Genomic DNA, 72,089 nt, shown 5'->3' with positions numbered 1-72,089 from the left:
GGCTGCCAGGTCAGAGCAGTCCAGCAGCTCTGTGCCTATTGTGTACTCACACCAACCACAAACACAGAAACGACACAGCATCTCTGATGGGCCTTCATCGCCCCACAGACCTGTTACCTATCTCCTGCTGATGCACAGTGGGCTGCATTATGAAGCAGCACCTAGAGAAATCAGAGCTGCTCTCCCATGACAACAGGATAACCTGCTGTCAAGAGCAACACAGCCACTTCTGCATCAGCAAATAAATAAACCAGAGGGATGGCGTGCAGCAAAGTCAGCAGCACACACAACTACACCTTCCAACACCCCGTGGCCTGACAGCTGCTCACCTCCACGCGCCCTCCATCGCCGGACGCTTCTTTCATTTTCTTCTTCCCGCAGTCCGCCTTTTTGTCTCCCACAGCGTTTACCTACACCGGGGAACACACACAACTCCTCACCGTCCAACAGATGCTTGCACTCTATCCCCAACCCCACAAGTCGGAGCACGGCCCTGCCAAGCCCGCCCAGTTCTCTTAGTACGGAGCCAATCCCACCAGGCTCATAGGGAAAGAACTGCCTGCCCTCCCCGGCCCTGCTGCCCCTACACACAACCCCCAGGCTCCATGAGCGAGAGCAGAGCCCCTCGCCACCCGCCCCATCGCGGCTTAAGGCCCACCTGCCCGTCAGCGCTCGCCATGGCTGCAATGTGGAAGGGGCGGCTGCGAAAGGCTGAGAACGAAGCGGCGCAGGCGCGTCCCGGACAACGAAGCTGATGCAACCGGGGGCGGATTCACCGAGCCGAGCCAATGGGGCCGAGCCGAGTCGAGCCGGGAACGGAGCTGAGGCGGGACCGAGTGGTCACGATGGCTCCGGGCGGCGGAAGGGGGAGGCGGTCCTGGCAGTGGCCATGAGGGCAGGGAGCGGGGCGGGCTCTCATCGCCAGTGTCTGAGCGGCCTTGCTGTGTTGACTAGTCGGGGCCTGCACGGTTCGGCTGCTTTGGAGTCACATTCTGTCTCTAATCCCCTTATCTCAGCCACAGAGTCCGCTAAGGATGAATTAACCAATTAATAGTGTTGTTTTCTGTATAAAAATAAACAGTACTTTCATTTAGAAAAAAATGTCGAAAGACTCAACATGAGCCAGCAGTGCGCTCTGGCAGCAAATGGGATCCTGGGCTCCATCAGGAGAGGGGTGGTCAGCAGGGATAGGGAGGTGATTGTCCCTCTCTACTCGGCTCTTGTGAGGCCCCATCTGTTGTACTGTGTCCAGGTGTGGAGCCCTCAGTACAAGAAAGACATAGAGATTTTGGAAAGGGTCCAGAGGAGGCACAGGAAGATGATCAGGGGGCTGGAGCACCTCCCCTATGAGGACAGGCTGAGGGAGTTGGGTTTGTTCAGCCTGGAGAAGAGAAGGTTGTGGGGTGACCTCATTGCAGCCTTTCAGTACCTGAAGGGAACTTACTCCCAGGAGGGGAGTAAACTCTTGGAAAGGGCTGACAATAGCAGGACGAGGGAAATGGTTTTAAGTTAAAAGAGGGAAGATTTAGGTTGGATGTTAGGGGGAAGTTCTTCACTAGGAGAGTGGTTAGGCCCTGGAACGGGCTGCCCAGGGAGGTTGTGGATGCCCCGTCCTTGGGGGTGTTCAGGGCCAGGTTGGACAGGGCCCTGGGCAACCTGATCTAGTAAAGGTGTATGTTTGGTGGCCCTGCTAGGCAGGGGGCTTGGAACTACATGATCCTTGAGGTCCCTTCCAACCCGGGTCATTCTGTGATTCTCTGATTCTGTGGGTGCTTGGTGCGTTCTCATGGCCGTGGGCTCCTGGAGTTCCTCCTGTTGAAGGCCCTTAGGTTTGTCTGGTAAACTCAGCCAGCAGTCAAGTGACCTGGTATAAGGAAGAGATTTGTTACAAAATTCTGCACTTCAAGGAAATTCTTGTGCAGTTCTTATTGGAAGAGATCTCGGAAGAGTCAACATCAGAGGTCAGGAATACAGCCCCATCCACTGGGTGCCTGACATCCCTTCTGCCTCCTGGTGTACACAGGCATGCATAGGGTGGTTCCCCTTAATCTGCAACAGTGCTTTGGGATTTGGGAGTGTTTAATTCAGCCAAAATATTCCTAAATGAATGTCAGAGCACCTCGGAGTCTTCAGCCTCTGGTGCTCTGAGGTGCTTTGAGGAAAAGGGTGAGAATAGTTAGGTAGTTTTGTATGGTTTTCTGTTGATATATGTGAGAGGCAGTTTAGAGAACATCACCGCGTTGTTTGACCACAAATATTTTAAAAGGTAAAAAAGGAGAGTGTATTAAATATGTGATAAAAAGACAAAAACAAGTCTATTAAATACACCTGAATAATTTATTTGCCGTCTAAAAGTAAAATATCAACAGAATAAAGATTGGAAAAAACTTCCTTTCACACCTTCAACTAATGATAAAGGTGTCTTGCAGCAACACAGTATAATAATACAAATATATATATATTTTTTTAAATACTAATTTTTAGATTTGCTGTGTCTTCTAAAATACTTTTTGTGTTTTGAATTCCAGATGGCTAAGGGAGAACACACTGTAAAGCTTACGAGTGAATTATCTTACAGAAACCTGCGCTGATACTGCTAAAGAAATGACAAAGAATAATTAAAACATTTGGAAAGTGGTTGGAAGAGCCGCAGGAAAACTGTGTCTTTTGCCAGAAGATGGCAGCAGTGAAACACGCCGAGTTGACTGGAAAAAGGAATTGCAGAGTATATCGTGTTCTTAACTTTTGATATCAGATGATGAGATTTAGGGCATAAGACAAACAAACAAAAAACTTACTGGTGAGTGTTTTCCTGGCTCTACTCTTAAGCAGCATAATTAAATATATGTTTTTGAACTCACCTAGGTTCAAAGCCAGTGAAATTATTTAAATGTGCTTTAATGATTATCACCAAGTGAATGTTTGGATGTATTTGCTTATTTTGAAATCTGTTGGAAGACAGCATTGGAGAGTTAGATTGGAATTAGAATTTGGTTTCTTTTTTGTTTAGGAGAACTAAAAATAGGTATAGAAGTGCTGAAATATAGAAATGGCCACCTGTTTACATCAAGGATTTAAAATATGTTATTAGAATCAAGGTCTAGTGAACTGCCAGAAGCCCACATCAAGGGAAGAGACATCAGCTCCTATTAAAAAATAATGCAGACAGCCTTTGCCCTTTGGTATTTGTTCAACATTAATGGCTTTATTCTCAAAATAAAATTGTTATATTTTTAGGAGGATAAGATAAATGACTTGTCTCATGCAATGAAATGACCCAGTTTCATTCTGACTCTATCTGGGACAGCTTCACTTACAAGTCATAGCAGTATGTATTCCGTAGGGTACCAGAGGATTTGCCTAAGCCTTCTAACCATCATATTTCTCCCAGAAGAGACGCTACTTCACTCTTGCTATGGAGCAGATCAGTTCTAATAGCAGCAGTCCCCATGCTGTCTGTAGAATGGGAGCATACTCTGTGCAGTGGCAGCTTATACTATCACTGTCTGAGTGCAGGTCTTCAGTTTTCCTGCTTGCCTCGTTCATACCTGCTGCTATGAGGATAATGCATTCAAATTGCTCAGTGCTGAGGGAATATTCAGGTTCAGTTTGTTATCTACCACCAATAGCTTTTCTTGTTTTTGTTTTTTTAAATTAAAGTAACAGCATAGGTTGTGTTTGATCAAATGTGGGAGATATCCAGTTTCTTTGTTCATGGTTACATATGCTAAGATCATAGGTTAAAAATTTTTGGTGAAACTAAAAACCAAGGTTCATTCCTTGATGCTGCATCAAAAGACTCCTACTAGGATTAGTTAGGCTTCTTAAAAATGTGGGACAGTGGGTGATATTTTTTTTTTTCTTGAATAAAATCTATAGCCTCCTGCCTCTTAGTAACAAACATGCCAGTGGTAATTCATGTATCAAGTTTCCTTTATACTTTAGAATTAACCCTGCTTCACTTGGCTGAAAAGTTCTAGCTTACTTACAGTTAAGTCAACAATATGTTGTTATCTCACAGCATGAAAAGTCATCAGTCTTCGCTCAAAGCCAGATCTTTCCTATGTAATTTCCATAGAAATTATGCATGTCACTTTGAGGGGGGCATATTATTAACCCAAGTGGCATAGTCAGGATTAAGACACTTTTCCAAGCTTCTGCATTTACAATAAAAAGTCCTCTTTACATTATCACTAAAAAGATTTGCACTTTAAAGTGTTAAAAAAAAAGCAAACACCACAGATGTTATGAGTTGTGAGATGAAGATTCAGAGCTCCTACCTTCCATTCCTTGTTTAGTTAAGATAAGATTTTGAGGCAATATTTAAAAAGGGAAATAACATGTTAGTATTGTTGCATACTTGGGAGAAGAAATGACAAACTGCAGAGATTAAAATCACATTTTTAACTGTCCTTAATTGCACCTTAGGCTATTGCAATGAATGATGTTAAAAATCCAACTGGTAACTTTTTTCCCATACTCCCGACTCTTGGATGTGTTCTTGTTTTTTGCTGCTAATTTAAAGTAGCTTTTACAGTTAATGAGTATCATCAAGCAATTCTACTAGAATAGCATCCTTTTGACTATATATGGAATTTTCCAGAATTGAAAATCTTATATGATGATATATTTTATTTCTAACAGAAGATTTCTTACCATCATCATTCATTTTATTGTGTATTTCAGAATTAAAAGTCTGAAAGTGTGCTTTATTTCATATACATATATGCATATTTTATTAATATTTTTTATAATAAAGGAATTCCAATTTCTGAGGAGCTTCTTTTCCCCATAGATTTTAATGACATCTTTTTTTCCTAAGAATAATATTTTGTGATCCCATAACAGCAGACCATACTTACACGATATCTGTGCAATGAAAAGTTAAATGTCATAATATATATAATAAAAAATAATAGACATAATCAGTCACCCTGTTGTAATTTGCATGTTGTGAAGACCATTCTGTTTCTTTGCCTCCTGTATGAGCAGAGCCTTCCACACCATGGCACAGGTGACATGACACACAAAGGCATTTCCTTTGTAACATGATAAGAAGGAAGAAATGCATTTTCAGAGCCATTCACACAGTACAATCCATAAACATCCATTTTCCATGTACAATTTCTAAATCAGGCAATCTCTTCATAGCACTGGAAGTGATTTGCAAATACCAAAGAAAAGGGAATACTTGCTTTAACTTCTCTGGCACGTTCTCTCAGATAGTTCTGGGGAGAAATGGCAGGTAATGTAGGGAAATAAGTTGTTGCATTTTAGGTTGTTTGGTTTTTTTTCCCTTTGATCATATTTTCCATTGCAGTTAGGATACATCTTCACACATTTTCAGTATCGTTTATTTTATTGGCCAAGTATGTTCCTAGTTTTGCTTTTTAGGCATGACCCAAATGTTCTGGTGATTTTCTCATGAACATCCTTTTTTAATGATGGATGGACACATCCATCATTTTTTCATGGACACATCCCAATAATATTGTTTCAATTCAAAACGCTGAAGATGATCCAAATGAGGCCATCTTCTACTGTGAATGAAACCTCTCTTGATGAGTCATGTAAAGGCATTTTTCTTTGTATCCTTACTATTCATCATCTTAGTAAAATAATCTAAACTGGTAAATGATTTCAAGATTTTATAACTACCGAGATGGAGAATATTTTCCTTATTTTATGGGAACTACCAGAAGTTGGATATTTGAGGTATTCACTGTTAGATAAGGGGAAGAAGATACTCTGAGAGGAGTTTAAAATTTGATTTATTCACAATCCACCTGGAAAAATGAAAAGAGGTGTCTTGGCAATAGTATTCAACAGAAGAAGCAGCTGATCACTATCTATAAATCATCAGTTCCATTTGGAAGGAGCGTAACATCTTTTTACAGTCTTTTCTTTTCTAGACTAAGCAAACTTAACTTTTGACCCTGTCTCACAAGACATGGTTCCTGACTCTTGTTCTTCCCTTCTGAACTCTCGTGTTTATCTGTGTTTCTCTCATATCAGTGCTCCAAGAGAGCAGAGAGGACTATTGCTCATACCTGTCATGAAGCACTTCTGATAATTTAACAGCATCATATCCTTCACTAACTTTCAGTTAATTGTCAGCCCAGTATTCATCTGGGTATGTTCACAAACTCCTAACATGTACCCCTTCCTTATACAACCTCATGACTTTTTGGACTAGAACCAGGAGAGAATGTACATGAAATTTGGGCAGCCTGATCTCATGGGTGGCAACCAGCCCACAACAGGGATTGAAGCTGGATAGGCTTTAAGGTCTCTTCCAATTCAAGTCATTCTATGGTCCTATTATTCTTTGATTGTCAAGGCTATCTGCACTTCTCATTTCTCTCATGTCTCTCTGATCTTTCCCCATTTGTCATGATTGTGGCCCTGTCTTCAAGTGAATCTACCATATCCAAAGCTGCACAAGGAAAGCACTACATTGTTTGCTGTATATGGTACATACTTGGGTAGCCTGTGCTGGTAGGCCCTATACTTAAAGTTTTTCTTTCATAAAAATAGTATTGTCCATTACCTCTTTAGACAATGGTACTGTTTAATGTTGACTTCGAGGGTAAACCACAGGAGAAAGACAGTAAAAAGAGTTATTGTCTGTGTAAATGTTTATATTCTCTTCTAGATCACCATCGTCAGAGCACCATATGCCATCTTGGGTGCAGCTGCCTTGGGGTAAGAAATTTGTTTTTACTCAACTGGAACTGATCACTTCACTAGAAATTATCATCCTATCCACAACCCTTGGCCTTTCTTCATATGAAGCTGCTCCCTAGCCTGGTTCTGTCAAATGGCCTAGAAGCATATTTTAAACTCAAATCAAACTGACACAGGGGGGTAGGTAGCAATTATTATACCTGCCATTGTCCTGGCATGTCTAGTAGGGCAGTAAACTCTGGCAGAACTAGTTAGCCAATTAAGGGCTGGATAACAGTACTCAAAGAGCTGTATTTCATTCAGACCATCTGGTTCCAGTATAGATATAACATTAAGTCTTTTTTCTTGTTATTGCTATGGCATACAAACCCTAGAACAGTCACACTTCAGCTGCAAATTACATTATGCTTTTTTTCTGTGCTGTTTGTAGAGGCTATCTATAGTATGCTGATACAAATGTGAAACTTGTGTTATAGAGCTGGCCTTTATGTAAGTTGTTCCTTCTTTATCATCTGCTTACACTATTCCAGCTTCTGTGACCTGCCATCTGTTCCTGACAGTGTTGGGCGTTGCATAGCACTCCTTGCTATGAAGGACCAACAGAAGCTTCTGACTGTTCTTTGAGACAACACCAAAGAGACTTCACTTTTGGTCCTATATATAGAATAATCCTTCTATTCAGCGTAGTTCCCTAATGAAAATAACATACCTATTTTACTGATTCAGCTTTAGCAGCTGACCATAGCTGGCCTATGCTAAGACTACGCAGCCTAATTTTTGAAAATCCAGAGATTATTTGGGTGTCTGTCTGTGCTTATTCCTTACATAGATACTTTTTCTGTAATCATGAGATATTCAGTATCTTTGAGGGATATCAAGAGCTGAAATCGTTGTTCTCAGTCTTCAGACACACAAGATGAATTTTGTCCTATGCAGGGTCTTAAAATTTTCAGTCTTTGGATACACTGTTTGCTGGTTGTTTAGTATAGGATTCACATCTGTGGAGTATCTTGCAAATATTAGCAGGTGTACTGGACCACATACCAATTTTCTCTCCAAATACAACTAAAAGGAGAATGAAAAAAAGCATTATATCCTTAATTAATTACCAAGTAAATTTTAAATCACTAGAAGTTGTTTTAGAAGAAAGCATTTGCCTATATATTTTTTCAATTCACACATAGGTTTTAATGCTATCTAAATCTGAGGCAGATTTCTCAATTAGGATTTGAAAGCTTTTGTGGAGATTATTATCTTCCTCATCGATCAGACTGGGTTTTGACCTTACAGTGCACAGCTGCATGACCCTCTATTGGTCCCAAATCTTGGTACTTTGTAAATCAACCCTTATCCTGAATCTCACATCAGGGCTGAAAGACAAGAATCTTCTCTGCAAAGCTTCAGCTATGGTCTAGAATCCAAATATTCCACTAAATTGTGCCACTTGTAACAGCAGCAGACATTATTTTCACACAATAATCTCTGGCAGAAGAAATGTGTGGGATGACATCACTTCTTACTACATCTAGAATTACCCCTGATTAAATGCTGTATAGCACGTTTAGCCATCAGTTCAGTAAGCATTTATTTTCAGCTGAAGGCAGAGAAATAACCTAATTCCTTTTTCACTTTCATTTAAACTAATCTATGGATAGTCTCTAATAGTCAGAGCACTGTACTACAGAAAGCTCTTCCATAAAAGGGAATTTTACTTGTTAAAATTGTGATTAGTATTAAAATAGAGTTGGATCCACCTGTAAGCCATTCATTGCATCCACTGGCTTATGTATTCGTTTATTTGTTTTGTATGGAGGAATGTATGACTGCTGTTGATAGCAGAGAAAAAGATGTGATAAGCCTGAGGAGTTTTTTGGCTTCATGTTGCCTAAAACAGCAGCGTTTCTCTTATTCTCTCACAAGCCAGCAATACTTGAAGAACTCTGTGTGATATCCCGAAATCAAGATAATAAAGTAATTACATCATGATCAGTCAATACTATTAAAAGTGGTGGGGTTTTTATTTGTGCTTTTTTTTTTTTTTTTCTGTTTTCACAATAATTTACTCATGAATTAACACGAGGGGAAAACACATATGGAGACTTCAGCGCTAATGCCAGCTTCAAGGAGTTCCTGCCTTCCCCCTTTGGTAGCTTGCTGCTGTCTTTTAGATCTTCTGCTCCACCATGCCAGGACAACTGCAAACCACATCAGTGAACTGACCTGGCTTAAGAAATAAACCACATTTTTCTTTCAGAATATTGTTGAAGATGAATGTGATCCGGTGTTGGTGGTACTGTGTAAACCAGTCCAACCTGTAGTGCTGAATATCTTGCCAAAATATGGAAGACTTGTTTCTTTATATTGTGAAACTTCTGCTGCTTTAATTAGGAATAGGTGTGAAAATAGCACAACAGAATAGCTCCTAATTTGAGATAACACATAACAGCAATTGGTTGATAGCAGATCTGGGATGTCTAGTTTTGAGGAGGACCATGACAGGATTTGTAACATTTCTTTTACAAACAATATTTGTACCTATCGTAGAGTTATTAAAACTAGATCAGAAAATATCTTTGCTCTCCAAAGCTTTTTCAAGTGCCCATGGTGGAATTCTTGCTAAGGTTCAGCACCTGCTACTTATCTCTAACTGTGACTTGATTCTTTGATAGAGATAAATGCATACAAAAAACAAAGTGGCCATTGTCCCATGCCTGTCACAGGTGACCAACCAAGGCTGAACTGAGTCCAGGAAAGTGTTCATTGTATTATTTATCAGTAAAGACATTAATTATCGTAATTATTCAGAATCATAATAATTGGTCATAATTAATCAGTAAAATCACAGGAGCAAATTCTGTAGGTGATGTTCTAACACACAGATGTGAAAAGGACAGCAAAAATCTCCACAAGTTTAAGTAGTTATCATAACATCACCTTGATCTGAATCAACATGATTCTCCTTGTAACTCAGTTCTGTTTGCATAAATGGTCTGTTTTGAACCCAGATGTGATCTATAAATACAGAAATAATTTCTCCAAAGTGAATTGGCATTGGCAGAAGGTAGGTGAGAAGTATGATTCCTTCTTGAGCAGCCAATGCAACAAGTTTAATACTTCTAATTTATGAAAGAGAAAGACAGCTTCCACTCTGTGACAACCCAGTACTTTCAAGGGTTGAGGTTGTAGAGCTCAAATCTAATCAGTGATATCAAGCTGTCTGAATTAATTACATGTGATTCTAATGAAGATGCCATTAGCCACTTATTCAGGATAGCAGTCCCTTTTTTACAGAATGATAATACATACAGTTATGCAGTGTATAATTTTGCTGTTGTTCAGGAATTCTTAGAGCAAAAGATAAAATGGACTTTTTTGTTTACTTTTATTTTTAAGCTATCAAAATGAACTGAGCAAGATTTCATCAGAAGTATGTGATAAGTCCTATTAATTCTTCATTGCTCGTGAAATTTCAGGCACATGTTTAGTGTGTGGATCCATACAGAAGATGCTTCTTTTGCAAAGGCTACTGATGGAAAAATCCACATTTTCCTATATATATATATATATATAAAATATTTTTAATATATACATATTATATATATATATTAAAATATATATAATACATATATACATATAATAATACACACACATATATATAATATTATATATATATATGTATTATTTTAATCTCATCGTTAAAATGCAGAATTCCACTGTTTTATCCCTTTTAGGAGTTCTGCTATTTTTTCTCATTGTTCGGTTGATGAGAAATTAGTTGAAAAGCCTTCACACTAGCAGAACCACATTAGATATTTTCAAGAGATAAAATATGTCAAAGTTTTGAACTTTTATGGTGATTGAATTTATACTTGAATTATACTTTGAGTTTTACAGAGAATTCCTGTATAACAATAAAGAAAAAGCTTTAACTTAAATGTCCAGCATTTGAGACTGGCTCAAAAGTAAGATTGCTATTTTCATAACCCCTGTTAACTGATTTCAGCACCATCACTAAACAATTTCAAGCGGAGCATTATTCACAGAATTTCTATCAACCCAAAAGAGCCCTGGGTTTTGTTTGCCTGTGGTACAGAAATGACATCTGTGCCACATCAGTAATGATGCTGCACAATCACTTCACTTTTTCATCTGTGGATTTATGAGTAATGCCATGCTCTAGTAGCTCTTGAGACCTAACCTTATTTCCACTTGTGAACTGGGTTACAATCAGCCAATCAGTTATTTCATATTTCATTTTACTTTTCAGTAGAGCTTACAAGTATTCCATTGCTTCTGAGCCTTTGTCCACATTTGTAGCTGTATGCTTGGCACTGTTTCAACACTGTGCGATCTCTCCTCTAGTGCAACTCACAGACAAGCCACGTGCCAAATGTTGTAGTGAGAATTCAGTGAGTCACATCTGAATGGGTGTTCTTGGCTTTTATCGGCAACTAATTACCTTCAAAGTCAATGCTGACAATTCAAACTCAGCTGGTTCTTTTTAATAAGGCTGTGTTAACAAATAAGCCTATGTGTTTTCTGGTTGGCCTTTGAACTCTCACACCTTTACTTGCTCTGCTGCTTGCTGTCAGTGTAATATAGAGGCTACAGCTTGCAGATGCTGGACTGAGACAGAATTATATATGTACATCTGCACACAATAAGACTAAATTCTCTTTAGTCCAGTTTTATAATTAAAACGTCATGCAAATACAGCACACTTTCTTATTACTAATCAGAACTGCCTAAAATTACTCCAAACTAAATGTTGGCCATATTGAGTAAAAATGATAAAAAAGGAAGGACTGATTCCTGTTATCCAGGGTATGTTTTCTGTTATTTGGTCTTTGTTTTATTTGTATTTTTTGTTTTGTTTTGTTTTGTTTGTTTGTTTCTGTGAAGCACACGGACCTGGATCCAAACTATTAATGTTCGACTAAACTCATATGCAACTGAAAGCAGTCATATTTATATTTATATAATTGTAATGCCGTTACGTAAAGGGCAATATCAAATGGGCTTACTGCTAGGTAGACACTATATGTAGCAGACACTATATGCTAGGTAGATTTTATAATGCCACAATTATAAATATATATATATATAAAAGATTTTTTTATTGCTACATTTCTTGAAGAAAACCATGGGCCTTTTTTGTAGTCATGTCTTTTTTTCAGCTTTCCTTTATTTTGCACAGAAGTGGCAAAATTATGGCAGCTGCTACAAACACACACTGACTGTAGAGGTATAGGCATTTGTTTTTTTCATGAATATCTGTCACAGACCAGAAAGAAAAAAGTACATCGCAATAAACCTGAAGCAATAGCTTTAAATTGTCAGTGATGGGAATACTGAAGAGAAAATAATTTTCAGTAGAAGTATAATTTTGTGCAAACTGTTCTATCACATTCTGAAGCATTTCAAAAGATGATTTTGCCTATTCTTCACTGAACTTGCAGTTCTTCTTCCTGCAGTCAACAGGCAGTAGCCTGAAAAGTGTCTTCAGTAACTGAAAAGTCTGTGACGACATAGAAATGAAACATAATTTCTCTGTATTTTAAAATTAACACGAATCTTTCTCATCAAGGCCTATATTTCATACACGTTATATTTAGACAATATTACTAAGGTGGACAATTTATGCCTTACATGGGGTAGGAAAAGGGAACATAGAAGATCTTCAAATATAGTTCACGGAATTTAGTATAATTCATTGAGTGCAATTCAGGCATGCCGTCCTGTTAGCCTGCTACTGTAAAATATTATTCTCACAGCTTCACAAGCAATCTGTTCCCTATCTTCAGCTTTCTTTTACATGGTGCATGTCAGGTCTGATGTATCCCTGCCATAGGCTGATGGATTGACCTGAATAAGGAAGAAGAAATGAGGAATCTGAAAAGTGTATCACGCAAGGGCTAAAAGCTCTAATTAAGATCATTAGAGTTGTTCTTCAGTGGAAGGGCAATGCTTCAGGGAGTCTCTGAAGCCTTTGCTATAATTACAGGGAGCATAAAAATAAGATTCTTTATGACTGTGATTTATACCATGTCGGTTTCAAAGCATTAATTTTGATCATGCAGAAATTGCTCTAACTCCTACCAGTTTGTCAGTAATCTGATTTTGATAAATCAGGGCATGTCTCTACATGAAAGAAACGTACACACTCATCTGTCATAATTCTTATCTCAGACTGGAGCCTTTTAAGACAGTTCTAAGAGGAGGATTTTTCTGTAAGCCATGGCAACTCTCCTGCTCTTTGCTTTGAATTTTCTGCTTCTTCAGAGATTTCCTGATTTGTTGTCTCTCACTGCATTATTTCATATTCAATAGCACTTTGCAGAGGCGAAAAAAAAAAAAAAGCAAGTATTGATTGGTTATATCAGGATATATATATATATATATGGCTGGAATTTAGCCCCATAATTTGTACATTTATTTTATTCCTTTTTTATTATCTGCTTTCAAATTACTCCCTGTGAATATAAGGGAAATTTTATAGCCAGTTGAGGGGTGGGTCAAATGTTTTCATCCTAGAATGTGCTATCATGTAATCGAGGAGCACATCTCTCATGTGTCCAAATTCCAGAGCATCTTTTAGTACCAGTGGGAAAAGAAAGGTAGGTATAGCAGTGTGTGACCATGGCAGATCCTCAGACCTTGACTTCAGCACTGGAAGGGAAGATAGGCAGAGTGGTGAAGGGATGACCCAGAAATCACCCTAGATCTTTGATAAATCAGGTTTGACCTCCTGAATTCTGTTCTCTGCAGTACTGAGAAGCTCCACCTGCCCGCCTATCCTTACTTTGAGCCATGAAGTGGAAGCTGTTAACATAGCAACAGTAACTAGTTCTGCGAAGTCTGGTTACTATATCTTAGCCTGTTTTCCCTGTGCAATCCTGTCATTTTGTAGTTCTCATATCTACAAAGATGTTTGTTTCAATTAAAAGATAGAAGCACGACTCCTTTTTTATTTCTTAGTATCAGATCTGCTTATCTCAATTTTTCATGCTACAATATTTTTACCTAAAGGTGGTGTGCATTTTTACATAGCCATACAAAAGCGAGACCATAAAATGCAAGAAGAGACACACAGATTCTACACGCAGCAATTAGAAATCCTTTATGGCTGTTCCAGATTCCTTGAAATAATGAGGATAGATTTTTAGAGGAAAACAAACAAACAAACAGAACATAAAGAACTAGAAAGTCTGAATGGCACGATATACTTGCAGTATGGACTATTCTAAAATATTTCATCCTTTCCGCCTCTAGGGGGGACTATGTTTTCAGCGAACCTGTCCGTGAAGAATTTTCTTAATCTCTAGCAGGCAGCTCAGACTGTTGCTAATGCAAGCTGGAGTGAGTCAAGTGATTCTTGATTTGTGTATGAACTACTTCTGTGGGGAAAATAGCCCATGTCTGTAATGACCTTAGGGCCTAAAGGGCCAGTCTGAAGCCTCTGCTCTTAGTGCAGTCCATGGGCATCCTGCCTGCTACTGATTCACAACTGCAGGATTTGTTCCTATTAAAAAAGCATTCATGTAGCTGAAAAAAAAATGTCGGTAGAGAAATGCTGGATTTATAGCGATGGAAAATACTGGAAGTGAATGACTGATGAGGTGGATTAAGCGTCATTTTGAATTGGGATTAACAAGTAAATTCTCATCCATAACTGTCTGGCTCAGAAAAATAAATAAATCACCAGGATTCATCTTCATACATTGCTTAAGGTGAAGGGAAACAACTGAAACGTTTGTGACACTTTGGGCCTGCAGAAACATTGTGATTAAAGCTGAATGCAATTGCTCAGGCAAGGACCACATACTGTGGGCCACATCTTTTCCAAAAGCATCAAAACCAATTTACACTACTACCGCTAAATAGCACTGGCTCAATGCCTTTCTCCCCCCGCCCCTCCGGCTGGCCGTGCTTCTCCCTCTTATTCATTCCCAGCAGTGCTTTACCTCACAAGGAGTAGCCAGAGTGAAGGATGGCAACCATGTGATTTATGGGCTTACTATCTCTTCCATCATGTTTACACAGCTTACACTCAAAGAGGACAGCTAGGAGAGTATGGAGCTCACACGTAAAATGAAAAAGATATTCTGCTGGGGGAAAGGGGAATCAAAAGAGATCCTCCCAGATTTCAGTGCTGTAAACACATCTGTAGGTTCAGCATAAAGCAGTGACTACAAAGGTCAGCATTTCAAAATGTGTCTTAAGAAAATGTTTTTGCAAGCTTTGTGGTGTAGATGGCTGGCATGTTGTATACTGTAACATTCAGCCTAATCTCCAGTGTGTCATATAGAGTCATCTACAACAAAAAAATGCCTGACATAACTTACAGTACAGGAACACACAAAACAAGCCTCACCAGGGTGGATGTTTATATAAATTTCAAGAACACTCTGATGTCCAATTCAGTAATCAAATAAAACTACATTTGAGGCACATTTCTCAGAAAACCTACACATCTTTGTGAGATTTTTTCATTTCACTGAGCTCTGTCAGATAAATACACCTAAATAATAATAATAATAATAATAATAATAATAATAATAATAATAATAATAATACATTTCTGATGATTATTTCTGCATGTTAAATTATCTGTCTTCTTTTTATTACACTTCCCAGCTGTAGCTGCACACTTACAGCTTTCTTTTCTTTGTAATCAAGGAACCTTCAAAGTGAGGCAGTGGTCACCCCTGGAGCCCCCCTTTCCCATTCATGGACTACACAGTGAAGGCAGCAACAGCTGCGGGTTCACACACTGCCCTGAAAACAATCTCCGTGATGAACTAAACAAATCCTTCCTGTAAAGTGAGGAGCAGTTCACTCACCTTTCTAATGCAAACCTGGCACTCTCTGAGTAACCATAAAACATCAAACCACGCAGTCCTGCTCTGGGTTTGAGGATGAGTACATAGGAAAACCCACAGAAAGACATTCTTCAGGATTCTGTTGTTGAAAAGCATCAGGTGTCCAAAAGCCTCCCTCACAAAACATAATGCACGTTTCACACTGACACCATTCCTTATTCCAGAACAGTAGTGTCCATTTTAAATGGACTGTAACAAAGCATTAAGTATAGCAGCTTTACGAGTAGCAAAGAGAGGTGCACAGGGCTGCATTTAACATGCCTTGATCAGGCACTGCTGTATTGTTCAGTTTTAAAAGCAGGTTTTCCTTCGCCTCCCCCTGTCCCCCCAAAGAAAATAATCTCAGAGCAACACTTGTCTCCTCCTCATTAGGGAAATTTCAACTCTATGCGGCAAGAAAGGGACAGAAGGGACAGGGAACAGGAAGGGTCATAAAACCACTCCTGAGCACCCCAGCGGCACAGGGGTCCCAGAAAGACTCCAGCGGATTACGGGGGCTGCACCCTGTGGGGCTTTGCTGACACGAGCATCTTTCGGGGCGAGGAGATGCGAGCCCTGCGCAGCCCACCCCGCTTTGCTGCGCTGCCTGCACCACCCAGTGCCGGCGCTGCCCTCCTCCCCTCTCCTCACATCCCCCAGCACCGAACCCTGCCCCACTCCCACCCTGCGGGGGGCTCAAACCCCCGCACAAGCGAAAAGTGCTACGGAATCCATTATTCCCCATCCCCGGCCGCCCGTGCAGACACCTCGGCCATCCCCCCATGTCGCTGGGCTCTCAGCCCCACGCTGCAGCTCCCCGCGGCCCGGCCCGGCCCGTGGGCGAGGTGTGGAGCGCGGGGGGGCCGCCGGAGGGCGGGGGCGGGCGGGAGCGGCGGGGCCGGCTCCTCCCTGCGCACAAACCCGGCGGAGCGGCGCCGGGCGTGCGGAGAAGCCGCCGCCGCTCCCGCGTTACTTAAGCGGGGAGGGAGCGTGCCGGCAGCCCCGCGGGGGGGGCGGGAGGGGGGAACCGAAGGAGAACGGCAAACCCCAAAGCATTCCGAGCTAAGAGCCGAGATGCGCCGTCCGTAACCCGCAGAGCTAGGGCAGGTTGTTCGTTTGGCCAAACACCTGAGCAATAAAGCACGACCGAACAATTGAGAGCGGGAGGGCGGGCGGACGGGGCAGCGCAAAGTTTGCCGGAGTTGGGGTCTGCCGGGGGGGGCGGGCGCGATGCCGCCCTGGCTGCTCGGTAGCCTCTGCTGCGTGCTGGCGGCGCGGGCGGCGCTGGGCGGCGACCCCGCGGGCGCGGAGGCGGCGGAGGAGGAGGAGGAGAAGCTGATCCGGGTGCTGGTGCTGCTGCCGCAGGACGACGCCTACCTCTTCTCGCTGGGGCGGGTGCGGCCGGCCATCGAGTACGCGGTGCGGAGCCTGCGGGAGAGCGGCGCCGGCCTGCCGCCCGGCTACGCCTTCCAGCTCACCTACGAGGACTCGGCGTGCGGCAACCGCGCCCTCTTCAGCCTGGTGGACATGGTGGCCCTGCAGCGCCGCCGGCCCGACCTGCTGCTGGGGCCCGTCTGCGAGTACGCGGCGGCGCCGGTGGCGCGGCTGGCGGCTCACTGGGACGTGCCCATGCTGTCGGCGGGGGCGCTGGCCGCCGGCTTCGGGGCCAAGGGCGGCGAGTACTCGCACCTCACCCGCGTGGCCCCCGCCTACGCCAAGATGGGCGAGATGCTGCTGGCCCTGTTCCGCCACCACCAGTGGAGCCGCGCCACGCTGCTCTACAGCGACAGCAACCCCGAGCGCAGCTGCTACTTCGCCATGGAAGGCGTCCATGTGGTCTTCCAGGATGAAGCCTTCCACATGGCCGTGCACAGCTTCGACGAGACCAGCCGCCACCTCGACATCGATGATGTCGTTCGTGCCCTGCAGGCTGGCGAGAGGGGTGAGTGGAGGGGTGCGGTGTAGCGGGCATGGCGGTGGTGGGGTGGTGGTTGGGCTGGATGATCTAGGAGGTCTTTAGCAGTAGAGGCTCTGTGATGGAGCAGTGGGGCTGCCCAGAGCCTCGCTGGTGCGTTTAGTGGGGAGCAGAGCTGGAGGTGCGATGCTTGGAAGTGAAAGTTGGGTAGGGATGTCCTCTGGGATAGGTGAGTCATGCACCCATGTGGGAGAAGTACCGCATGAGCATCCCTGGGCCACACATCCACCAACTCCCGTCAGACCGGGACTGCCCTGAACAAAGCTTTCCTGCATCAGGAAGCACGGGCTGCCCTTGGGATTGCACTGGGATGGTGTTGTGGCACAGGAAGAAATTGTCTTTCTGCTGGAGGTCTGTGCTCATCTACAGCCAAAATTGCCCCCATCTGCTCATAGATGCAGAGCAATGAATCTGTTGCCTGTTCTCAGGTTATTTCTTTAAACCATCTCTGTGCAAATTGAAAGGCTGAGCAAAGGTAGTTTTCTTCACCCTGCTGTGTCCTGCCATGGGGATCCTTTTCCTTCTCCCATTAGAAACCCCATGTAGTAGTTCATAAACAAAAAATATGTTTTGTGTTTTTGGTCATATTAGCACATGTGAATGGTCAACCCATGAGAGTGTGCATTACATTGCCACCAGCTGTTACCAAAGCACGTGCAGATAAACCATAGAGTCACAGAATGGCCTGGGTTGAAAAGGACCTCAAAGATTGTCTAGTTGCAACCCCATACTGTGTGCAGGGTTGCCAGCCACCAGACCAGGCTGCCCAGAGCCACATCCAGCCTGGCCTTGAATGCCTGCAGGTATGGGGCATCCACAACTTCCTTGGACAACCTGTTCCAGTGAGTCACCACCCTCTGTGCGAAAAACTTCCACCTGATATCCAACCTAAACCTCCCCTGTCGTAGTTTAAAACCTTTCCCCCTTGTCTTACAGCTATCCACCCTTGTAAACAGCAGTTCTCCCTCCTGTTTATAAATGGCTTGTAAAGCACGCAGGAAAGTCACCCATGGGCTGGCAGAGCTGGCTTGGCATCATGAGGTGGTGGAACTGTGAAGTACTTCAGGATGTACAAGTTTGTAGTTAAATGTACTTTAAGGTGTGACTGTATCAAGCAGTGTGTGGATACATGGCTCATCTAAATGGACCAGCCATAAATTTCCACCGTAAGCTATTGCTAAAAGAAAAGAGGTGTCATTCAGAACTGCTGGATCAGGCTAAAGAAAGTCTTTGGCTGTTTTTCTAGTGGAATAGATGTAAAAAATACTTTGTGGTACAGTTACATCCCCGTTTGCTTAATATTTAATAAGTATAGAAACTGAGCAGGTAAAGGTGATGCTGTGTCTGGCTCAGCTTTTGTTACCATGCTGCAGGGCTTTGACTTAGCAGCCTGGTGTTGGTGGTGTGGTTACACTGCTGTGAAGACTTCCATGCACTCCAGATGCTGTACAGGAGGACATAGCTGAGGTCTAGGAATATGTGGAGATTTAACTCTTCTTAGTAGAATTGCTGGGGCAGATGCTTAATATTGAGCTGTCCTAGGAACTGCGTTCAGGGAAATATGCTGAATGCAGGTAAAGAAATGTGTGAGTGCTCAAGGAAACGGTGCCTTTTTTCTTTTAATCTTGGGTGTATGTTTGGCTTTCTTAGCATAGCTGTGTGACAATGGCAGAAGACAAGTGTTTGTTCTTAGCCAGGGGGAGCTTAGGATGTCTGAATGAGCTATGGGAGCATGGCTGATGGGCTAAGGGTAAACCCACTGTTTGAACCATACTTACACTCGAGGAAAACAGAAACTTAGTTTCAGCTCAGACTTAAATGCTTTGCTGAACTGAGACTTCTGATCCAGCCTTATTCTGTAATGTACAAAAGGCTGAATAAATGCAGCCCTCTGTGCTCCTTCTCTACATCTCTGTGCTGTGCTGGGGGACTGGAGTTCTTCCCTCCATCTCCAACTTGTTTTCTGGTCCATGCTGCTACTGAGAGATGCAGCAAGTGAGGCCTTTCTGCCTCTGCTTGTGCATTCCTATCTTTAAGGACTGACTATGCAGTTTGCCTTACATGTTCCTCTGGGTCTGAGGGGTGGTCCTGCTGCTTACCACATTTTCCAGGCTGTCACGACACTTTAAAAGTTGTGTATCTTGTGACAGATAACGCCATGTGCCTTGGCTTACTGGGTTAAGTCTTCCTTTCTTCTTGGGACTCTTAGGAAGTCATCCCGGGTCCGGTGGATGATGTGACACTGTCCAAAGCATGTCATTTCTGTTTAGGTTTTAAGGGCATCACTATCACACATATTGTGATTCTATCCTGTGCTCTTACCCAGCATTTTCTGCCTTCTTGGAGATCACTGCTGTGGTGATTGTAACTTGAGTGATGGGGCTTTTCTGAACAGTTTTTAAGCCTGTACAGGATATGCGCAACCAGGCCCTCCCAGGGTTGAGAAAGAAGTCATCCCATCAGCTGGCCTGTGGAGACCCAGGCCCTTCTCCTTACCTGTAGGGCAGAGGCTGGCCCCATGGGTTAGATTGCAGCAGTCTGGGGGCTGGTGTTGGATTCCTGGGAGCCCACAGGCACACTTGGGCACCAACTTATCTTGGTCAGCCCATGCTCTGCAGCCACTTTGAAAGATCTGGAGATGCAAGAAAATCATAATGAAAAATACAATTATAAAAGTTAACTACTTGTCTTTATTGAATGAACAATTAAAGCTGTCTTGTAGCTTGGTCAAGAACCCAGTACTGTGCTTAGATATGTTCTAGATAAAGCCATAGTCTAGGTAAGTGCTTGGCAAAGAGAGCACTCCTTTAATGGGAATTAATCTAAGTATTTAGATTAATAATCTATATGCAGGTTTAGTCAATAAATACAGAATACTAGTATTAGAATTACTATGGTATGCATGTACCAGTGTGCACGTGCATATTTGTGTGTGTATTACTGTAAGGTACAGATGTAGATTAAATAAGAGCAATTTACATTTTTGCAAGATTGTAAGACGTGCCCATAGTTTATTTGCCTCCAAATCTTGAAATATGTGCTCTTTGCTCTCCTGCTGGGTTAAAAACTATATCCAAGTTGTTAATATCACTTCTTTTACATTCCTTTAGAGGTTTACAAAATATGACTTAACATATTTTAAAGTAGTCTTTCCCCCCCTCCCCTGCTCTTTTTTTGTTATTCCGCTTGCTCAAAATCTTTCACTGGTGATCTGGAAATCTCTTTGATTCCATCTGCAGGTTACAGTTCTATGATAGACATTAATTACACGGGCAGAGTCAAGGGAGATTTGGGAGAGCAGCAAGGAAACATAACAAAAGGAGATCTCTCACCTATCCTGAAATTAGGAACAGTGAGACAAATTTGTTCCTGATGTTCATCTGGAAAAGATTTGTTCCAAATTTCATTGCAAGAAATTCTTTCTTCTACTTCATGCTATTATAGCTCACAATACTCATGAAATATGCCTTGTTCTGCTGCTCTGGAAATTGTTACATTGCTCGGCTGTGGTGGTCAGTAGGACAGAACTTTGCATGGTATGGCTGACATGTGAGGATATACCAAATGTGATCCACCCCAGTGGTGCTTCTGAAACTTTGTGCTTGTGATGACATCCAACCAGAGAAACGATGAGAGAAGAGTCATTGTCTGAGTAAAAAGGCCAAATAGGCCAAAACTTAATTTCTTAAAATAGCAAACACTTACTTATAACCAGAAAAGCTGAATAGGATTCTGAATCGTATTTATCATGGGAGTGAAAATATTTGCATTCATTATTGCAGTCTTTGAGCCCTGCTGTGCCTGACAGAATCCTTGGAAACATGCATGTAGTCATCCCAGCATCTTACAACCTTAATATAGGATGTAGCCACAAAGCATGCAATGACAGAATGCTTTGCAACAGTCTCTTGTCGCTAGCTTCATATTGATAGTCCTATAGATGCATACAAAAGTTTATGGTATGAGGTGCGCCATACAAAAGATGTTTTTCTCCCTGTTGCTGAGTTCCTGCTTTCTACCTGCAGGGGGGTGGGGTGGCAAGCAGCACAGTTTCCCCCAGCCAGATTGGGAAAACAACTTTTCAGTCATCACTGATGACTGACAAAGAGAAAAACACATTAAAGATATAGAATCATAGAATTCTTAGAGTTGGAAGGGACCTTTAAAGGTCATCTAGTTCACCTCCCTTGCAATCATCAGGAACATGCACAACTCAGTCAGGTTGCCCAGGTTCTTATCCAGCCTCACCTTGAAAGTCTCCAGGAACAGCGCCTCCATCACATCTGTTGGCCATCCAGTGCCTCACCACCCTCGCTCTTTTTCCTCATATCCAAGCTCAATCTACCTTCTTTAAGTTGAAGCCATTTCCTTTTGTTCTATCACCACAGACCCTCCTAAAGAGTCTGTCCCCTTCCTTTCTGTAGCTCCCTTTTAGATGCTGAAAGGCTGCTATCAGGTTTTCTCAGAGCCTTCCCTTCTCCAGGCTGAACAGCCCCAGCTTTTTAAGTTTATCCCCATAGGAGCAGTTTTCCATTCCATGGATCATTTTTGTGTTGGAGTTGCACTTTTTGATGCAGTCCAGGATACTTTTGGCTTTCTGGGCTGCAAGAGCACATTGCTGGCTGTTGTCCAGCTTCCTATCCACAAGTACTCCCAGGTCTTTTTTGGCCAAAATCCTTTCATCCTCCAGCTTGTATTGGTAGTGGGGGTTACCTTGACCCAGGTGCAAGATCTTGCACTTGGATTTGTTGAACTTCATGAAGTTCACCTGCGCATACTGCTCAGCCTGTCTAGGGATGTCTTGATGTCATCCTGTCCCTCTGGTGTGTTGACTGCACCCCACAGCTTGATGTCATCAGCAAACTTGCTGAGGATGTGCTTGGTCCCACTGTCAGGGTCACTTATGAAGATATTAAAGAGAGTCAGTCTCAGCACCGGTCTCTGGGGGAAACCACTCATTACTGATCTCCATCCAGACATTGAGCCGTTGACCCCCGCTCTCTGGACTTGATCTCACAGCAAGTTCCTTGGCCACTGAACAGTCCTCCCACCAAATCCATGTATTTCCAATTTGGAGAGAAGAATATTTTGGGGGACTGCATTAAAGACCTCACTGAAGTCCAGATAGATAACATCAGGGCTCAATGACATCAGTGGCTCAAACATGACTTTGTGGAGGTATCTAGGACAGACCAGCGCACTGGAGTGGAGACTACTGGACAGTGCTGTGCTGGATGGACATCGGATTTCTGCTTTGACTTCCCAAGTCCCTGCTACAAAATCTTACAGGATGAGACATTGTGGACTTGGCTTGCACACTCAGATTCTAGGCTTGGTTGCCTGAAGGTCATTTTTACTGTTGATGATCAATGATCATCACAAAGCAACAAATTCTAGAGCAGTTACCTAAATGTCAGATAGCATGAGTGTAGGTAAAAATCTACACCAAAGATTTCAAAAGAATTGAAATGGTAGTGCCATTGTATCTTATTACTTAATCTTCAGATTGTCTTATGTACACTTTGAAGTAATAACTAAGATTTATGGTTGCAATTAACTCTACAAATGTATATAATAGAAGAAATTTGAAGGCAGAATTTTTCCTGAGCTGCCGGAGTAAGAAAATTAGATAACGTGTTGATCTACTTAATTATTTTCAGAGGAGATGTGAGTAAAATTTCACTCTATGTTTGATGCCCATCTTCTGTCAGCAGTTTAGGTAATTAGCTTTGTTAGTTCTTTATGTTGTCATATTTGTTGCAACACTGAGAGGACAGCTCAGGTCACTGTCTCTGGCAGCATTCATGCTAAAGAATCTGTTCCATAAAGTTCTTGAACTCTTTCTTATCTGTGTTTTCTGTTTTCTTCCACCAGTTGTAATCATGTGTGCCAGCGGTGACACAATCAGGAACATCATGTTGGCTGCTCATCGGCAAGGAATGACCAATGGGGACTATGCTTTCTTCAATATTGAGCTCTTCAACAGCTCATCATATGGTAATGTTTTTCCTGCCCGAGTATATTACAAAGTCTTTTGTAAGCCTGGTAATACTTTTAGGTTTGTTAGTGTTAAAACATGCTGCACTGAATGCACCACCATTTCTCCATGTTTTTGCAGTTACCTTCTTTTTAGGCTATAACATTGCAGAAATTGCAACTGAATGGATTACAGGATATTGAAGAATGGTTTTAAATTAAAAGAAAGTAGATTTAGGTAAAACATGAGGAAGAAATTATTTACCTAGAGGGCCAGAAGGCCCTGGTATGGCTGCCCAGAGAAGCTGTAAATGCCTCATCTCTGAAGAAGTGAACATGGCTGGGTTGGATGAGGCTTTGGGTAGCCTAGTGTAGTGAAAGGTGTCCTTGCCCTCAAGAGGGATTCAGAACTAAAAGGTCATTAAGGTACTTTCAAAACCCAAGCCTTTCTGTGATTCTAGGAAATGCACTACAGGCATTATTGAGAGGAGGCATGAGGGCTGGCAGTGAGAATGTGCAACTGCAGGTCCAGGGTCTCCGGAAGTCACTTATATGCTAGGATTTCCATACATCCTGTTTACTTTTGATCAGAAACTGTGTGTGCAAAACCATCCAGCCCTGCTGTGTTGAATAGAAGGCACTGGTAAACAAGAGCACAGGCTGTCTAAATGTGCTAGGTTTGGATAGATAAGAGCAAATTACTTCATTTCAAATAAACGTGACAAGATGTGTCAAGTTAAATCAGCTGAAAAATTAAATATATTTGCTTTTTTAAATACACCCCTCTTCAGTTACATCTGTTGTTATGGCAGTGCATGGTAGAGACTAAACCTAATCTCAGCTGCCTTAGTTAAATGGAAGGCAGTACTGGCACAATGTGTTTACTGGCAGTTCTATAAAATGTCATATGGCTGAAGCTGAGCGAATTTTCTGTCCGGGAACCTGATTTTGTTGAAGTGTCAAAGTGGCTTTTGAACCAAGCAGCTTCTTTCGCAGGTGCAGAGAAAATATTTTTCCTCCTGCAGCCTGCCCTAGCTAATTCAGTGCAATAACAGATTCATTTCGAATTGAAAACCAGGTGGGAGTTGTAAAAGAAGGAAAACTTGTTTTCTTTCAATCCTTGAAAAGCTGATAAAGAGGAAAAAAAGACATTCACAAAAAGATGAGGTATTTTGTTTAATGAATCAGTTAATTGCAAGTTAAATTCTCTTACATAGACTTCATTATCCATCTATCACCCCTGAGATTATTTAAAGAAACGAACAGTGCTGCTTGTTGAAAAGCTTTATAATGAACATGTGTTACTGCTTAAATTCGGAGTTGTAGATATTTAAAGAAGCAAAGATAACACTACATGTGTCCTCTAAGTTGGCTAAGGAAGTGCCAAGTTCTACCAGCCAATAAGGAAATTACTTCAGTAACTAAAAGATAAATTGGCAGACCAAGATCAAAGCCAATGATTCAAGTCATGGTGGTCTGTTTGGTCTGGTTCTGACTGAAATTGAGAGTGACTTCACCCCTTGTGTCGTAAGTGAAGCATTTGTCATTGCAGCTTCAATCAGGACCAGTCTAAAAAGGTGAAGGTTTACTTATGTCAATAGTCACAAAACTGGCTTTCTGTAGACTGTGGGAGCTTTGCAGACTTGATTTCACTTCTGCCTAGACACCATTGATCATATAACCCTTCTGGCTGCTGCTAGTGCTTCTTACTGCTATGCTGCTGCTATATTTCATCTCAGAGAGTAAAATTTAATTAGAATTGATTCATCTGGCCCCAAGTACAAGTCTCCATGTGAGCTAGGCTCCCTTTAGAGTCACAGGAAAAAGTTAGGCACCCCTGGGTGGTGATTCACCTCATCCTGAAGTGTCTGAAATGGCCTGGATGAATTGCTCCTTAACACTGGTGATTTTGTTACCTTGGATGAAGCAAGCAGAGTGACTGGCTGGGGTGTAGAGGCCCTCTTGGAGCAGGAGCTTCTTGTGTAAGAGCAGCAGCTGCAGGAGGTATGCTGCTGCATTTTGTAATGTGTTTTGCATTTCAGGATGGTGTTGACTAGGAAGGAATGTTGCAAAAGCCCCTAACAGGGATGTGCCCATTTGTCTTGGAGGTCTCAGCATCCTCCTCCTTTGCATTACAGTTAGTTCAGTCTACTTATTGCTTTTCCAAGGGATAAATTACAAATATCTGCCTCCTGTCTATGTTATCAGAAATTCCCTGGTGCTTCTATGGAATAATTCTTTTAATCATTTTTTCTGTTTCTTTGTGAATTTTTCCAATGAGGAGCAAAATAACTGTTGGAAACTGACTTGAGGTGGTCATTGCACACTGGAAGCAAATGTGGTAGGGAAGTGTAGAGACATTTTCTGTGAATTCCTTGTTCCCAATGGCAGGAGGTGCTGGAATTTTAAGAGACACATGATTTAAGAGTGGATGTGACAGACGGTTGGCATTTTCTCTTTCAGCTCAGATGACTGTGTTGCAGTTTGTTGTTGCCCTCTGTTCTGAATATTTTTAATTTTTCATAAGAGCAGACGCATTTAATGCCAAGACTGCAATAATTGCAGATAAGTACTGTGGCAACACTACATCCCACAAAACAATCCATGAAGGAATTTAAATATGGAAATTATTTTAGGAACTCTGTTATGCAAGTATAACTTCTTGTTCCCAGTGTCAGTATTTTTAAAAATAAATATGTATGATGCCCAAGACAGAAATTTATTCACATTCCAACAGTGCTGTCATTTTTTAATGTGAACCCACTCTTCTTAGTAGTCTGCCTTAGCAAACCCCTCCATGTTACAATCTCTGTCATACTTTTCATGTGCTGCATCTCCGAAATGCAGGTACCCAACTGGGACAGAGGTTTTTCAGCTTTAAGACTCCAGCAAGGTTTGTGTCCCTTTCTGTATCTTCCCATTTATTTCTTTTCCAAAGGCAGTAAAAAGGACTCGGTACTGCCAAGGAAGGAAGCAGTGCTGCCACTCAGGGCAAAATCATGCTACAGGATTTTAGCTGCTGTCCAGTGTTTCCTTGCAGCCGTACAAACGGAGTCTTGATACACATAATTTTGACCCTAAACCAAGTCAAGTTTCTTGAGTTTCTTCAAAAGAGAATGAAAGAGCTGCAAAAAATAGCTGGTGGGGAAAAAAAATTACTACTCCTGACCAGTCCTTGCTGATGCTGAGCTGTGATAAGGCTTTCCTGGGGTGAAAGAGAGGCAAAAGAGCTTTCATTTAATGAGAGTATTTTTCAGGGCACAGCTGGGCTTGATCTCCATTCCCTGTGCTGTGTAATGGGATCTGCCTTTGATTCAAAATCACCACAAGGAAAGAGATTTTCTCCTCAGGGTTGCAAGTCCTTCAGTGGTTTCTCCACGCTCTTTGAGGAAGCAGAGAAATTTTTCCATTGCCGTTATTGCTTGTTGGTTTTGTGTTTGTTTGTTTTTGTTTAATAAAATAAAATCCCAGAAGCAGAACCTGGGATACTGGGGGAAGAACACAAGCTCAGTATTCACCTGCTTTAAGAGCACCTGATGGCTCCTGTACATGAATTTTCTCTCCCACAGGTACTCCTTGCAGTCAGTAGTGCCATGTAGACATCTCTGAGGGTTTGACACCTGCACCCTGTTGTCACTATGCCATTAGCATCTTACTTTAAAAAATAAATAAGTAAAAAAGTTATTTATATATTTAAGCATGAAGTTCCTCAAGTATTTACCTGTTTTGGTTCAGACAGCGTCATGGTCCTCTAACCAAGCAGAGGAACCACATTCACTTATCTCAAGGTCGTGTGTGCTTCCTGGTCACCTTTGGGTGCTTATTATTGGTCTTCATCATTGTTCATTCAGCTGTGTCAGGGAGTTTCTCACTGTTCTAAAAATAAAAAGATTGTCTAGCTTTTAATTATTTCTAAGTGTTTAAAGGCACAGTGCTTAGGGCTATCACTGTTCTCTCTTTTATTCTTTTTTTTTTTTAAATGTAAAATAGCACAGAATCTGACCCAGGGCAACCTTTTCACTGTGAAGCTTCAGATTGAGGTTTCAGGACCTCTCAGCATCAGTGCTTATTAGACAGAAGGATTTTTCTGCTATATAGCAGCTAGTCAACTGTCCTGCTTTTAAAATTCTGATTACTGTTATTCTGAGTTAAATCTGTGACTAAAAAGAGGCAAACACGGCACAGGCTCAGAATCCTGATTGTTTGTATTTCTTTTCCATTAAGAAAAATGATTCACTGGCAGCTGCTGCAACATGGTTTTCTCCTTGACCACAGTAGGAGAGCTGTCAGAGAAGCAGATACAGCATCTGCCTCCCATTGAGGGTGTTGATCATACTATTTGACTTCACTGGAGCCTTTCTGACTGCCCAGGACTGAATAGTGTTGCCAATGAGGTGACATGAAATAAAAGCTTTGTGGTGAAGTCCACCCTCACTTGTTGTAACTTAAATTTCTGTGTTCGAGATCTGGCTTGTTCTTTGCTCTGAGATGTATTCTCATCATATTTAGACTTCAGCCCACCTTTTAAAAGTAAGCAAGTACAGCATAGGCATAAAGCTGTCTTTTCATTTGCAAATTTACTTCCCATCAGCCATTCCTCACTGCCTGATTTCCATCTACTGGGGGAGGTTCAGTTTTGCCTCGTACTCTACCATCTGCCTAGCATTTGGGAACAGGAACATTGGGATGGAAAAAGGAAGGTGGTCCTGTAGTAGAACCTAGTTTGGAGCTGAAAATATGCTTGTTTTTCATTTAGGAAATGGCTCTTGGAGGAGAGGAGACAAGCATGATCTTGAAGCAAAGAAGGCATACTCATACCTCCAAACAATCACACTGCTGAGGACTGTGAAGCCTGAGTTTGAGAAGTTTTCCCTAGAAGTGAAAAGTTCTGTTCAGAAGCAAGGTCTGCATGAGGATGACTATGTAAGTACTTGGCAACAGACTTCAGGTATTAGCATCTCTTTCAAATAACACTCACTCTTAGAACAAAAGTAGCAGTGAGCCCTCCTCAGAAAAGAAACACCTGTGTTCAGTTCTAAGAAGCTGGCTGTTGCCTACATAATATTTTTTTTTTCTCTTTCTTCCCTGAGGATAAAGCAAGCAGCAGCTGGAGTAAATGTGTTTTGGTCTGCATGCCATTGTCTATGGCCACTTCTGTGCTCATCCTAAATGTTTCCTTAACAGTTTACCTTCCATGTGTTGGAGAATAAACTTTCTAAATATGTTAAGAAAGAGGTGATGCTTGAAGATAGTTTGATCAGTCTTCAGCTGCAGGAAGAGAGGGCTGTAAAATGAGCAGTTCATTGGGAATTATGGCTGTCAGGGAAAAAGCTTGAATCTGTTACAGTTAAGGGCAAGAGACAAATCTTTTTTTTGCTATTATACATGCCTGCAAAGAGAGGAATAATGAACCCATGAAGTCAGGCAAAGTTTTCGTAGAGTCATATTTTGACTTTGTAAACTAAAGCAGTAGATTATGCTGTTTTTTAAGCAAATTCAAATGTTGCTGGGACTATGAAATTAATATTCTGCAGAAAGGCTGAATTTGCTCGAAAGCTGTCATCTTGGCTGAAAGAAACAAGAGAGAGACATCCAGAGCATTCCTAAGGGAAGACTTGAGGGAATTTATGCTCTAAATTAAAGAAAGCAACACAAAACTCTCATTTGCTATCTTCCACATAGATACCTACCTCAGCTCTTTAAGAATTGTGGTGGGTACTTCCCTATGGTGGTATCATCTTCTAGTTCAGAGCACAAGTGTGGATTTACTTTATTGAAATCACATCAGTAGTTTATATTATAAAAATGGAGCTTTCACAGTGTAGGAAAGTAATCTTTTGTTAGCATTCTTTGCCTCACATTACTAGAGAAATCCCATCTGGCAAGTTCAAGGTGCTACACACTGAAGAACCTACTTAATGTGTTTTGAACAATGCATAACAATGCATGGAATTCATGTGTGCAGTTCCTCCCTTTTCCCTCTATGTGCCTTTTTGCAGATGTCACCTAGCAAGACTTGTGTCTTAAAAACTACCATTTGTTCTTGGTTGTTGTTGGTGAGAAATGCAAATTTTAGTATTAAGGATCCAGAGACTCCTTGAAAGAGTCTCAGTCATAATGTTTTCTGGCATTTCTATTGCAAGCAGTGTGACATTTTCCCAGATGAAAGAAGGTTTAAACTTCTGAGAACTCAGGATGCTGTCTGCCCAGCTTGTGGGTGACAGGCCATGTTAGGGAAGACAATTCAGATCAGGAAGCCTTGCTGTTCTGTAGGATGGGAGCCCAATGCAAACCTCAAGCCAGTTCAGCATAGGTGCTGAGTTAAGGCTGCTGGACAGATAGAAGTTGTGATGTGATCACACAGAAATGCATCCATTGTACCCCCCACCGCCAACGGGGAGAGATTTTGCAAGCTGGCTGTTGGGCAGACTCCTTCAACATTTTTGTACTTGCTGCTGGAAGTCCTTCTTCCTCAGGCTGTGGTTGCTTATATAATCAGATTTCTGTATTGGCCATGCTCCTGGCAAGCCCAGGGCAGCTGCAGGGCTGGGGTGCCTGGCTCCCCTCTGCCTCAGCATCAACCTGCCTAGTTCAGAAGGATGCTTCATCATTTATCCTCTTCCTACCGAGGTTCCAGAACCTTTCACCTTGTTCCCACCGCTTCTGTGCCCAGAAATATCAGCCTTTGCCAAGGAGTGGCTCAGGGCTCCCACTGCTGATGTTTCTGCTTGTCTGCCCGCTTTGCCACTTGGCTTTATGAACATTTCCCAGAGGGGAAGGGAGAACAGAGGGAGGACTCGTGATTTGTCTACACACACTGCAGTTTCCTCTTGACTGAAATGGCAATTCTTGATTTGCAGGAAACTCCTGGTGGAGGCTGTAGGGATTTGGGGCTCCCACCTTGGAGCTACCAATCTTGACTGTGAGGAAAAGAAGTTAGGAAAAGCAGGGCAGAATGTCCTGGTATTGGGTGCATAACATGTATGCAACAAACTCTCCCAGACCTGCTCTTTCATAGCTTTCCAACATAGTGGGGAAATACAACCTAAAGGCACTAGACTTGGGTTGAATATAACAAAAACACTATGAACATGTTACATACACATGTGAATTTTTATAAGATTTGTGGTGCAAAAGCACTTATGGTGGATTTAGACTTTTTCCCTGTTTTGACAGTGAGAAAGAGATGGTTCATATTCCCTTAACTGATTGTCTTGCTGCCATGTTGAGAAGGAAACCATTTCAAGGAGAAATAAAAAAAAAAAAAACCTAAACTGAGGGTCAGTTCCTTCCTCTCTGAAAGATATGTGTGTAGTGGACAGACACCTCATTAACAGTACTTCTTTTGGCAACACAGGAGGAAAGTGGCAATGTTAACCTCAAAGCCTGCTGACCAGGGCTGTTTTCTCCAAGGGAACCTCTCTGGGGAGAGGTCATTCAGCTGAGTGGGCTGGGAGGTGACAGGAACATATTTTCTCTGCTGGATTCTGCTCCTCAAAACAAAACCTGTGGGGAAAGATGATCCGTGGTACAGTCTATCTCAAGTCCTATCAGCGGTTGTTGAAATACAATCCTCATCCTTTTCTGCAAGCTGCGTCCCGAGAGGACAAATTCAGAGAAATTTGGATTTGAAGCGTTTAGTGTTTCTGCTTCTCCGTTGTGTGGATTTTTGCAGTGTTATGGGAAAAGTGGGCCCTGGATCTATGGCCTAAATTATCTCATAGTGACTCTAACACACAAAAAAAAGTAGTTAGCGCTGCCATTTTGTCCTGGCCTTTTGCCAACACTAATTCTAAAGGCATTATTATCTAGTAAAAAACAGTATCATAAAAATGGAAAATAACCAGATGACAGAAGGAAAGATAAGGAAGACAGAAAGGGCAGAGTCCTAAAACAGCAGCTGTCAAACTGCTGGACTGGAGAACACATGTGGCCTTTTAGAGGATTGTCAGGTCAAAGAGTGTTGGTCATCCTCATCTCCAGCTGTGAAATCACACAGAAATAAGAGTGGAAAAAAAATCAGGGAATATGTTCTGGGTACATCTTTTCCACGTCAGAAATTGCTGTTGTTTTTGCAGGGCTGTTGCACTGTGATGGTGGGGAAAGTAAAAGAATCCGCATCTTTTGGGTGAGCCGAAGGGTGTGAAAAAGGCAGTTTCTGTCAGAGAATCTCTGTTGAGTAGGAAGAAGTTTCCTCAAACACTTTTTAACAAAGCAGCAGTGAAATTTAAGGGATATGAAGAGGTTCTGAGAAGTTATGTTAGAATTATCTGTATAGGCAGTAGCTGTAGAGGATAGAGGATAGCGTTCTCTGTTCTCTGCACTCTCCTGTTGCATGATTTCAGGAAGCACCACGTTTTTGGTAGAAAACCTGATCATTTTATTTACTGCTTACTTAGAGGCTGCTTTCTATAAAAAATATACCAAAAGTGGGATGTGTTCCAAAAATATGTTCAGATACAGAGTTCAGGCATAGAGACAATACAATTGCTTTATTGTTGTTATAGCATTTTAATCACTTCTAATGTCAATTTATTACCAAGATATTGACAGCAACATGGGCTTTCTGGAGCAATTGAGACCCTTGGTTTAACAGCAAACTATGGGACTAGCTCTGCTTGCAGACCTGTAGCCTAGATTGGGCAGCAATAGGAATTGCGTGCTTTTACTTGACAGAAGAATTTGGAACTGTCTTTGAATTGGTGTGTGCATAACTCCCAACAGATATTCTAGTTAAAAATGTTTATGAATAAATAGTGTTCAGTTAAAGTATACGCATAAGCCATTTTTATTAAATAATGATGAACACATAATGAATTGGCAGTACAGAGCAGTTTGGATGTTCTTAATGCATCTTCTGTTCTTGACTCAGGCCTAGGATTCAATAAGCGCTTTTTTTAAATCTAACCCAGTATTCTGAGCTGGGATGATTTTACAGCCTGGGATATTTGCTCTTCTGAGGTTACAGACCACCCATGGCTTGTTTTTTCTTCTCATTTAAAAGCTGAAAGTGCAACTAATTAAATATTTCTGCCGTGTTAACTACATGACAGTATTGTTTGCTGGGTGAATGTGTGGGGTTTATCCTACCCACAGACCTTTTTGCAACGCTGAAAATGGACTGCAGGAGGAGGGAACTGCTGCCCAATTTGCGTGTAAATCTTGCTGAAAGAATGAGCACAGAGTCAGAGCTACATAGATTAATTAGATCAGCGAGATGCTGCTACCTTTTAGAAAGGGCAAGTCTGTTATTTTTTGGTTTTAGCCTTCTGAAATGAGAAATGATCAGCGTCAGAGCTGTTCAAGCTCCAACAGTTAACTACAAAAGCTACGTGGGAGGTAGCTGTGCTCATAAAGTTTATCATCCCATCCACAACATCCGCGCCAGACTCTTCCCTGTGTGTATTCCTTACGTCAGCCTTTTAATTAGGATTGTATACCAGCTAAGATAAGCGCTGGGAGAAGCAAGCAATTCAGTCCTGTCACTGAGAGAGACGGTAAAAGTGTAACGCATTCAGCAGTGTATGTCCCACTTGTGTTTTTCAGACATAACCAGGCAAGATTAACGGCAGGGAAGGCTTTTGTGTCTCTTCTGACTGCACCAGAATGGGGGAGAGTTTGGGGGAGATTTTTTAAAACTCTGCCAGGGAATAATTTGTTCAAATGAATAGGTCTATTCAGCTGCTGAAGTGCTTTGCTAATTGTGTTCAACAGAATAAAAGCAAACCACAAGTTGCTTTCAGCAGCCAGAAAAAAAAATGGGTTCACATGCCAGCTTATTAACAAGATGATTTCTATTTGTAAAACATATTTAGGATTTCTGAGACCAGCTTCTCACCCTTTGAAATTAATGGCACTTTTTTCAATTTCCATGAGAGCAGTGTTGATCTCTGCATTGCTAATTTGCAACGTTTGGGTTTGGGTTTGGGTTTTTCTGCTGAAGTTAATTGTTTCTCAATAATATGAAAGATTTCTGTCTTCCACACTGGAGTCTTAGGGAAAACTACAGTGCAACAGTACATTATTTGCAGTTAACAGATGTCATAAAAGACAGTAAAAGAAAGAAATTATTATTCTCTTCCAGTGGGTTTCTGTTTAGATTCTTCTAGTCTGTCTAAGCATATTTTTGAAACTGTCCAAACTATGAATGAGATAAAATAAAACTGTAGGTATATCTGAAAATAGTAACATCTGAACTCTTGGGGAATGTAGAAGTTTAGAATTGATTCTTCATATATATGTTGTATGTTTTCCATAGCCCCATGTTTCCACTTTGGTTTCACAGACATTCACATTCCACTTTACTAAACAGACACACAGACATTTATGGGCAAGGCACTGTTCCTTTGAAGAACCTGTTAGAAATACACCTTATTCTCCACTAATAAAGTGTGAAAAATATGTCTCCCAGCAAAACTGTTTTTGTTTATAAGGTGTCTGCATGCTATTTGCATTGCTAATGATCCAAAAGCTGGTAAGTCCCATTAAAATCTTATTACATTTATGGGAATTTTGCTGCTGATTTTAAGTAGTCCACAAGTTTGTCTCTGTTTGAATGAACTCAGGAAAAAAACTCTGCCTCTTGCTTTGTGCAAGATGAGATTTGAGAAATGACAGGCTTTTGTTAATTGTGTAAATTACAAATTAGGTAAATAAGTAAACTGTGAAAGTAACACTGGGTTGAAGGCTTCTTTTTGAACTGTTAAAAAAAAAAAAAAAAAAGGAAATAAAAGAAAAAAATCAAAACCAACAACAAACTCATGTAAGCCATGCATAAGGTTTGTGCCATGTTGGGATGCTGTTGGTAGCAAGATGCAGTACAAAAGTAGTGTCCTGGGTGGGAAGATGCCTGCTGTGTTCTGACAGGAGACACCTGCATGGCTCACCTCAAGCTACAGAAAAATATACAGGGCAAAGATTGCAGTATTTTGTTTTCTTTAGGGATGTTAAAAAAGGGGTGATTCTTCAGCACCCAAATTGTGTATCCCTGCTTTATGAGCTGCAGGGCAAAAGAGCTGCTGCCTTCCCAGGGGCAGATCCCACACTGAGTTTGTTCAGTAAAGCTTTCCTGTTCTGATTTGGGCTATTGATACAACAAAATCCATCCTTAAGAATAGAAGGGATGTGACATTCAAGTGACAGTCTTCCAGGAAATTTTACGAAGGTGGAAATGAGTAATGCCACATCTGTGAGCTCTTGCTATGCTGACACACTCTCTGCCAAGTGCTGGAAGATCACACTACCTGAAGGTAGCACTAAGACAGACCCTATCCTCCAACTGTAGAGGGGGACATAGCAGCCCCCATGAGTGCTATCACCACATGGAGAGAAGTGTTAAGGAGCCAGCTGAATGCGTTTTGTCAGGTATTCATTATCCAAAGGGGAAAAAAAAAACAAAAATAAGTCATCTACTTTTCAAATATTTGGAATGGAAACAATTAATAGCTACCTTGGGGGTTTGCATTAGTTCCGTGCCATTGAGGTTTACAAGTCAGTATGCCCAGTTACTTTGGTATTTAATGGTAAATTATTCATTTCTCCCCCAGCACCTGAGTTTGGGTCCAGGACACGCATGCCCCAGGGTGCCCTGCAGACGGGTGGCTGGTGCCAGGCAGGGGAAGGTCGGAGTTCAGGCTTCTGCCAAGGAAGGATGTAATCATGGATTTCTTTCATGCCAGCAAAGCAGTTGCAGCCCTGGGGCTTTTAGATGAAAGGAGAAAGGGATTTGAAAGAAATGGCTGCCTGTGATTTTTTTCTAAAACCTGCTTTCTGTGTGCTGCAAGGAGTTTGTTACCTGCCTGGGTGAGAGCAATGGGTCATGTCTGACTGTCCTTCCAGAGGAGGAGGTCAAAGGGTGAGCCACTGTGCTGAAGCTGATGAACCCTATTTTTGTGTACCTGTTCCTCACCCAGTACTGAATAAGGAGCTTAAATGTCTAATCCTGCCTGAGGGTCCTTTTGAGCTAAGCACTGCTTTTGCCTGTGCCTAAATAGTCCGCCTTTATCCAGACCTTAGCTCAGATTTTAAAGCAAATGCCACATTGGATAGATTTTGCTAACGTGCTGCAAAGCAGAAAAACCATTTTCCTTACATAGCTCAGTGAGCAAATGTGATAAACTTATGTGGCTTTTTATCCTGTCGAATTTTTACCAGCCCACCCTCATAGTATTTGTTCACAAGCTAACATACCACAGGTAAATTCGGTTTGAGCTTGAGTTTCCACAACAGTGATTTAGTGGTTTTTGCCTGAGTTTTGCATGAGAACTGATGTTATCTTGAGAGTCCCTAGTGTAGAAAATAAAATACTGTGATTTTTGTGGTTTGGTGATAAAGTTAGAAGTCTAAAACTCAAAACAATTGCACAAAGATAAACAGTTAACAAAAAATGTCCTTCCTGTTTGTCCTAGCTCTGCATTTATTTAAACTAGTTAGCTTATTTTAGCAAGTGGAACTGATTTTTTTTTCAGTTGAGTGACTCTGTCATCCTGAAAACTGAAATATATTCCTGCTTGAAAAGCAAGCTGGCGTTTAAAACTTAATATCTAATGAAAATACTGGTGTGGTTTTTCAGTTACAAGATGTTTATCTGCAATTAAAATGTCCTTGCACAAAATGCTAACTTAAAATGTAAGCATTCATTCCAACTGTACAACAGGTTATCATCAGACTACCAATGGGGTCGTTAAAATAGTCTCTTTATGACAAGCATGTTTTAATTTCTGTGTGTTCCTCTCTATGCTGAGAAGAAGCCTGTTTATTATCTCTCGTGTTTTGCCACTGTGAGTAGAAGAAGTTCAGCTTCTGAATGTAGTTCTGTAACTCATCACATGAATGAGTTTGTTAGAAGGCAGGAAATCCTAAAATTGTCAGATTTTTAAAATGACAGTTTTACCTTTTACAATTGACATCCCCGCGGCATTCAACCAGTGCTTATATAATTCTGTGTGCTAAAGATCCTTGGTGTTGATCATTTACATTTAGAGATCTGTTGTGAATATGGTGAGATGTATTCCACCTTAGTTGTCGGAATCCATTAATACATACTCTGATTTTTCCTTAATAGGCAGCTTGGAGTCCTTGGAGAAAATGAATGCTGTGTATGTAAAGTATACATAAAGGAAAAATTCCCCTAAATGTTTATTCTGAAGGTAGCTCAGTTCTGGTACAAAGCAGTGCTGCATAACAGCTATAGCAGTTGTACTCCTTTGAGACCAGCATTAAAACACAATATAGAATCCAAACTACAGATGGGTAATGTGGCTGAAGTCAGCTTGCTGAAGAAATCAGCCTTTTTGGCAGAGCCAGGAATAAAGCCCATAGAGGATTGCAGAGAGGAAATATGTCTCCAGAAATGTTCCTGATCCCCAGACTGGGGCTGTTCTCACTCGCCATCCTTGTGCTCTTGCCATGCTTCTGGAGGTCAGCAGAGAGTCCTGGGCTGGGTGATGTCAGACAGCAGAGTTTGGTCCAAAGTGCATGCAGAGCAGCAACAGTGAAAGTCCCTTTACGTGAGCTGACTGCGGGTAAGGCTATATCTAATCTTCAGAGCTGGAGATTCCCGTGCCTGCATTTAATGGAAAGAGCAGGTTTGGGTTACGTCTGGAAAGCTCTCTATGTGGCCTGTTGGCAGCAGTCACTAGGTGTTTAAAGCTATTTCCTAGATGATGATGCAAGAGGATTGCAAGCAATAAATAAGAAAACAATGGGCAACTCTCAGAAGCAGCGTGGTGGTGGGGCTCCTCCATGCATTTGCACATTGGCTGGGCTGCAACGTGCAATGCCAGAGTTTTGCAGTGAGGCTCCCCTGCAGTCTAGCGCTGAATAGGTCTCTGCTTCAATTCACTGCTGAAACAAAAGAGCAGCTTGTGGCGGCTCTGGCTGGATGACAGTAAGTAAATCTCCCGTTTTTTCAAGAATAGGGTATTAAGCAAAACAAGGAAGAGAGCATAAAGAATGAGGAGGAGATAGAAGAGCTGAGAGATGGTTCTGTGATTAGTTTTCTTCCCCTATCAAGAAAATAAACTTTACTGACAAAATCCCTTAACTCTCTGAAGTCAGTGGCTTTTTCTTTCTTAAGTAAATCTCAGTTACTAGTTGTTAATGAATGAAAAGAAAATTAAATTTATTTTGTTTCAGCAGAGCAGCTTCTGGTTTGCATCAGGCTTTGAAGTAGGTGGGAGTTTGTCACTGTGTTGCAGGTGGTATGTCAGGGGAAGCATCCCCTTGTCTGGTGGAACAAGGGTTTGGTACAGCGAGGCAGCCCTAGCTAGAGATCTGGGCAGGGAGAAAACCTGGGAGAGAGGTTTATTCCCCTTTCTCCTGCAACTGTGAATAGACACAGTGCATGAATCAGTAGGAGCTTGGATCTGTCTAAATATTTCGTCTCCAAAATGATGCTTCCAGGCTCTTTCATGCTGGAGGTCAGCAGCAGATTTGCTATGTTACATTGCTCACTCTCCGGTGTAATCACATTCCTGTTTCATCCACCTGTGCCTTCTCTCTTACACTTCAGTTGAAAACTCCGATGTCATGCATTAGAGAAAGGCTCACATTTCCATCTCCAGTACAGTCTGTATCACCATGTACCAATACCAGTGAGGAGATGGAGAAAAGTAGGCAACCTTCTTGGAAGAAGCCGAGAAGTTAAGGTTAAAGGGTTGTGATTTTTTGTTCAACTTCAATGGTAATAATTTGTGAAGACTGATATTTTCGCCTGTACTTTTAAAGCAGACTATGAACCTCACTTTGCAGAATTCCCTAATAGAATAGCGTGCGCCTCTGTATGAAGAGGCTCATTTGGATTTCTGCATGCATATTGTCTTCCTGTAAAAGGCTGAATTCATGCTCCATTGAGAAATGCAACAGCATTTGAATAAAATAAGCAGGGTGATTTATTGTTGTACGATATCTCTTCACACTTGGGAATGCTCATCAACTTCTTCTAAGCTGTGATGTAGAATCCAGCCCCCAATTACAAATGAGGCTTGGGAAAATTATTTGTCATTTTGAAAATCAAGTCCTAAGCTCTGCTATAACGACATCTTGAGCAGGTGCCAGCTTATGTACTTAGACAGAGTTGGTATCAGTGAGTACATTGAGAGTTCATCCTTGGTTACATCTCTGTAGCCCAGAAGTTTTGCATGACATCACGTGTGCTTTTGCAGTTGTGAGTTAATTCTGAGGGAACAACATTCTCTGGAGAAGGCAGGTTTCTGTAATTATAGCTGTGACAGCACCTGTGGCAGTAGCACAGTGTCAGCAAATAGAAGTTCTGGTTCACAAGTTATCTGAAGAGTGCATTGCTGGACTGCGTCATTTGGCAGAAGACAACCAGAGTTGGACATCCAGAAATGGATGTAAAAAAGTTAACAGTGTGAGGGTTTCTTGGAAAAGCTCATAAAGTAAGAATAGTAGTTACAACTGACTTGATGAAGAAGGATTAAAAAGTCTGGGTATGCCCCATACAGTTCCCTGCAGAACCCTCACTGGTTCTGGCTGGGCCAGTAGTCCAACAATTGGAAAATCCCTGTGAATGTACTGGGAAATAGATGCTGCTTTGGGGAATGCTGGCTATTTGTTTCTGCAGTAGAGAGAAAGAAATCATGATCCTACTCACTTTGCTCTGAAGTGGTATAAATTACTCTAATTGCTGGGATTCAGAGCTCAGCAGTTTCAGATGGAAGAGAATAACCTTACTTAACAGTCAGAGAACTGGATATGGAAAATTATAGGTCCTGCATAGCTGTAGCTTGGCTGTCTTCCATGTCGGTAGTATTTTCCATTGCTGTGTATGGTTGTTAACACCTTGGTATATATGGATGGTGTGGTCACACTATAGCTGCTTGGGGAACTGTATAACTTTGAACTGCGTAAAATTTATTTGTGTGATTCTTTTTTTTTTTAATATATAATTTTAATTCTTTTCTGATGGAATATGATTAATTAGAGTAGAAATAATCTACTCATTAGTTATATTTTATCCTGAATCGAGTGTGAAAGTAACAGGGAATATATCTTATTTGTACTGCAGGCTCCAGAGAAGTTTGGTGCTGCTTGATGACACACATGGTTGGGTGGCTTTCCTGTGCTGTAGAGGTTGGAGCCAGCACTATTTTGATAGACCTGATGTTCAAATTACAGTCACCACATTTGCAGCTCAGCCTTAATTAAAAATAACAACAACAACAAAATTAAAAGCATAAACCAAAATGGAAAATCCTATCAAAAATATTTTTATTAGAGCTTTAATTGCCTACAAGATTAATGGATCTTTAATGTCTTTTTTAATCAGCATAGTTTCATCCCGAGGTCTGCCTAATCTTGAACTACACATTATTAGTCACTATGGAGACCTTGAAGCAACCTGTGAAGACATCTCCACAGTGACTTGACTTCACAGTTTGACACATTCATGGAATGCAGAATTTCTCTAGTTCTTTTTAACCCTTTTTCTCATGGTTGTGTATTTCTTGCACCGAAGGAAGAAAGGTTTTGAGCTGATTGTTGGGGTTTGTTTTTGATAAGTATTTGTTTTTACTGCCAGATATTCTGGAATCCCAATAAATGCAGGCCAAAAGGTGTAAAAACTGTTGAGAGAAAACAGTCTGTTTAATCATTTCTTACTATGTATATATATATATATGCATATATATATATTCAGACTAAATGTAAAGCAAAAGTCATGTTTAAAAAAGAAAATAGAGGATAATACAGAAAAGCCTTGTACCAATGAGATACATGAGGTATGGTAACATTCAGAGTTACTGTTGTCCAAAACGCAACTCCTGGAGCCATCTGGCTTGGGACACTGCTCTAGTAAATCAAAACTGGTATCATGCACAGTCTGGCACAGTCTTTGCACTCTTTTTATTCTGAGGAGTCTGTTGTAAGCAATCTCAGTCAAAAGCAAACAGGAGTGCAAAATGGACCCAAATGAGCTCTGGATAGACAGAAAAAGGAACAAGTGAACAGCAAGCCCTTAAAAAGCCTCTCTGTGGCTCTTACTGATCATTGTAAGATTCTTCCTGTTTCAGGTCTCATGTACATTGCACGTTAGAGTTACACCTGCACATCCTGAAACCCTGTCTGTATGTAGGAGCATGGCAACTTATAAATGATAGAGTAGGGTGAAAGGGAAGAAAACTTTATACCCTTCATGCTATCCCATGTTTCCTTTCAAGAACTGGTACTTTAAAATGTTACTGGAATAATACGAAAGTAGCCAGCATGCCTAGCTTTACTTGGGAATGCTTTCTAGCTATAATTATTAAATAGTATTGTTTAAGGAGAAGATGTGAAATGATACAGGTTACCAGTTTCACCCTGCTTGATAATGAAAGGTAAAAGGATGGGATTTGTGCGGTAGGAGCTTTGAGATGGAACAGATGATCTTCTTATGATTTTTCAGTGAGATTTTTCCTCTAAAATCTGAGGGTTTTTGAGCAAGAGGCATAGCAGGTGGCTGCTGCAATAACTCTCCAGACTGCCAAGTGAGATTTGCCAGCTCTCATCTGGCAGGTCTGCAGAGTCTACAGGAGGTTTTTCAGGCCAGTTGCATGGGTAGATTTTAGATAGAGCAAGTTAGCTGACAAACTGGATTTTGAAGGTTGCTGTGTTACGCTGAGAGGTCTTTGCCATGGTCAAAGGAAGCAGCAAAATAGCTTTCCTTGAAAGTGATGCCAGCCACAAGCTGTAAATCAGCTAGGAGGGAGGTAAAGCAGCTAGATGGACTCATTTCTCTCCCTAAGGGAATGAGTGTCACATCAATAAAGCCCATGTTTGATTATCCACTGGCTGCTTGGACTCTGAGGCTGGCATATAAAGCAGTGGTGGAGCTCTGTGGCGTATTTTTTGTTTTGTTTTTTAATCCTGAAATATTATCCCCCCCTCACTGGCAAAGCTTGTCCTTGTGTGCACTCTGTCCATCAGCTTTTGTTATTCCACCAAAAGCCTGACTTTCACCTTTTCTTTCATCCTTTCTTTTCAGGTCAAAGTAGCTGCAGCTGCCAATTAGTCTTTGGCTCTCAGACTGAGCTAAGTTGTTCTGTGCCTTGTGCAGCATTGTTAGTTTTTCCCTGTAGTTCTGGTGCATTTTCATAATGAAACGTAGGCCAGATTTATCTAAAAGTCCAATTTTAATGTCAGAGAAATATAAACTTTTGTATTATCAGTAAAAAAATTCTGCAATTCTCCTTACTGTGGCAACCAGTTTAAGAGTGAAGGAATGTCTTGCATGTAATTACATTACCAGGAGTTGGTTAGTTCAGCTCAGCCAATCAGCTATGTCATGCTTTTTATCTGTGGGGCATTATTTACCTAACTGTCTGCATGTTTTTTATCTTTTAACTTTTTCAGTGCCCAGCTAAAGCTGTGGGAGTTTGAATATCTAGCAACTTTACTTAGCAATATATTTTATTCTGTTAGTGCATTGCAGTGGAGGACAAGCTTAGTCTTTCTATCCAGGAGATAACTTACAGAAATGTGTTGTTCCCTGGAAATAGCAATAAGAGACCCCATTGTATGGTGTAATCTGTACTCAGACCTTTGCTAGTTTTAACACATCAGAAACTTTTCCATTGTGGAGAAACTGTGAGTGAATGAGAACCTTATTCTTCCAGCTGAAAAGATAAATCTTTCAGAGTTATTTTACACCAAGCCAGCAGAATGCATTGATTAAGATGTGAATTGCTGCCTGCAGAACAGAAATACCTGGGCCGCTCAAGCTACATGTGTCTGGTAATAATAATTCATTGCTTCATCACTGAAGCAGACCAGACCCTTGTGTACAACCCTGTAATGTTTCTGCAGCATTTTGCTTTTAACTGTTGTCTCCTCACCAGGATGGAGACCAAAAGCTACAGGATTGCTTGTGTTGACATGTAGGAGACAGAGCTGGTTTGGCACCACATCACTTTATATGAGTTAGAAAGCAACATTTCATTCTGTTAAAGTCGCTTAGTGGGGAAAATAATAAAAGGAAATTTCTGTTGGCACTTTCAGAGAATGCATTTCTGTAGATGGTAAACAGTTTCCTACATTGTTCATTTGCTAGAGGAAAAATGCTGATCTGAACAGGCGCCATAAATGGAAGTGATAATCATTAAACAATCGAATCTACTAACTGTGTGCTCCAAAAAATTAATGGTAGGAAATACTTCTCAGTCCAGAGAGTTGCTAAGGACTCTGAGCAGACAGGGAAGGTCATACTCAGTGCTGCAGGGTGAAGGCATTCAGCACCTTCAAGAAACTCACATGGTCAACCACAGAATTTGTGTAGCTGGGCATGGCAGCTGGGATCAGAAAATTTCTTCCCTATCTGCACAGCTATTCAGACACAACATCAATGCATGTTTTGAATGTCCAGAATAGCAGATAGTGGTTAACTCTTTTAAAAAGCTGTCTTCATTGTTCTCCCAGTTTTTCTTTGAGTGGCATTCCTTCAAGTGCTCACAGTTGGGAAAAAAAAAAAAAAAAAAGAAAAGAAAGAAAAAAAGAAAAAAAACCAAAAACCTCCAAATTTGTTGTTTTAGTTAATTTGGAGATTCTCTGCAGATAGTCAGTTTCTTTGGGAAGACATGCTTTTCATGTGTCAGTTACCATTGCTTTTTTTTCTTCTTTTTTTTTTTAGGTGAACATGTTTGTGGAAGGATTCCACGATGCTATTCTTCTTTATGCTCTGGCTTTGCAGGAGGTCCTGAAGTTTGGTTTCAGTAAGAAAGATGGGGAAAAAATTGTTCAGCAAACACGTAATAGAACATATGAAGGTAAGAATACATGTAGAAAGCCAGCTTTCTCAGTGGAAAAAAAAAAAAAAAATCAGGTCTTTGTTGTGTACAGAATAAGGACCAGTGCCTGTTCCACTCTTAAGAAAGAGGGAGATATCTGTATGAAACCATAAAGATATTTAAGACTAGCTCACATTTTTTACCAGTCTGAACTTTTTTTGCACTGACCCTAGAGGTCTTATTCAGCTTAAAAACTCCTAACAACTTAATGACCCTCACAGATGTTGTAAAGGAATACCAATAATTTTCTCAGGCTCTTTCTTTGTTTTTGAAAAGATTACAACTGCTCACTCTTGTGTATCTATTAGGTCTGAGATTGCCTCATTTTTTCCATCTGACCTTTTTTTTTTTTTTTTTTTTTTTAATCTCAAAGCTTGGAAATGATCATGGCAAGCAGGTGCCAGGTTTTTTGTTGTTGTTATTTCTTGCCAGGACTCTTTTGGGCCTTGGAAGGATTTTCCCCGAGCCTCCTTTCAGGAGCTGTGCATGTTATCTCAGAGGCAGCAGACCTCCTAATCCTGTAGGCTGATTCTGTGGTGCAACTGGCACGTGAATGTCATCCCATTAATGCAAATCTATGCAAAAGCTTTTGCCAAGTGAAGATCATAATAAATTGAAGGTTGAGTGTGACATCATTGGATTCATCCATCATGTAATATTCTCATCCGTCTTGTAATATTCCAATATCACAAAATAGTCTTTTGGTCTATAACTGGCAAGGTTTCCCATGGAAATCCCTAAGAGAGAGAAACATTTCCCCTAGAAAAGAAGTGGATGATTAAACATGCAAGAAAAACTTGGTAGCCAGATGCTCTTAGAGTGCACTGGGCATTTTGAAGGAAGGCCAGAAGGACAGCAGCTCCAAAACTCTTTTCTGTTCTGAGACTGTGATCTGAGCAAAAGGGAGAATGGCTCCCAGTGTGGTTTAGGGTAACATAAAATCTGCTTTAAATTACAGTAGTTGCAGTCATCCCATAAAGAGCCCTGCATTAGCTGTAGATCTTGCTGAATGTGCCACCACCTCTCTTAATACTTATGACTTCCCAAAACACATAATTTTAACAGATGGGTTCTAGTGTCTAAGGACACAGTTCATCTTTAGGCTGCACTATGCTCACGGTCTGGCTATACTGTGTGTGAACAGATGCTCCAGCACAGCCTGTCTTCTTGCTTGCTTTTTTTGCTCCAGTACCTATACTGTTATTTTATAGTACCATGTGCTCCGTGCACGTTATGTGTCTGATTCTCACACCTGACTTGTAAAACCTGATAGGGGCACATGTTCTCTTCCCCTGCTTCTGAAAACCGATTTGTTGTTTCTGGGTGACTTGTCAAAGCTATTCGGAAAATGTAGCTGTGCAGGTGAGCAGAGAGAATTTGGTTGAAAGGGTCAGAATGCCATGTTACATCTGGCAGTACTTTACTGGATATAATTTACAAAAATAAACCTGCTTTCAAAAGAGATATTCAACTTATTGTCTTGCAAGCCATCCTTCAGTCTACCATTAAACTCCTCTCTGAAATGAATTGCAGTGTTGTCCATCCACGTGGATGTGGTGCAACACTAAAGGAGATTTGGTTGTGTCAGTTTGATAGCTGGACTTGATCTTAAGGATCAAGTTAAAATTTCGTATTCTTTGATTAAAATGGAAAACTGACATACAAGTGTTTCCCACTAAGTTTCTGCAAGTACCTATTTCTAATAATCCAGTGTTGTCTTTCTTAGGCCAGTAGGGTGGTCTAGTTAATGTCTTCTGTCAGAAATCAGAGAGCTGTGTAGGCATGGATGCTGCATCTCAGTGAGGTGGCTGTGTTTAGTTATTCAGTAGTTGAGTGGTTGTACCTGTACCTGCAGTAGTCAAATCTGCAGTTGTTCAGTTGCTTTATTGTTATACTCAAAAAACACATGCTTGACAGTAACTCTTTTGGTGAGCACTGCGTATTTGGAAATCACAGTAGGTTGAAACACTCCTGGCATCTCAACAGGGGAAAGATAAATAGAAGTGTGTTAATCTGTTACATATCTGACATTTTTAGGTATGTTGAAGGGAATTTATACTTTGTCTGACTACCTGATCTCTCTTTTCTAACTAACAGAAGCTGATTCTCTACTGCTTTGTGCCTGGTTCAGTCATGTAATTGCTGTAGCATGGCTGTAAACTGATGCCTATTTAACTTGCACTGCTGTAAATGGCTGTACTTGGTGTCTGGCAGAGGTGGATCACATTTTAGAGTACATGGGGTGACAGAGCATAACAGCAGAGTCTTGCAGTGTCTTCATTATAGTTAGGCTGGAGCTTCATCAGAGCTAACAGGTATTTTTTGATGGGTTTCAAGGACCTGCTTGATTTACACAGACCCTAGAATGGCTGAAGTCGGCAGGACATCTGGATCCATCTGGCCCAACCCCAGCTCAAGCAGAGACACCCACAGCAGGTTGCCGAGGGCCACAACCATGTGGCTTTTGGTGTAGGTTCCACAACCTCTGTGAACAGGCAGTGCTGGCACTCTGTCAGCTCTGTCACCTACAAGAAGGCGGATCTTTTCATAGGCAAGAGCATACACCAAAAGCAGAGGGTCAGACTGAATGTATTTTCATCATGAAAATGTTCAATAGGTTGCCCCAGAGATGTTGTGCAGTCTCCATCCATTAGGATTACTAGCGCAACGACACATCATCAGTGGGGTAAAACTAGCCTGTCTCATGACGGTCTAACCCAGGTCACGTTCCCTATTAGTGGGTGAACAATCCAAGGCTTGGTGAATTCTGCTTCACAAGTTTTCAAAACCAGATAGAAATAAGCCATGAGTGACCCATTCTGAACTTCTGTCTGACTTTGCTCTGAACCAAAGGTTGCACAAGAAGCCTCCTGAAGTTCTTTCAAACCTGAGTTATCCTATGAATCTGTGATTCCAAGTCTCCTGGAGTTTCCTGGAATACGAATAGTAGTTGAAGGCAGAGATGATGCTTTAAGTCAAGCAAAATTTGTAATGAAAGTTTAATTTATTCCTCATAGTCAAAAACAAATACTGAAATCATCAGGATTCAGACATGATTTCAAGTGCAGAATTTTGAGTGTGACTTCATCCTTCGAAGGGCTCCTTGGGACAATGCCATAATCTGTCAGTTAGGGTAGCTTTAAAAGTCTGAATGCTGTTGGAGTCTGTAGAGCAAGACTGGCAGCTGGCCTGAGGGAGTATCAGATCTTTCCCTCGGGCTTGTAAAGGAAGGAAATGAGCTGGGGGTCTAAACTATAAAACACAAACATATTGTGCAGGCAATCCTGTGTAAACAAATGCAAGATTTAATGCATACGTAATGCACACTGTGCATCCTATCCTCACTCCTTCAGTATCCTATCAGGCGGAAATAACTCTGAACTGGCTCTCTGTATGGAGCAGCTCTGTAAGTCTGTAGAACATTGGGCTATGCCCCTGAGTTCTCTGCCACACGTGAGCTGGCCCCTCCTTATTGAGGCATCAATAGATGTTTCAGGGCTAGAATCTCTGAAAATAATCCACATTAAATTATTCATGCTCTTTCATGCCAGTTTCTGGATTAGGTTTTTCTCACATATTCCCTAAACAGGCTCACTCATTTGATATTTAAAAGGGAGAAATGTTAAGAATTCAGGAATGCAGGCACCGAGATGAAATTACAATTTCTTTTGGAATGCCAACAAAAATGCTGGGAGACTGATGAGATTTCCTGTCATATCAGTCTGTAAAAACCTGTTCACTGTTTTCTTGTTTTCCTTGGAAGGGCTCAGTATTTTAACTAATTAATTTTCTAATTCTTCACATGCCATTCTTTAGGCATTGCAGGGCAGGTGTCCATTGATGCCAATGGGGACAGATACGGGGATTTCTCAGTGATTGCAATGACAGACCCAGAGACTGGCACACAGGAGGTAAGAAAACAGCCTGTCATCTGTTTACTTAGAAGGCATCTGTCTGTTAAATACATACATTCAAAGGGGATCGCTTAACCACATCAACCTGAAGCCCACATCATTACTTTTAAAAAAATTCTTGAAATAAACAATTTTTCAACTTAAAACTACTTTGGCAGCTCCACTGTCTTCCTTCACATTATGCTGGTCTTTAAAATTCAAAAGATGAAACCTGGCATGCCAGCTAAGCCCAGATAAATTGTGAATGTAAGACATTATTGTTTAAAATATGTAAGTTCTTTTACTCATTGATAAGAAGGACCATTGGGCACAACATATGCCACTTGGGTTATTGCACTGGATACAGCAGGAGCGGAAACAGAAGAGAAAAACAGCCTATACAAAATTATCCTGTTTATCAGTCTAATCTCCTTCTCTTAGCGTTCCTTCTGTTGTTCTTTACCTTGCAGTTTTAATCATCTTTTATTTTTTTCATGTTACCTTTGAGTTCTTAACATGTTGCTCATTTTAATTTCTCCTCCGCTTGATAATGCACATAAATGCAATTAGCATGCTTTATGTGTAATTACTTATCATTTCTTTTTGCTACATTCATTTCTGTCCCCATGCCTCACTCTAGAAATATTGTTTCATCGATCCCTTGTTTTATTAATGTTGCCAGTTTCTCCTATGTCAGTACATTAACTTTCATTTCTTAGCTGAGCTGAGCCAGGTGAAGCCATTTGGGCAGAGCTGTTTCTCTGGGGCCATTCAGAGATTAAATCTCAGAGGTCCTGGTAAAACAGCAGAATACCTATTCCAGCAGCTTCACTACAGGTGTGCGAGTTGTTAACCCTTGTGTGGAGCCCTGCAGTTTACACGTGGCTAGTGCTCACACTACAGCAGGCACTTGTTTTTCATCTGGAGGCAATGAAGAGCTGCCTCCCAAACTCCCTTAATGCATGTTTCAGCTTAACTGCTTTTACTTTTTGAAAATCTATGTCCTGTTTCTGATTTGGATCTGTTTGGTTTCTGTTCATTGCTATTTATTATTCTTAAGCCTTTCTGTATGCTTTCGCACTTGGTAAGACGTGATGATACAGGAGGACTCCCCCACTCCAATTTGACAAATAAAACAATCTCCAAATTAAATCCGTTACCTGCAAATGCAGCAGATTTCTTACAAGTTTTTAACTCCAGATGAAATACTGGAATATAAATCAACTCCATTATAACTGGGGCAAATGTTACCTATCTTTTAACTCTTCCTCTTCAAAATAGAGTTTAAGTAAAAGTCTGGAGCAGTGTATTATTGTCTTTAATTCAAAAGTTATAGTTCTAAAATCTAGTTCTACTTTTATAGATATTTATAGGCAAATATTGTTGATGTGTTTCTGCTGTCAATGATGACTCTCATATTTGGCCTTTTTCCTTTACTGCTGTGCATAGACTTTTGGAATTATTTTCAGATGAGTTACCTACTATTAGCACAATTTAATCCTGCATCTTTGCAGTAGATCCAAAGCTTGCTACTCTGAATTAAAGACTGAATTTACTCTTGGGGATGGGACTGAAATTGTGAATCATTTCAATGAACTGGTCTAAAATCATAGCCCTCACTAACAGGATGATAAGCATAAAATACCCTTCCTGAGTAAATACAGACAACAGCAGAAACAGAAGGTACAGGGTGACTGGCTCTGTAGTATTTCTGCAGGAGATCTGAGGATTTAACTGAACATGATTCTGTGTCTCTTGGACCTTGCAAAATAGAAAAGTGTAAGATACAAATACTCTAAATGCTTTCTCCTGGTTGCGTGACAGTCCTGAGCATTGATTCTGCTTTGGAGGAACTGAAGAAAGCTCAAGGAGAGCAGGAGGAATATTCAGAGTTAAAAAGAAAACAAACAAACAAACAAACAAACAAACCTTGTGTGAACTGGGTTTATACTGAAAAAAAAAAAAAAAAAAGAAAAAAGAGAGTAGAATAGGTAAGAGTCTATGAATATGCAAAAGGATATTTCAGAAAGGGGCTCTTTGTCAACTGGCAATTGGATAAGAAGTGATGGCTAATTGCAACAAGGAGGATTTTGCTTACATGCTAGGGAAAGTCACTGACAGGAAAGATAACTAAGTTCCAGAATGGCTGACTACTTAAAAATGTCAAATCTCCATCTTAGAGGCTTTTAGGAGCATATTGGATAAACAGCTTTCAGGAATGCGTTTGTTCAGGTGATTCTGCCTTGGGGCAGAGCATGGACTGCATAACCTCCCATAGACCCCTTTAGCCATGTCCTTTGTGATTCAGGGTTCAGACACAGGAGTCCAGGAAATTGTTGCAGCATTCCTTTTTGTTTTGCTTCTCTAACATGATAGTAAAATCTTTCGTTCCTTTCTTTTTTGTGTAGGTGATCGGAGACTACTATGGAAAGCAGGGGCGTTTTGAGATTCGATCAAATGTAAAATATCCTTGGAATCACGGCAGGCTGAGAATAGATGAAAGCCGAGTTTCGGAACACACAAACAATACACCATGTAAATCATGTAAGTTTAGAGACTTAATGCTTCTGTGCAGGCATCAGAGGGAGGAATCCTTGTAGTGAGACAGCATAACAGGCCTTTTTAAACTGCTTAGCACAGTTGTCTGAGTTGGACATTGTGAATGTGTTTCTGCTCTTTGTGAAGCCAAGGTCTTGCAGCCTCAGGTATGCAGTGTGTGTTATGAATAACTTTACTGAATGTGAATGTGATTGTTGTTGTAATGCCTGCATGAAGCACAGCCCAAGACCTGGAGGATTTGTGTCCTTCTAGAGGATAAAAGGTAAAATCTGTTTTAGTCATGAAGAAGGATAGAACTGAAACCCTGAACAGAGAATAGTCATATCTGTAATCAGCAGGTGCGGAGCTCAGTTCTGCCAGTGCTTGCATACCCAGTGCAGCATGATTTTCAATGCTATCAGAAGGCTTTGTGGGGGGACAACTAGGCTGAAGTAGATTGAACCAAAATTGTGAATCTGGAAGGCTGGGGTTTCCATGCACAAATATGATGTTTCCAGATGACCTTAAGTACACATTGTGATGTACAAAGACAAACCCCTTGAATGATCAGGGATAACATAAAAAGAAGGAGCAGTTTAATTTACTTAATATTTCTCTGTCTCAGAGGGCTGGGGCACCTCTCCCATGAAGACAGGCTAAAGGATCTGGGCTTGCTCTGTCTGGAGAAGAGAAAGCTACAGGGAGACCCCATTACAGACTCTCAATATTCAAAGGGAAATTATAAACAAGAGGGAAATCAACCTTTTGCACAGTTAGATAGTGATAGGACAAGGGGAAATGGCTTTAAAGTGGGAGGGGGTAGATTTAGACAAGATATTAGGAAGAGATTCTTTACTGCGAGGGTGGTGAGACACTGGAGCAGGTTGCCCAGTGAGGTTGTGGATGCACCCCCCCAGAGGTATTCAAGGCCTGCCTATAGCAGGGGGTTGGAACTTGGTGATCGCAGAGGTCCTTTGCAACCCAAACCATGGTCCTGGTTTGTGTTATTATTCAGATCAAGCTGTCCAGACCAGTTTCTTAACAGCAAGTGTATAATCTTTATTTTTTACTTTTTTTTACTTAATCTGACACTGATCTTGGTTACTTATTTAACTGCAAGGAAAACAGGGACAAAAAATAAACAGACAGGAACTACAGTAGAAGAAAGTCTTGCATAGTGTCTGGTATTGGTCATTCATTTCATGTGTATGTGACTGCAAATAGTCCTCATTATGAACTCTGATTGTTGTTTTTTCCCCTTTTCAAGCAGGTGGTCTAGGAGAATCCGCAGTTACAGGAATCGTTGTGGGTGCCTTACTTGGAGCAGGATTGCTAATGGCTTTCTACTTTTTCAGGTTAGTCCAATTCACTAAAAGTTCCTTCAACTCTTTGCTCATTATCCATACGCTTTGCTTGTACTTTTGTGTGAATCAAAATAATTGACTCAGGGCCTCATCCTGTAACTGTTTACATCGCTGAGTAACTTTACTCATGAAACTAGTTCCAGTGAGTTCTGTTCATTCACAGACGTCTTATTAAATTACTTTGGCCTTGAAAGCCTCCTTTGATTGACTTTGCACAGCAGAGCAATTTGTGATCCTGTAAGAAATTTATGTCATTTGCCTGGTACCATGCTTAGTTTCTGAGCATTGAGTAGAGCTGTAGTGGAAGCTTGAAAGAGATGTCTGGTTTGGTTTAAGTGAGCATTTGGAATTCAAAGCTGTGTGTTTAACTTAATAAGCTGAGGTCAGTAGAGGGTGATCAGTGTTTTGTTCCTGCTTAGATAAAATAACTCTTTACATTGCTTGTCAGTGGATGTAAAGTCTTGAGATTCGATCCTACGTTATCAGACCAAATTATTCCTCTACCAGTTCAGCATCTTATATATGGTGTGATTTATCCTTTTATGATATGAAGAGCAAAAGCAAGTAGGAGGATAGAATTAACATCTACACAGAAGAATCCAATCTTCTCTATCAATGAATATACATCTTTATAAAAAAATTATTAACAAAATGAACAGGCAAAGCCTTAGTCAGTTTACTAGCACATTAACGATGGGGCTTCAAAAGATCTAAGAGCCAGAACTATTAGTCAGATACTTAATTAACAACATTTGGTGCTTATATCATGTGTCGTTTGGGTCTGAAACAAGACAAATTAACTGGGACTCTTTAAAGACTACTTGTCTTTTAAAAAAGGGGGGGGAAAGGAAATAGAAAATACAACTGTATGTTTATATTTTAGTTCGTCAGAGGCTCTTGCATCTTTTCATACATTCCCAATCTGAGCTGGCAGTTTGGGATTTTCTTGTTTGTATTTTTTAAGTGTTGCTGATACTGGGAGCAGTTGGTAGTTGAGTACAAGAAATGGGGCAAAAGACAAATCTGAGCAGATGTAAAAATATACAAAGATCACTGTAGGAGCAGGTCTTAGACTTTAAGTCATCTGACCTAAAGTCTAAGTTGGAAATCCACGTGAACAAAGATGAGTTGACAGTCTTCGTATGTATGGTCAGAAGGGAGAATTGAGCTCTTTTTTGGGTGCTTTCAGGCTGCATACGCACCTTCTGATTACATTGCTTTTATCATTTGAATCTGTGACTAGCACAACTGGGCATGGAAACTCAGTTTTGAGTGAGCATGCGATCTCCATTGAAAGATCTGTATTTTAGTTCTGATACATATTTGAAAGGACTTAAATTCAAGGAGCTGCATTTCTGAAACAAGGGCATGTCTGTGTGGATGAACATGCACTATCTCACCTGCGGAGGACCTGGCACAAACTAAGAACTACTTTTTTTCTAATTACTTCTGATCCAATGGATACCGATGTTGTTTATAACTCAGTGGGGGCATAAACATGTGAAAAGTAAACATGGTAGTCTTATGGTTTTGGGGGAAGATTTGGGAATTGAAGGGGAAACTGAAAGTCAGTCAGAGGCAGCGTGACTTATAAATTAGTATAACAGGATCTGTCAAAAGGCCGTGGGGGAAGACATGCAGGAAAAGTATGTCTATTGCATGAGCGGTTGCATTTACATCTCATCTATGTGCTACATCCCTTTTCTTAATTTATCTTGTTATCTCCTCTGATACTATAAACACAGTAGCTTTCTCAGTGGGAGATGGGACGATTAGTTAGCTAACGTGCCGTTTCAGTAAGAAATGCAACTGAATAAAGAGTCAAATCCATTGTTTGAACTCTGCAGAAACTGCTCCCTTTACACAGGAAAGGGATTTGGCTTTGATCAGTAAAAAGCAGCGATGTGACACAGTTCACATGACATTTCTCAAAAACTTCCTAATCACTTAAATCAGAACTTTTCAAAGAGGCAAATGTCTGTGTCGTGGTGCTTTGAGACGCCTGTGTGACAGTCATTCTTGAGCCTGGGTAAAATGTTTCAATGCAAACTACTTTAATCTTTGACCAGGGTTTCACATTCTGTCACATTTCATTTTTCAACTGGAACCCGTCTGTCCCCTACAGGCATTCTTTATAAGGAAGGTCCTGTTATCCTGTAGCTGGGGAAGGATTTCTCACTCTGTTCTTCTTTTTTCATGCAGAAAGAAGTACAGAATAACTATTGAGAGACGAACTCAACAGGAGGACTGTAACATGGGGAAACATCGGCAGTTACGCGAAGACTCCATTAGATCTCATTTCTCTGCCGCGTAAAGAAGACAAATAATCCCATTCTTCCTGGGGGGGAGGAAAAAAAAAGGAAAAAAAAAAAAAAAAAGAATTAGGGGAATGGGCACAACCAAAGACATCAGTGTAAGAAGAAGAGGCTCTTGAGGAACTCACACTTTTAAGCAGTAATTTTGTCTTAATTTTTTTTTTCAGAAGCTCAGGAATGATTTACTAATCACATTATGCCGCATGGCCTTTCATCTCATGAACAAAAATGACGCAGTTTGATGTTATAGGATGTACTTAATATGTAAAGACAATATTTGTTAATCATGTATTACAAACAGCAGATATGTGTTTAATTGATGGGGATTCCGCATTCTGTTTCCCGTTTTTTTTTAGCTCCTTCCGCCGCCCTCCTTAGTTGCACCTCACTCGTGGGTATCAAATACAGATTTGCAGACACAAATGCTGGTTTGCTGTCAAAATGAAAGAGTCGGTTAATGTGGGGTATGATCCTGCATCACTGATTTGTTGTGCCTGACTATGGGAAATGCAGGATTGCACCTATGGAGTTCGGTCCTGAGAGGGAGCTGGTACTTTGGATGTAATGAACTCTGTTGACAATCAGGGAGGTGGAAACACTCATGAATCGTTCTTCCCTTGTTTGTGTAGCATTAGGAAAAGTACTGATTCTCCCTTTTATGTACTGGGAGTTTAGAAAAACTCCAGGAAGGATGTGGAGTTTCCCTGGTATGAAGTAGTGAAAGAGAAGAGGCCTCCAGAGCAGATGGGCTACTTCCGCAGTCTTATATTTGGTTTTATTGTGCTCTTTTCTCTCCACTGCCATCACCTTTCAGAGAGGCAAACACAGTCCATGTGGGACCTGTTCCTGTTCCCAATGAAGTTAGTGGCAAAATCCCATTGACTTCAGTGAGCACAGTATTGCATCCAAAATATGTAAATACAAAGGAGTTTGTATAGCTGAGACAGTTCAAAAGAGGGTCTTTTTTGTGTGTAAAAATGACATTAATGCTACCATTTTAGTTTTAGGATATTTTTTATCTTGTATTTTTCTATTAAAATATCTATTTTTGCTTTGTTAGGATTAAAACTTAAGGGGGATAATGTTTTGAGGACATATTTTTTATGATAAGGGTAACATGCAGGGAAAGTCAGCAACGGTATATGCATTTTAGAACCAATAGTTAGGGGAGAAGAAGTGACTTTATGGATAGCAACAAACTTTTTAACCCCTTTCTTCTCCAGGCATATGTGTCCTGCATACAGTTATTTAAACAATATGATTGCAGTTACCAGATTGCTTATACAGTGATGACACTGATCCTGAAGATAATGAACTATGTGTGTTAAATAGTCCCGCATTAGTCAGTGAGACCAAATTCACCTTTGTATGATTAAACACACTATCTTCAGGAATCAGGATGGTAAAACACTACTCTATGACTGAATTTAATCTCGCTGCCATTAGTATGCTTGGGAACTTTGCCATTGACTTTACCAAGAGCAAAACTGAATCTGTGATGAATTAGCTACTGACAGGTTATTTCATGTTAGACAGATGAGAGGTCTTTCTAGTCAAGAAACGGAAATGAACAGCACGTAACATAAGTGATGAAGATGACCTGTAAAAATACTGCCTGTGAGAAAACCCAGCTATGACTATGATTGTAATGCGTGAAATCCTCTGGCTTATCTTATTCTGATTTCATAAGCAGAACTTTTCTGCTCATGAGTCTCAGGAGTCTCAGGAGTCATAGTCAGACTTTACACAATTGCTGTTCTCAAAACTGGCACCACAGCCTGTGTTCTACAAAACTTTTGTATTCTTGAGAAGCCAGAGTGAAAATTCAGAGAAACCATTTTGCCATGGCTGGAAGTGAACGAAGAGCAAAAACTGGCTTTGGTTCCTTTCTGCTGTCTTTCGTTGGTGGGGAAACGCTCTGTGGAATAATATATTGGACTGTTTTTGCTACTTCTTTCACTGCACTATCTTTTAGCATATGCAGTGGTCAGCACCTGCTTGCTGATGATCAGGAGAGCAGAAGGATCAGTGATGGCCATAAACTGGGTAGATTTTAGGATTTTAGGCATCTGTAGGATTTCCTATAATAGCCATTATTCGCATGGTAGATTTATATCATCCCATTTTCCATTTAAAGCCTGTATGACTTCTTCAAAGGAATGATACCCAAAGTAACACTGAGGCTAATGGGCAGTTTTCTGAAGTAGACTCCTTGTCTCAGGGGCACCATAGATGGGTGTAGGCTGGAACAGCATTCATACCGTCATAGAGTGGGAGAGAAAAAGACTTCCTGATTCATTTCTGGAAGTTTTTTTAAAGTAATTGAGTTAATATAGTCAGTGGGAATGGTTTTGTTTGTTTGTAGTCCTTGGTTGGTTGGTTGGATTTAAAGAAAAAAAAAAGCTAATTTCAGAGATAACTTTGATCTGCTTTTGTTTTGCAAGTAAGCCCTTAATTGTTTTAATTTCTTTTATCCTTTAGACTACTTTGCCATAGCTAAACTGAAGGAAAAAATTTAATCATGTATAGAAAAAGGGTAAGTTGGTGCACAGCTGTGAATTTTTCCCACAGAAGCGTGGAGATCGTGTGAGGTGTTTCACATAAGTACATTCCTCTATAGCATAAACAAACTTGCCCTTCGTAGCTGCCCTCCACAGGCCTCATGCTAATCCTTCACAGGTCTTCCAAGAACCACAGATGAAAAACTGCTTTGAGTTTACATTATTCATCAGAGGTTCTTTACTATCTAATGCCCTTTTCCTTTTTGGTTCATATGCGTTAGCTCAGTGCCACAACATTTAGGCTTTAAACTCGGTAAGGAAATGTTAAAGTAATAATAATTGATTCTCCAAAGAGTTTTCAAAACCCACACTTTTGGCTTCAATAAATTACCTGTGCTTCAAATACACATTACAGAGCAGCACAAGGAGGGCCTTGATTCAGCCTACACATCAGAACACATGAAACATGCTTGACTTCAGCTTGTAAGTGCTTTACTCACTTGGGACCAAAGGATATCATACTTGCCACGGCCAAACCCAAGGGAATCTTGCCTTGTGCTTGAATTGGAGCAAAGCTGGCCACAGAGTCTGTATCTTTATTTTGAAATCTCATAGCTATGCCTATAAGCGGTGAAACTGAACTGGTGGCTGCATGGCTTGGTCAGTGGCAAATTCTGATAATTTAGTATTTCATTAAATTATGAAATATAAAGTCAGCTTAATAGCTGATATGCCTCAAAATTCTTTTCCGGAGAGTAAGAAGGACAAATCATTTGACTCCACTCCCTTACTTTTAGCGTGTATACTTCCACTGGAAGTTGGCTGTTGAAGCATACTCTACAACAGAGAAAGGTGAAGCAAAACTTTCAGTAGGACCTGTGGTTTAGCGTGCTGAGACCCACATCTTTAGTCAGATGCTTCGTGCTTTGATGTGGACCTTAGGTAGTTTGAGAAGTTTTGTTTGTGGACAGTTTGTGTGCCCAGAGCTGTCTGTGACTGTCATCACAACCACTGAATTACCAGTTCCTTCTGTGATGTGCTTCACTGAGAACATTCAACCAGTGCTAAAAACTGCAATAGGAATGTTGCACATTTTGCAGGATTGTGGCCAGAATTCGGCTTATTGAGGAGTTGCATTCATTCATTTTTGAAAATAAATTTTATTGATGTTTTCAGTTTGTTTTTTAAGAAATGCTTAATTGCATAATTGAAAGTATTTACTAGGGTTTTAATGGAGAATTATTAAGGTGTAGTTAATACATCAGTATTATTAGATTAAATAAGAATGTGCTCCATGACAGCGTGTTCTAGTGGCAGGCTGATCTGTCTTTCATTTTTGGGCTTTGGAAATCCATTCACTCTCTCCTTAAGCAAAAGAAAGAAAACCTCTCATTGATTCAGGAGAAGCAAACTCAGGCCCTCACTGAAGTGTCTTCAGGCTTTAAACTCAGCATCTTGAAGCAGTTCAGAGTTAATTTCTCAGCTTTGCAGTAGAACAGGCTGCATCAGCCTTAGCTGACCTTGGCTCCAGCGCGATTTTCACCTCATGAATGCCATAACGCTCCTGGAAAGCTAAGAATAGACATCAAAGACAGGAAGCTAATAGTCCTGGTCGTAAATTTCTTTGGCAATTCAGTCCACCTTTTCCGGAGCTCAAGACAGTTCCACATCCTTCACTACCCTCCTCTGTGCTTCAGAGTAGCCATGTAGCCATTCTGTTTCTTTAAATAAAGAAGTTGAGGTTTTTTGCTCATTTTCTCCCAGAGTGGAATGAACACTGAATTCCCTTGAATTCCCTACTTTTTAATGCCTTTTTCTCCAGATTCAGAAGTACTCTGAAAAGAGACGGCTACTTTCCATCGCGTAACCAGACCTGCTCCCAATTCCCTGGGAGGTGGCTCTTCTGTAATTTTGGTCCATGCTTGTTGTCTTGCTGTTAAACCGCCTGCACACCTTGCACTGGCCATGCCAGCCAGCTTCTGTTAGAGAGCTGGAGCCAGAATTGCCTGATGTTGCCTGTCAAGTAAACAAAGTTGAAAAATTGGATTAGCTAAAAACTTTATGGGTTTAAGTGGAATTTTGAGGCTGGCATCCTTTTAAGAACATCCAAGGCTGGCACTGCGAATTGAAGGCAGTGATTCCTCGGCACTCTTGTGCTGCAGGGCTGAGCTCACAGGAAGCACAAGTGGTCCAGGCATGAGCAGATTATGTCAGGTGTTGTGAGCAACAGTTTTTACCCTAGTAATCATTGCTAAAAATGACACTAAATATATCAACTTGCCTGTGGGGCAGATGGAAGCAGATAGAGATATTTCCAGTGGTACGTTACTGTTTCTGTAGGTCAGGAACATGTCCTAGTTACTTCTCTACAGCAGTGAATGATGAAGGGACACTTTCTGTGGCACATCCTTTTCGGGAGGCAGCATTGGCCCTTTTTAGAAACAAAGGTGACCAGAAGTTACATTTTGGAATATATTTTGAAGACGTGATGGAAAAAGCTTTGCTTTCAGATGCTCTGTGTGTACTCCCTTCCTCCCCACCTTTCTTCCTTGATGTTGAAAGCACAAAATGATTTGTTTGAGTGTGTGAAATCTTTCAAGTGGAAGGATGGAAATGTGTGCACTGTTCCCATCTCTGGTTAGAGGGAGAAATGAGTTCTGACTGCTTCAGACCTGTTTTGTTTTTTGTTTTTTGGTTTTTTTTCCATTCTCAGATACCTTTTAACATCCTAACTTAGACTGATGAAAAATGATTAACAAAGTTAAAACAGGTAGCTGTTTCTGAGAGACCTCAGACCTGGCTGTCTACAGGGGTCAACAAGCTGTTCTGATTTGTTCATGTCTTTTCTCTTCTGGAGGATGACAGGAAGAATAAGAACTTCAGCTTACCCCAGTAAACCCTTAAGTCTGGCATGACTCTCTCCTTGCATCTCTCCCCTTACCTCACTAATAAAAGAAGAAAGGATAAAGGTTAATATTGGAGTTTTTAAAAGGTCAAGGCTGGTTTTGATTGAGACAATAACGCTGCCATGGCTTTGAGGCTTTTTTGGGCTCATGTTTAGTTATGTCCAGTGTATCATTACATAGACTGTTTTATTATGCTATTACTTCTTCCAGAATTTACCTTTCAGAATGCCTCTTAACAGACATACATCAAATTTATAACATACAGAACTAGCTTTCAGAAGGAGAGGCTTAGAGTTCATTCAAAATCTCTCACTAACCACTAACTTAATATCCTGCATCAAAGGCAAAATATTCTCAATAATATGACACTGTTAAAATGTGTATGTTAAGCTGTAGTACTTCATAAAATCTTACGTGGACTCATTAGGTGTTATATTTTGGAAAGGTTAAAATCCACTCGGTGTAAACTGTTGCTTGGTGTTACTGTCATGTGAATGTTTCTAGAGGACACTTGAGCACACAAAGAACTGTACCAAAAAGGGTATTTTAAAGTGATCTCGTTTTAATGGTTTCTTTCATAATCTCAGCTGGTATGCACAAGGAACATACAATTCTTCCCCCTCAAACTATGATCAGGTGTCTTGCTATTGATATGCGAAACCTTCAGCAGGGATAAACAACACCGCTATGTTGATTCATGCTTGTTGATGGTCTGGACTTCTCTTCCTCTGTGAAATATGCAGTGTGACAATGGAAGAAGCCACACTAAAAGGTCAATATCGTGGTTCCTAATTCATGGCCAGTTATCCTGGTGCCGCATAAGGTGATAAACATGTCCTCTTTTATTTGGTATATCCCTTATGTAGTTTTGTGGCAGATAATGCAATGAATTCTGCAGTATAGGATGCGGAGGTTGAAAATATCTGTTGTGGATATAGGGGAAATACTCAGGAATTGATTATTCTCCCATGCTGATATTATTGACTGTACTGAGCGGGATCAAGCTCTGTCTGCACAGCACACTGTTTATTGTTTAGTAACTGATTTTTAGAGGCCCAACAGAAAGCTTGTTTGCATTTTAAATCCCTATTACCTAACATTTAAATGGGATTGAAGGGATACATAGGACCTGGCCAGGTTGTATATCATGCTTGTAGGCAGATACATGTAAGTAAAAGTATCTTCCTTGCTTTGCAGGTCTGAAAGTGCTGAGATAACATCATAGATATAGAAAGGCAGGATGAAAGCAGTGGGTAGAATTTGCTGTGTTTCTTGTGCATAAGGTGTAATTATCACAAAACAAAGAGGACTCAGGATAGACACTGTGGACGTTATCTTTGTCCCCTATTTTGGGTGATACTGTTCATTATTAATGTAAAAATACTGGACAACAGAGAAACCTATTATCAGTCTAGTAGAAAACGAATGGAAAGCTGCACAGTATATTGTACTGATGTAAGTAGAACTATCTGCATATAATGTGATTTTATTTATTGTTGTTTTTGTGTAGAGAAGAGTGAGTATTCATGACTGTGGATATAACCTTTGTTTATTTGTGTAATGTATTTTATTTCTTTTACAACTTGGTCATTTAAAATACCTACATTCATTGGTGTCCTTTGACTTTTTATTACGTGCATTTTCTTTTACACACTTTAAAAATGCAGTATCACATACCTAAATTGTAACAAAATGTTGCCATTAAAGAAATAGGAATATGATATCATCAGTTTCTCTGGTGTCTTTTGTCATGTTCTCACTACATTTTTTGGTCTGTTTCACTGGAGCATTCCTGTGCGAGCAGTCATTTTTCTATCATGTAGGAGAAACAAAACTTACACATTTTACCAACCTACAAGCTCATTTCTTTGCAGCAATCTTATCAAATTGGGGTTGTTTCATTCTGTTTCTTTACTGCGCTCTTAGATACATTCTCCAAATTGCCCTGTTTTGTCTAGCTGGCTGCTTTCTGTAAGCGTGTGTCTGTTGTGGCAGTGTTGCCAAAGTTAAGATTCATGCTTGAGCCTATGCCAGGCTTTCATAATCTAAACTAGCTGGGAAATGAGCATGAGGGAGAAATATCTGATCACACTCATATCAAAACTGCAAGTACCAACAACTCACTGGGGAGCTGATAAAGAGGAGAAAACATCCTCTGAGTTAACCGTGAACTTAAAATCTTTCTGCAGCCCAGGAAAGCAGGAAGAGTGAAAACACAGGCTTGGAGAGACCCATTCAATTAGTATTTAACTACTTTCATACCTGCAGTACTCTTCACTGGTAAATATCTGAATGTGTCATTAAATTTAATATACTCAGTAGTGCCAACAAGTAAATGAACGCTACCAGTTTGTACAGCTGATTAAAGGTGCAGAGGTACAAAGTTGTACATCCACAAGGAACTGTTTCTCCTAGTTTTGCTTGATGGTTTTTGTTTTTTTAAAGCTCTCATGTTTTTGTCTAGTTATGATCAAGAACTGTGTGGCAGTACCTCGGGATTTTCCAGTATTACTTCACAATTGTATAAGTACTGTGGGTTTTTTGTGCCTGGCAATAGTAGTAATCATTAAAGGAGTTCTGTGATCTTTTGGGGAGTGCACATTTTGCCCAGAATCATATGTGGGCTTCTCCTAAAGTAATGCCTGCTATTTTTGTTATGTTGGCCCAAGACGTTGAAGGCAGATGTCAGTAATATGGCCATAGAGGTTGAATCTTCTCACCAATATCCCGTTACATTTTGTTGCTGTGTGACAGATGGCAGCAGAAGGGCCGTCTATCAGAATGGCATCTGACATGGAAGTGTGACTGAATCTATGGTGCGTCACTGAATTGCTCCATGAGTAAGAATTTGTCCCCATTAGCACTCACTGACTCTTGCAGAATGTTTATGGGGACCAAGAGGTGGATGTGAACACAGTGGCGCTGTGAATCATGCATTTCCACCAATGTCACCTCCACTGGTGCAGAATTTTTTGTGTGGCATGCAGGTGCTTGCTCTTGGCTGGTGAAAATGCATAACCAGTGATGGTGACTACGTTGAAAAACAATGTTTTGTAGCTGAGACTGCTTTATCAAACTGTTAGTGTGCTCTTGGTTGTAGTTTCCATGGGAATAAACAGGAAGCATTATTTTTGGAGGAGCCTATGTAGAATCACATGACCATAGAATGGTTTGGTTGTTTTTTAAGCTCCTTTTAAGTACTGAAAGGCCACGATGCGGTCTCACCAGTCTTCTCCAAGCTGAACAAGCCCAACAACCCAGCCTTTCTGTGTAGGGGAGGCGCTTCAGCCCTCTGCACATCCCTGTAGCCCTCCTCGGGACCCACTCCGACAGCTCCACATCCTTCTTGTGATGGAGGCCCCAGGCCTGGGCACAGTACTGCAGGTGCAGCTTCATGAAGACTGAGAAAAGGGGAGCAATTACCTCCCTCTCACTGCTGGCCACCCCTCCTCAGATGCAGCCCAGTTGCAAAAGTAGCAATTTTTGGAACTTTTGAGTAGCATTCTTGATATCTGGTAACCTGGCTGGATGCATTCATGTGGCTTTCTTGGGAAACTTCCTTGAAGAATATTTATTGCATTTCTGAAAAACTGTGAAGGCAGATGAGTCTGATCTTGGTCTGGACATTCAGCCAATGTTTTCTTGACTCGAAAGAGCACTACAGATAAAAAGTAATTGTACAACTGACAGAACCTCTTGTCTTGCCTCCTGGGAATAACCATCATTTACAGTCTATAATGCCAGAAGGGTCTCCCTGTGTACATATGCTACCATTCATAAATGTCCTTGGTCATCTGCCTCAGGAAATAAATATTCTTACTTACCATGTTCTAAGTAATTACCCTGTCCACTGCTGCCATTTGTTCTAGCTGTACACTGGTTTATTATCACAGGCTGCTGCTTCTCGACAGTGTCATTCAACATACACAATAAACTCTTGCTTTCAAATTTTGGGGACATGTATATAGTTGGAACTATCAATCCTTGGAAGCCCTGTTCATCTTACACCCATATTTCTGCAGTACTGAAGCAGTTTCCACATTCTGGTCTAGTCTAAGTGTTAGAACAGTAGAGGCATGTCTGGGAAAAGCTGAGGTCCTGAATCTGGGTTAGGCGTATAATTGATGCTGTTCTAGGAGAGCAATGCTATTAATGAACCAATGAACTTGATGAACTTTGTCATTGTATGAAAACTGAAAATGCCTCAGTAAAGGCATTTGAAAATAATATTCACCATAGTATAAATGTCTCCCTAGACAACCAGGCTACAGCAAAGACCTCTCAGTTATCTCTCTTGCAACGGCAGAACAATTATTTTACTGTCGTTTAGACTTAAAAGGGAAAGATCAAGAAGACACATCATCTACTATGGCTTAGAAGTCATTCTGTCAGGAATGTGGATTACTGGATTTAAACACCTCTTCAAACCAAACAGAAGAAAGATTTGATCATGGTTGTGTCAAAGCCATTGTAATTATTACTAACAGTGTGACTTACTTGTGTTCTGGCATGTTCAGATGCTCAAAACAAAGACTGCACTAATGACTCGCAAATCTGAGTTAGGAGAAAACTATTTTCTGAAGTATTTCAGACAATCCTGACAGTGCTGTCTCTGAACTTGCATGCATGTTTAAGGTGAACCTGCTGAAGAGCATTATCTAATGACTGAACTACTGCTAGGGCAGCCTTCAAGTGCGGAGTGTGCTGAGATGGCTCTGCCATACCATGTGTGAACAGCAGCTCTAATGGAAGAACTCACAGCCCCTGAGTGACTGAGTTCTTTCATACAAAATCCTTCCATATCAAGAGAAAGGATCCCACTTTCTCCCATTTGATTACCAAGGGTTAAATGAGAGATCAGATCAGAAATAAGCAGGAAGAGGTGGAAGTCATACTGCAATTAGAAAACTATGACCTAATTACTATCACAGAAACATGGGACAAATTGTGCAACTGAAATACTATAACCAAAGGCTAACAAGCCTTTTAGAAGAGACAGGCAGAGCAGGAGGGATGGAGGAATTGCCGTCTGTGTTAAGAGGTGGATAGATTGTGAGGAGCTACCTCTAATAAAGACAGCCATTATCAGGTTGAGAACTTGTGGGTTATAATTAGGGACCAGATCAATAAAGGGCATCTGGTTGTTGGGGTTTGCTACTGGCTACCTGACCAAGGAGAGCTTGTTGATGAAGCCTCCTTGCTTCAGATACAAGAAGTGTTAGATTCATCAGCTCTCATCCTGATGGGGGGTTTCAACCACCTGGATATCTGCTGTGAAAGAAATATGTTGTGCTGAAAGCAATCCAGGACACTCCTGGAGTTTGTTGAGTATAACTTGCTTGTCCAAGTATTGGACAGACCTACCAGAAGTAAAGTGTTAGTGGACCCTGTGATCAAAAATGCTGTGGAGATCATTAAAAGGTTATGACTGGAGGCATCCTGGGCTGTAGGAACCATGCCCTGGCTGAGATTGTGATCTCGAGGAATTTTAGCCTGACAGAGAGTGGAGTCAGGACCATGAACTTCATCAGTGCATACTTCATGCTGTTTAAGGGATTGCTGAAGAAGATCCTCTGGGAAACTGTCCCTAGGGACATAGGAATGGAACAAACCTGGCAGCTCTTTAAAGTCCCTTGCAACCCAATGCATTCTTCGATTCCATGTTGATTCTACATTACCTGGAATAACAGCTTAAGAAACACCGGTGTACCAGTTATGCAACACATGAGCAGGTTCAGTGAAAAGTTATTGATAAACAACCCCAACCAGTTGAGAGAGAACAAAAAGCATGGCAAGAGCTTGATGAGTAGAGGAAATTAAGCTGGAAGGAATTATATTTATAGGTATTAGTGAGGAAAAGGTATACAATAGAGAGGAATCACAGATTCAGGGCTTTAGTGTCTGTTCTCAGAAGATATTTACCAGAACAGAGCACTGGCTGAAATCCTTCTGTCCTCATAGGATAGAGAGAAATGAAGTTTTCTACTGGGCCATGGGCGGCATTAGGGAAAAAATAATGGACCTTGTCAGGAAGGCATCAAAAGGTTTAAAGAATGTGGACTAGACTCTGCCCTTCTGCATGCCTTCTTAAATAGAAATAAACCTCAGAACCACCTGGGATTCACCCAGCACTAGTTATAAATAGGAATAACAGAGTAAAGACTTCAAACAAAGGAAAACGCAGGCTATGTATCAGGAAAAATTGCATAAGAGTGTGATCTATTAGCCCTCAGGCACCCCTCCCAAAGGGAGTGGGGCTGGAATTTCTGTTGCTCAAAGCATTGAAACCCAAAGTCCCTGGGAGCGTGCTGCAGGAACAATCCCGCACTGACTGGAGGCAGGATGAGGTGATTTAACTGGTGGTCATTTCCACCTCCAAATCCCTTTCATGTACATGCCAGGATGCTTTTAGTGACAAGCTACAGTTCAATGCCAGAGCTGAAAGCAGCCTGGACACCACTAAGAGAGAGTGATTCAGAAGAAGTAGACAGGAAAGGAGGTATAGAAAGAGGGGTGGGGGGGTTAATTTCACTGAGACAAGCCAAAGACTATAAAAATTTTTCCAGTTCAGTTTGGGATGGGAACTGAGGTTGAAACAAAGAAAGAGTGCTTAAGTGATCCCATCAGCTCTTGAATATTTATAGATGCATGTCACATGGCAGCAGCAAGTATGTTAAAGCCTCATTAACACTGCTTTCCTTAGTCCAAGCCTGACAAATTAATGTAGATATTAAGGGCTCCTGCCTCCAACACTGACACCTCTGCTCTGTAAGCTCTCACCTGGATCTGACCAGTCTGAAATTCTTCCCCTGCCCCAGCTGCAACTGAAACAAATGTTTCCATCAGAGCTAGCACGAATTTCCTCCTCCCTACAGCTCCCTGTTCCCTGCCAAGGAAATAAAAATGATGGAGAAATAACCTCTCCTAATCGTGAATGTCTGTCTAAGAAACATGTTTTATTTCACCTCTTTACATTGTCAGTCCATTCTGCTGTCTCTCTTTTCACTGCTTGTTTACACTTTATCATCTCTTTCCATTTTCCTCCTCTACTCCCTGTACACCATGCCTAACCTCCTTTCCCTCCCACTGCTTGCCATTTCCTAAGTAAGTGTTTGCTTTCTCTTTCTTTAAAGCTATTATTAAAATTGTTGTTGTCTTGTTTTAAAGAGTTCACCGGTTTTGTTCGAGTCTGGATAAAAATCCTCAGCTGTGCATGCATCCTGAGGCAGTGAATCTCCAGACCAGGAGCCTTTCTTTGAGTCCACTGGGAAGGTGGAGTTCTGTAGAAGGAGGAGGTAAAGGCACACCTGTTTGCATTCCATGATACCAGCACATTTCCTCTTATTCCCTTAGGTCTGCAAAATTTGAAGCTGGTTGTATTATCTTTATTAAGACTTACAGCCCTGTGTTCAGACCTCCAAGAGATCTACATCATATGAGAATATCTTGCAAGTGATGGTAGCTGCATCTTACAAAAGGCTTCACCAAGGTACAGAGCCCTACACAAATGTCAAGCCAGATGCACTCCACCACACAGCACCGACAATGAGTACTGCTGCCTCTTGAAGGGTGTTTTTATGTTTGGAATGCCAGCCCACTTTTCCTAGTCAGGTAGGTTCTTTGACTGAGAAGTGATGTGTTCCATGACAGAGCAGGCATCTGATACTGCTTTTGCATTTCTGTTGTTGATTTGGGACAATCTACGGCTGTTTGACTTTCCCAGTGGCAAATCTTTGCTCTCACAAAACTGGATATTATTTAGATTTGATTAAGCAATCTCACATATAAGGAATACACCCAAAATACATTAGTCATTTGGAAAATATAATTATTAAAATACCAGTCCTCATGTCCTCTTCATCAGTCCTTAATCACTACTCTAAAAATCTGCTTATTGTATCTTCCTTTTGATAAATCACAGAAATGATTGCTAAACAAGTTAAGTACTCATTTAGAAAGACGTGCTCCATTAGAAAGCCAAGAGTCATTCTAAATCCTAAAATTCTTTTTGCTATTGTGAATTAACCCAGTCACCTCCTTGAACTGCAGAAGCCCCACCAACCCTGTGGATATGACAAACCAGAAGCCACCATTTCACTTATAATCCTATTCAGAATGCAGTCTGAAGCTGGGCCCTCTGAAGCAAAACCTCACCTCTCAGTTCTGCTCCCGCTATAAGTTTCAGTGCATTCATTTACATCGTGCTTCTCCAGAGCTCTACGTTTTATGTGTTGCTCAGGCTCCCTTATGGATGCAGGGCTAAGTGGATTAATTCAGGCTCCCCAAGAATGTTAGTGTCCTAGATGCGAGGCAGGAAACCAGACTGTTTTGCAAAATACTAATCTATTTTACTAATAGAGCATATCATTTCCTACTGCACTTGAAGTTTCAGAATCAAGGAGGTAATATTATATTAGGTAGATACTGCATTGCCAGCAGCATGATGATCCTAACCAATCTGTATCAATGCATTTTTATGTGCAACACATTTTCTTCTATTAGATCATGTTGTATGTATATCAGAAATACCACAATCACATATTATCTATACATTGGAAACAGCTAACTTGTGTATCTATGTGCTGTTGTCAAAGGATTAGGGCTAGATGCTTTTTAATGTCGTATAATACGTTCCCCTTCTGCATACTTAGAGATTTCCCTCCAGTGTCTGGAGATAAAAGTCATGGCTGAGAAACAGCAGTTTGTAATGAAAATGGTGGGTCTTTGTTCTTCTCTCTTCCCTGATCATGCTCTTTCTCACATTTGTAGCATTCAGAAATGGAAAAATAGCTCTTAAAATAAAGGATAAAATTCAGAATTATTATATACCTGCCTATATGAGTGCAGTATACTCATTTCCACTGTCCTATCAGTGAAACTGGTCCAGTTGTACATTTATATATAATACTATCAAAGCAAAACACATCTAGAAGTGAAAGACCTAGTTCCAATTTCTTTTCCAAGTTATGAAACTTCTTGATGTTTTCTATTTGTTGCCATTCTTGTTCTCTCTTTGAAGGTACATATGAAAAGCTTTGTATGTTTGTCAGTGTATTTTTCCTTGGAAAATTACTGGCTAAATTGTGTTTGAAAAAAAATATATATATTTTCTGGTGAAAACTATAATTTCAACTTGAGGTTGTCCTTACAGTTTTAACTGGAGGTGTTCCAATGTAATAATGATGACACCTTACATGACTTTCTCAGAATTAGCCTCACAGACCAGGCTTTTCTAGCTTGCACATTGTCCTTTACAGAGGAGAAAGCTGAGTATTGTGAAAGAGGGAAGTGTGGTGAACCCTGGTCATAATACTTTTTCCTTCAAAACTCTTAACTGTTACAGAATCTTGAACCAAAAAATGCTCTTTCCTGTCAATCTTTAGAAAATAGGTGTTTTCCATGAGGAAAATAGCTCTATTATTTTGAACAGCTCTATTTTTGAGCATACAATACAAATAAATTATTCAAAGGCAAGATAATCATATTAAGTAATATTCATCACTTTTATTGAAAAACAGACAGTTTCAGCTAAGAGTTTTGTAGCAGGGTAGAACTTACAGGTACGGCTTCCAAAATGAAAGGCCTCATCGTGCCACCCTGTGTTCGCCTGGTTTACTGTAGGAATGGGATCACTGTACCCCAGCACTTGGTCCATCACATTTTGAATCAGCTGCCTAAATTCAAGCACATTTGACTGAGGGGGTTTGAAAAATACTTTGTATTCAGAATTTTTATGCAAATAGACAACTAAATAAGGGAGAATATGAGAGCAAGCTAAGATCTCTTCTGGCAGAAGGAACCAACGCTGGCCTCAACATCTACCACCTCCATTAGCCTGTTGTTAGCCAACATAAGTGCATGCACCTTGTGGGTGATCAAACATGCCGTCCTATGCCCATTTCATAACAACAGTTTTGAATGGTAGTGTAAGTTGGAGTCATTATTTTTCACGTGGCATTGAAATAAACAGAGGAAAAGGACAAGGAAAGGGAAGGATAAACACTTTTGCAGAACACATCTAAGATACTAATGAGCATTAAATCATTTCTACAGGAGTTTGGACATCAAAGGAAACAAGGAAGAAACCCTCCTAAATTTGTTAAATAGAAAACAATTACACTTATTTTCATGGGTTTTTTTCCCCCTTCTATTATATGGAATTTTCCTTCTTCATAATTGCTAACTTAAATGAAAGTCTATGCTAAGTCTGATTTAACACATAAGACAGACAGACAGAGAGGTCTGGTTTTCAGTATCAGAGGCATCTTTGTTGTGGAAAGTTGTCAGCTCCCAAATGTTGTCTATACCACACAGTTCTGTGTACTTTGGCGTCTTTATAGCCCGGAATCCATCTCCCCAGAGACTTTCTGCAACTTGTAAACCCATAAGGAATTTTTCAAGCCAGTTCTACATCCCAATTCATTCACTTATGAGAAGAGATCCATTGCAACGCTTTCCAAAGGCATTTTCAAATACCTGCTTTTCTTCATCACTCTTGCATTAACAGTGACTTGAAATATTGACATGGATGCCAGATTACTTCCTCTGAATTTCTTGGTAGAACTCTTAAGTCTTTGGTTTTGTTAGCTGAGATACAGAAATATGGAAGGGAAGGAAAATATTTCAGCATTTGTCCCTGGCTTTTTCCTTGGGTTATTTCTAATTGCACTGTTTACCCTGTGGGTGAAATGCCTTTATCATCTATGAGGTTGGGCAGAATAATTCCAGATGAAAAGAGTAAAAAAGTAAAGCAAATAATCACCAAATAAAACACTTAATTTTGTCAGGAGATTTCAGACAAATTGCAATATTTTGGAGTTTCATTTTGATCTTTTGCTGGGAAGACAACTTATTTACATTTCAGTCCCATTCTCTCACTCTCTGCAAAAGTTTTCATCTCGTTTACTCAATCACCAGTGAAGAAAAGGCATGAATGGGGCAGTATGTTACAGTATTGTCTAACCCCATTCTTGCACTAAACATCTAAAAATCTTTTCTACAGATTAGTCAAGAATTTCCCATTCTATGAAAATATAGGTCAGTAGATTTTTTTACAACTTGTCCAAGGACTAAAGACTCTTTGGCTGCTCAGAATAATTGGTTTGGATCACTTATCTTTTTTTTTTTTTTTTCTCATTAGTAGCTTCTAGTCTCATGCTAATGCCCTCTTAGTCTTTCCTGTTCACTTTCTTCTCTCTCCATTCTTCATAACCTTTATTTATAACAGCAATGGCATAGATACAAATTACATCTTGTCAGACACTCCAAAACTTGACTGATTCCTAAAAGGCAAAAGAATATTTGAATGCCTTCAGACTTCATTCTATGAGGTCCTGAGAATAAGTGCATGTATTTGCAGGGTATGTGGTACAATTGTACAAAGAGGGTAGCCAAAACATTGCTATACTCTGGCAATCCATGCCTCAGAAATGGCCCAGGGAGGATCCTCCAACATTCCTCCATTCCTCCCCAGTATGAAAGAATATTCTCTACCTGCTGATCCTTCTTTTCCTCTCAGAGCTCCAGCACACCAGCTCAGAAGACTCACTGCGACCAGGAGGGACTGGAAGTGACTCTGAAATCAGCCTCTGGAGTACCGATGGTTCATCGATTCTAATACTAAATAAATAGCATTTTTCTGATAAAGTATTTACAGCCATTTTACAGTGTTTTCATGGAACCCCTACTTCCTCCTATTCTGTTCATGTTCATTTACCCCTGTTCACAGCTATGGTCTATGAGAGTGTTCAACAAGGCTGTTATTAAATCTCTTTTATCAATACATGCCATTCTGGGGTAACGGGACCAGCAACTGGAAATTAATTATGTGTTATTCCCCTTTGAAATCACTGATGAAAAAAATAATTTAAAAATATTATCTTAACCTTTTACAAACATCAGTGTGAAGCTTTGGTTTAAGGACTTTTTAATTAACTGTTTAAAAGAGGAAGTGATAACAAACATTTCAAGTAACATTGTTCCCAAAGACATAGGAACTCTGTCTCCAAGAAAAATACTTCACTACTTCTTGTTTACAAGAGGTATTTTTTGATGTCTGATCTGAAAAGGTCAAAAACTCATACAAAAAAGTAGGAGAAGTACATTTTATGAACTTACAAATAAAATCCTCCACTTGCAATATAGCTGATTTGTTACAGAGATGGAACATAACTATTGAGATGCAGCCAAAAATGAGTTTTCTTATAAGACTCTGTAGAACATATTAGCATAAATTATCATAAACATATGATAAGTAGTTATATTAAATTGCAGATAAATTAGGACTTTGTCATTTAATTGAAAAATATTTTGTTTAACCAATGTTTCTAACAGAGACTTTTGGGATAGAACTGGCATTAACAAATAAACGCTGCAAAATGCTTTATCAAACATAACTAGGAACTTGTGGGCTTGAGAGGTTTTGATCACCAGTCTTTGCTTACAGAATCAGTACTGCTGGAATCAGAGGAGAAACAAGTGCCTCATGGACTTTCCTGGCACATGGAGCTCACGCTAAAAGGACACAGTGCTTCTGGAAGGCACAGCGCTTATGAAACCTCTAAGTATTACCAGTTGAAACAATTTTGGGGATTTATGTTACTGGCATGGAGACCATAACCTGGCCTGCAATTTTCAATTGCTTCTTCAGTTTTCTGCAGCTGTCCTGGACAGTTTCTGGATCTGGTCTCTGATGGGAGTTTACTGCTGAATACAAGTAGACAGAAAGACCCTTGTTTAGTTGATTCATACCATGCAGTAGGAATTAAATTCACTTGAACAGCTAGCTTGAGGAAATCTTCATCTTCATTTAAATAAGGCAATTGATGAAAACAAGTTCTCCAAACTATCTGACCCCTGGTATTCAGTGTCAAAGACAAAGCAAAGGAATATTAATTTGTCTCGAGCTTCACCTCATCTCTTGTACCAGGCACTAAGTAATCACAGAGAAATAAAATCAGTCACACAATTGACTTGAATCAAGCTCTCATTTTCAAGTCTGGTTGTGTGGTTAATATCAAAGGAGTTCTACAGCTGTAACTGGGAAAAGAACCCATGGAGGCTGATTCTGCCCTGTGAAGAGATGGCTTTTATGATCCCAGGTCAGAACTACGGCATTACTTAGTGAAATAACAATGAGAAATAATGTAGATTTGTTATTATTGTTATTATTATTTTAGAGATCTTTTTAGTTCATATTGCTTGCCCTGTATTCTGTAATGATCAGGTATTCTAAGGATAGCTGAGAAAAATCTCATCATGACAAGCATTCCCAGAAGAGAAATTTTTCC

The 72,089-nt window shown here is 40.7% G+C and overlaps 2 protein-coding genes across 3 annotated transcripts in view; one reads left to right on the top strand and one right to left on the bottom strand.

Moving 5' to 3' along the window:
- Positions 1–934, bottom strand: part of TARS1 (threonyl-tRNA synthetase 1) — a 14,243-nt gene extending 13,309 nt beyond the window's left edge. Inside the window, 4 exon segments of the mRNA XM_015848412.2 lie at positions 330–410; positions 659–715; positions 717–820; positions 823–934. Of these exon segments, the coding sequence (XP_015703898.2) occupies positions 330–410; positions 659–715; positions 717–820; positions 823–919 (339 nt within the window). The 5' untranslated portion in view covers positions 920–934.
- Positions 935–16,543: 15,609 nt separating this feature from the next.
- On the top strand, positions 16,544–60,526 carry NPR3 (natriuretic peptide receptor 3). 2 transcript variants are annotated; one of them, XM_015848382.2, is made up of 8 exons: positions 16,544–17,490; positions 23,398–23,520; positions 28,256–28,422; positions 43,127–43,262; positions 47,100–47,194; positions 49,585–49,720; positions 50,985–51,069; positions 53,281–60,526. In XM_015848382.2, the coding sequence occupies exons 1-8, from the start codon at positions 16,779–16,781 to the stop codon at positions 53,390–53,392; spliced, it is 1,566 nt and encodes a 521-aa protein (XP_015703868.1). In that variant the 5' UTR covers positions 16,544–16,778; the 3' UTR covers positions 53,393–60,526. The 2 variants fall into 2 exon arrangements, with proteins under 2 accessions (XP_015703868.1, XP_015703867.1); XM_015848381.2 differs by having other exon boundaries at positions 50,982–51,069.
- The last annotated feature ends 11,563 nt before the right edge of the window (positions 60,527–72,089 follow it).

The sequence above is a fragment of the Coturnix japonica genome, chromosome Z (assembly GCF_001577835.2).
Source record: "Coturnix japonica isolate 7356 chromosome Z, Coturnix japonica 2.1, whole genome shotgun sequence".
NCBI lineage: Eukaryota > Metazoa > Chordata > Aves > Galliformes > Phasianidae > Coturnix > Coturnix japonica.
The sequence above is the reverse complement of the archived record's forward strand: the minus strand, read 5'-3'. Positions and strand labels throughout refer to the sequence as shown.

What these genes read in the sequence shown, in the direction of transcription:
- NPR3 (XM_015848381.2), top strand. Translation starts at nt 16,779, where the DNA reads ATGCCGCCCTGGCTGCTCGGTAGCCTCTGCTGCGTGCTGGCGGCGCGG. An exon ending in CAGAGACTGGCACACAGGAG is followed by an intron (nt 47,195 to 49,584) that starts GTAAGAAAACAG and finishes TTTTTTGTGTAG; the next exon opens with GTGATCGGAGACTACTATGG. An exon ending in CAATACACCATGTAAATCAT is followed by an intron (nt 49,721 to 50,981) that starts GTAAGTTTAGAG and finishes CCCCTTTTCAAG; the next exon opens with CAGGTGGTCTAGGAGAATCC.